The sequence below is a fragment of the Chlamydotis macqueenii genome, chromosome 1, assembly GCF_036417535.1.
Source record: "Chlamydotis macqueenii isolate bChlMac1 chromosome 1, bChlMac1.mat, whole genome shotgun sequence".
NCBI classification, from domain to species: domain Eukaryota; kingdom Metazoa; phylum Chordata; class Aves; order Otidiformes; family Otididae; genus Chlamydotis; species Chlamydotis macqueenii.
This window is the reverse complement of record NC_141556.1, coordinates 47,496,065-47,568,153: the sequence shown is the minus strand read 5'-3', so window position 1 is coordinate 47,568,153 and position 72,089 is coordinate 47,496,065. Positions and strand designations below refer to the sequence as shown.

The window sequence follows — 72,089 nt, the reverse complement described above, 5'->3', positions numbered from 1 at the left end:
TGTAACTGTACTGAGTGGTTTCAGTCTGTGCTGATGTCTCTCTGCAGTTTAATTGCTGAAACACTGGGAGCTTTTGTGCAGCTTCTGCAATCTATTCAGTATAGACCAAGCCTATAAATAGCTGCATTATTGAAAGACTGTGAGAGGTTCATTAGAGAAGTTGTGACAGCCTCGCTTGAGCCAGGGCTGATATAGCACCACTCCAGGTTACCAAAGAGTTTCAGCATGTGGGTGACGCTGAGCATGAAGCTGGGCTTCTGGCCATGCAGCGGAGTAGATGCCCCTCCAATCATCCCCTCCATCACCCCGGCTGTGGACTCTCACAAAGTACACTGCGCTTCTTGCCAGCTCCGGGCACAGGGATTTCTTTCCAAACGAAAGCACAGCATGTCGGAGCTCGGGATCGGGCCAATCTTGTCCCAGCCCAGAGCCAGGATGCAGCCAGGGCGTATGCCCGGGGCCGGGGCCGCAGGACATCCTGCCCAATGTACCTACCCACCAGTGCAGGCGCAGCCAGGGAGATTAGTCATCTTAAAATCACACGCAGGCATAAGTACTTTGCTGACTCAATAGGAAGTCGCTGGCTGAAATCAGTGGGACTTCTCACATGATTGAAGTTACATGCTGGAAATGTCTTAATCTTGTGCACCGTATTCACACAACTGGGGGGCAAAGGAAGAAAATTTGAATAGCAGCTGATGGCTGTTTTCTTTCAAAGGTACATGGAAAACAAATACAGCCATTATAACTTGAGCTTCTGGTTGGTTTAAAAGGGTACTTTGCTATTTATTTCACAGCTATCTGAATTAGAGTCTCCCACTTCTGGCTCTGGCACTCAGGTAAAAGAAGAGTACGCAGGACTAAGTCCCCAGTCTGTATGCAGACCTTATCCTACAGCCTTTTGGGTCATCCTTTGGAAGAGATGCTAGAAGGAGAGAGGTTTCCAATATCATTCAAAAACATAAAAGAGGAAATATCCCTCATTTTGTCTTTTTTTTTCCTTTATAAAGAAAAATGCTCTTAGCTATTCAGCTTCTCCAAGTTGTGTATGTGTTTTCCACATTTCTCTCTTTTCTCTAAATGCTCAAGTTAGTAATTTCAAAGTGAGAGAGTTATGCCCTTGTTACATAATCTGAATATTTGGAGGGAATTATCCGTATTTTTCTGCCTAATGACTTTGGGAGGAACAGGAGGGAATACAAAACTAACAATCTGTAATATCTGAAAAATGCTATTAAAAATGAAAAAATTATGCATACGATAAAATCGCTCTGTTCTCACCTAGCATCTAACCATTACTTTTACTTTTGTGTACATTGTATGCTAACAAAGCTGAGCCTTCAGCACTCATTGTGAAAAACCAGAGTGCCCAAGGTCTCATTTTTAAGATTTGTCCCATATAAGGAGTCACTTACAAACCTATATATAATATAGCCCATTAATGTTAGCTATGACACACCCAGTTTCTTTCTTTTATTTTTTTGTATTATTTAAGGAACGATTATGCCATAAGAAACACTGGCTGGGAGGTTTCCAACAGCACAGGTTTTTGTCAGAGAACACTGATTTGTCGTAAGCAAAATGTTTCGCAGAAGCGTCTCTGTTTGGATGAACTTCCGATGGAACACAGGCAGGTTTCCATCACAAGCCCGCCTGATTTCCTGCCAGCTTGCCTGGCAGCTCTCCAGGCTCTGCGGCTCCAGGACGGCTCTGGACTGAACCTGTGATTCTTCCTGACTTCTTTTTTTTGTTTTCCTTTTTTTTTTTTTTTTAATTAGAGGGAAAAGATCTTGGGAGAAATACACATTGGCTCTGCCTGGCTTTATCTGATTTTTCAGAATTAGGTATTTTGATACTAAGGACCTTGTACAACCCATTCCCTTGGTTTCTTACATGGGAGATCCTTTCCTTCCAGAGAAGCTGCTCAGGTTAAACTGCACTGGAAGTGAAATATATTTCTTACCACACTAAGCTTCGTTTCTGAGCATTTTCAGGAGACCTCCCAGTGCCAGTATTGTCTCCTCCTCTCTATTTTCTAAAATGTCTGATTGCATTGCAGTTTCTCTGTACTAGCAGTGCCCTTCAGCACTGTCTGTCTCCTTCACTCACTTCTTCCAGGCCAGTTTCTGGTACAAAGGCTGCATCAACCTCTCTAGTGTCTTCTGGGCACTCATGGCTGCTGGAATTGTGGACATGAGGTGGTTTCATGGGACATTAGGCATGGAGATATACTCTAGAAAGCCGCCTCGGTGGCTGGCTCTTTGTGCTTTGGTTGCTATTCCCTGGTTTATCTGCTCCATCTTCCCTTGGAGCCAGAGATATTTCTCTGCACTTCAGTCTGAATCACCTGGGGGGTGCTGTTTGTTTCATTTTTCTCTTTAATGTGGGGTTATCTGAGGGTAAGACCTTGAGCAGGCATGTGCCCAGGATCCTGGGGGCTCAATAGATGAAGCAAGCTGGGGAAGGCAGATAACTTCTCTTTCACCTCAGGGCTCATGCTTGTAGGCAGCCAACTTTATCTACCTTTGTATTCCACACTCTCAACCTCTAAGAACCTCTTATATGTTTTTTTCCTTCAACTCATGATTTTCATCAGTATGTTAATTGTGTCTGCGTACTTGGGTTAACTTGACTTTGAAAAGCATCAGACTGAGAAGAAGCATTTGGTCAATATTGAGAAGATCTGGTGATTTAAACTCTGGAGTTGATTTGGTCTTGGTGTTACCAAACAACAGAATCCAGCTGTAAGCATCACTATAATATTCTCTTTAAGCATGAGTATATCATATTTTCCAGACCTCTCAGTTTTAATGATATTTTCTCAGTCAGGAAACACATTACATCCGAAAGTGGATGTCCAAGAGGCCAGCGCAGCCAACAGGATCAGACTGTACTGCTGTCACAGCATGGCCAGGAGCGACAAAAGAAAGGGATGTGTCCCAGTGTAATTTTCTAGGTGATGCTGTAAGCCTTCCCAGACCCTGAAACCTCCAAGGTGAAGAAGAAGCTTTAAGTTTTAGGGGTGTGAATGGAAGAGGCAGTGCCAGCAGAAGCTGAATGCAGGCAGAGAGAGAGATAGGGAGAGGATAAACATGAACCCCATTCTGCTTAAGTACAGCCTCTGATAATTAGATTGAACAATCTTCCCAAATGTACTCACAATTTCTGCCTCCTTCTGCACTTTCTCCTGCCTGTATTGTCTGTCCTACTCTAGCCCATCAGTTCTTCGCTTATCTCTTCCTCTCTGTGTTTTCACCTTCTCTTCTCTCCCATCCTTTTCCTCTGAAAAAATATTTTGCAGCCTACAATTAATGCACTTGGCTTAAGTCTAGTTGGGCATATCAGGAAGTTTTCTGGATCACTCGTGGGTGGAGTTTCCCAAAAGTATCAAATTGGTATTAATGTTGTAAAAACAATGGGCCTGCCAAACTCTGAATAGTGTAAGGCAACCTGAAAATGTTGTGCCTCCTTGCAGATTTCTCTTGTGGGTTGCCTCGCTCAATAGAGACACCGTGGCCTCCACTGTCACACAGCAAAAAATGACAACGGGCATAACCTCAGCATATGCTGGGAGGAATCTACCTCGTGTTCACTTGTTTCTTTGGATTGACCAGAAGCGTTGGTACTGATACTGTTCACTAGATGCCTGTCCAAGTGGCCATTAAGAAGTCATGATGGGTAACACAGTTGGAAGTGCAGGTGCACCTTCGAAGTCGCGTATGCTCATTTCTGCCAGTTGTCAAGGGATAACGAGCTGTATAATAATGACATTGTTTGCAGCAGCTATGGGATCCGGTTTGAATCAGTACATTGCAAGAGGATTTTAAGTAAATATTACAGCATGAGTATGGCTTGACATAGAGGATCACTTAGCTCATTTGGGAGCCCTTACTCTTGGTCAGAAAAGCAGTGGGCAAGAGTTCCTATAATTATTTCAACCACAGACTAGGAGTGCCCCAAATAGCCCTCATTTCCTGCATTTCTTTTTGTAAGAGACCATGCCCGCAAATTTCCCAACATCTGAATTATATTTTCCCTGCTAGGTATACCTTTCAGGATTAAATTTTCTAGAAATTTTCAGCCTTTTTGAAGAACGAGGTAATATGGGACCCCATCCTTTGGACCTTTCCTGAAGATCTTCTGGCATCGTAAACCATATGGACAGCTGATGGGAGTGAAGTGGTGTAGGAGACATTTTTTCTGAGGACACAGGCAGGGAGCTCACTGAAAGCTATCACAGAGAATGATCTAGGCCAGACAAAATGCAGATACAGAGGGACTGAGACTAGCTCAGCATGGAGATTGAGACTGCAGTAAGGAGACAGAAGAGAGGATCTTGAGAACCGCAGAGTGGATGGGGATGGTATGAGACACTGAGGAGTTTGAAGCAGTATGGAGGAGATTTGTAGTGTTGGGAGAAGTCAGTCTTGGGGCAACATGAAGAAATGACCCCGGTCCATTAGACTCTGTTTCGTACCAGTTTACAGAGCAGCTTCTTGCTCAACTAAACACCTATCAAGCAAGTTGCTTGATATCTTCCCCAACGATGTGCTTACCCTGTGGCACAAGTGAGCATGGAGGATAACACCCTGCTACCACCATTGGTTGCTCCACCTGCTCAAGAGGCAAAGGTCAATGTGCTGAACCTAAAAGTATAAAGAAAATGCATAGAGAGAAAACTACCTGTAACCATATGTTAAAATAATTTTACTAAGGCAGCTCTTGAGAACTGAATTTTATCTCTGTATCTGTATCATCAATCTGGCAGCTGTACTCTGTGTAGGAAGCAGTGGGATGGAGATGTGAAAAGGCTGGCAAGGAGGGGGATGTAAAACCCAAAACCTGGAGACTGCAAAGTTATAAGCAAGAGTTTTTAATTCTTGGTTGAGATCTGAAAGATGGTAAAAAAGGAGAAAGTAACAGAGTTTGAAGCAAGAGATAGTGAAAAGTAGTGCTGTGATTATAGGTCTAGTCAATAGCTTTTATGGCAATAGGAAGATGAAGAGGAGAGGGAAGGGCCTTTAGAGGGAAGTAACTACAGCTGTGAAAAGTAGAAATGTGAAAAGCTGCAGATGAGGTTGCCTGATATCCTGCCTGAGAAAAGGGTCCTGCTATCTATCTAACCATGATTTTATGAACCACAGACCATGTTTATTTGTTGCTCTTCCTATTCGATTTTTATAATGGTGAGTGCATCCTTTCGCATTTTTTTTAAATCAATTTGATGCTTGCAGATTGATTTGCCACACTAACATCCTCTCCCTCTCCCGATCCATTCAGCCTTTAATGAACAGCCCATGCTGCCTTCCTCCTATGTGTTCCTGACCCCGCTGACTCCAAGGCATTTTCCAGCCTCTCAAGTACCCTGCGGCACATTTCCCTTGCCCCCTTCTTGCCGGTGGCACTGAGTAGGTATCACCTTGGCCGCCGTGTGCTCCGTGCCTGTTGAAGGCAGGAGGTCCCGCTCGCCTGCTAGACTTCCCCACGTGTATTCCTCAAGTGCAGGGAAAGGTGGCGAGCTAAGTATAGCATCACTGGGGAGCCTAAAAGGTTTGATTTCCTACAAAGCCTGGCACTGCCACTGAGAATACTCTACCTCACACCATGTCTGCTGCTTTCCAGTTTGCTTTCTCCTGGAGTCCCTGGCACAGCACGCAACGCCTGGCTGTACGGTGAGGGGAGAGGACTTGCTTTGGGCACATTGGAGAAGGCTGGGAGCAGCAGCCTCAGGTGGATGCAGGGGCAAAGAGAAAGGAAACTTGCTCAGCGAACTAGAAATTCCCACACTCTGTTGTCAAACATGCTTGTTCACTGGTGTGGAAAAGGGAAGTTGAGGAGAAGAGAAATGAATTTGAATGCATTTTAATTGGGATTACGGGCATATGGTATGGGGCCATTTGTTTTCCTCTTTCTGCTCTGCAGTGGGGCTCTAATACCTTCACACATTTGCCTTTATTTGTCATGTCAAAAGGGGAGACAACAAGCAGCTCTTTTCTCCCCCCTCTTTGAATCCATGCTAACAGCTCTCACTTCACCCTGAACTTTGCCAAAGGAATAATCATGATTTTTCAGAAAAAGCGCAGCCAGATTGCAACAGCAGATGAAGCAGCTCCGACTTATTTTTATTAAACTTTTCAGCTGCTCCTTGGAGGACCTCTGCTATTTTCCAGCAGCAGAAAGGGACGGATTCAAGGTGAGAGAGGGGACGTGATGTCCACAGTACCACATGCACATAATTCACCAGCAGCTGGATAGACAGGTTTTATTGTTATGATAGTATACTTAGTGTTATATAAAAAGCTACTTAGGGAGCTGTTTCCCTTATTGTACAGCGATTTGTTAGCTGTAAGATTCACACATAAGCCTTTAATTATGCCCAGCATCTCCACAAAAGCAATTTCAGTTCTCTCCCCTGCCTCATGCAGCATCTTGGGATGCTCTGCATTTGAATGTGAACAAGCTATTGTTTAACATGGCTTTAAATCATTACAGAAATGGTCTGTAGCATCCACTGGGAAAGTCTGCTCCCATCTGCCCTGTTCATTTCTCATAGTAGCTTTTGGAACCAGGGCCAATAATCACAGAAATTTTGTTTAAAGGTTACGCATTATCTTCATACACGGTGCAAGATAATAACACATGAAGGTGTGGGTCAGAGACATTTAAAGAGGAATGTAAAGCTTAAGAGTAAGCATCTTTCCCAGCCTTCACATAAGCATCCTTCTATTCATTTTCCAAAAGTGTATATGACACACTATGGGACTTGCAGGGTACTTTAGAAGCTAATGTCCACTTAAAATAAAATGTTTCTAGCACAGTTGAAGCCAACCTGAATCTCCTCCTGCCTCCCCCAACAAAAACCCTCTGCAGTAGACTTGGGTCAGCCCAGCACCAGCCTGACCCCAACTTTAAGTCTGTAGCTCCTGAATAAAGTTGAGATTTTTCTTTTTCTTCTGAGAAATATGTATTTTTTATTATAGCTTAGACTTGCAGAAAAAGTACAAAACATTTCCTAATGTTATTCAGTATATCCTATATTTGATGCTCCTTTTGTCCTAGAGTTTCTGTTTCAAATAACGATGAAAAAAAAGTTGTACCAAGTTTACATCAAAGGCAAGTTGAGGAAGCAGAAACTTGGATAACAAACACATGCATAATGCGATTCTGAACAAAGAAACCTGTGCCTCAGTTTGGGGATAGGCCGCGTGGGTACATATGTATGTCATTGCAGCATATTGCTAACACATGTGGGGGTCATCCAGATACGTTTGGGGCAGCTGAGATCCCTGTTTGAAGGTAAATTTGATAGACTCTGGTTTGTAGGTACTGTGGCAACAACTGTACTTTACATCTTTATAGAGTGGTTACCACAACCCTTTTTGTGTTATCCCGTACAAGCTTCCAAACACAGAGTGAGCCTAAGGAAGAATGTAAGGAATATGTAAATAGTCAGTGTAAAGATTCACTGAAAAAAAAAAAAAATTACAGATGATAATGACATTCTCAAAGTAGTTCATGCACATCCTTAAAATGAATGAATGAAGAAAATTTCATTAAATCATAAGGAATTTCACCCATCCAGACCTCCAAGCTCCAAAGCAGTTCAGCAGTTTTTCTTCTTCAGCAGCTGGCATTACCAGCTCTTCCAGTGAAACGCAGAGCGTGGCCAAGAGGCCACAGCTCTGCATGGAAGTGAGGATACATTTGCCCAGAGCAACTGGAAGGCTTGGAAGATTCAGGATCTTAGCTCAGAGCTCTTCTGCAGAAAATGAGGACATGGTAGTCTTTTGCAAAGGTAATTCAGACTGTTTGTTCTGGAAGTGATTTAGCATTTTATACTTGTTATGCAGAAAGAGGTATGCTTGACATTTGTTAGTAATACGCCTGTTTTGGTTTGGTTTCACCAGGTATTTGGAATCTTGAGCAGACACTGTCTATTACCCTGAACCCATTTCTTCTTTCCTGTACTCGCAGCTCTGGCCCCTGTTCTGCTGTCCTTCACGTCACCCTTGTGCTGATGCAGCACTCCACTGACTGGCCAATCTTTATCACCAGATTTTCTGAATGTTCAGCACCTCTAACACTGCAGAGGATTTTCAGAAGCAGACAGCCATCAGCTCTGGTAATTGTAGTAAGGGCCAAATTCTCAAAAGAACTTGTCCTACTACCCCAAATCTGGTTCCAGGCATGGATACGTAGTGCTGTCCTTCAGGAATCACAGCTCTGATTTTGGAAGTCACCCAATTCTGTGCCCCACAGAGGACTTGCGGCTACGAGGTGTGCAGTCAGAGTGAAGGTGGCAGGTAAGTGCCTGTCACACGTAGTGATGCCAGCTTGTGACGCTTGCACTGCCAGAGAAGGACAGAAAAAATGAGAATGCAGCTACTACAAAATGATAGTTATGAACAGGAAGAATCCATAAATACAATATACATTTTATGTTAATAAAATCAGGTGGCTGGCCCACTGCATGCAGGGATTGACATGAAAATAGCCACTTAAGATTTGGCACATTATAGCTAAACATACTAGAGCAGGTCTTTAAACCTTGCCCCCTAAACTACTTTTAATGGATCTCCAAAATGTAGGAAACCAAGATTTATATTAATTATGCTAGAATCTTAAATTTCCATCTCTATTATCACTGAAAGATGCTTAGAGCTGCACAAATTCAAAACACTTGGAAAAAAATAACTGGAATAGAATTATAATCAATCTTAAAATAGTTATTTTCAAGACAGTAACCACTGAAGTCAGCTGTGGAAGTCAGAGACAAGGATAAAATAAGCTGGACCAAATCCCTAAATGTAGCATTAGGGTTACCCAAGGGCCTGTTGGCCCTTCTAACTGACCCTTTAAAACTATCCTACCTATTTTGGGAGCAGAGTAAATGAAGGAAGTTCACCAATTTTTAGACTAATCCAAACAAATGTTAAAAAGACAAACAAACAAAGGAGCAAACAAAGAAAAAGTCCCCATGTCAAAACCAAACAAGCAACCAAAGACCCCTGCCAGCCCCTGCAAGGTCACTGCCTGGGAATGCTCTCTTGGCTTGCAGGCAGGCAAAGCTGCTCAGCCCAGATGCGATGCAGAAAGCCACAACAACAAGGCGAGGTACCACTGCCACATGTGGGGCTTATCTTGAGGCCGAGGCCTCACCTTCCAGCTGTATTTCAGTGCATTGCTAGCATGGCCCGGGCCACCATCCTCCAGCCCTACAATGAGTAAATGGGCTCACAGTGTGCCTGAACACCTACTACAGGCACAGACGGTTGCCGAAGCCCTGCCCTGCCAAGGTCAGTGGGAATTTTTGTCATTGACTTTGGTGCAGGCAGGATTTCCCTCCACGGACACACACCTCCCGGATACATGTGCATGCCCGTGTTTATGTATATAAATATGCTTTACAGTACAAAGTATTGACAGGAAGGCATCTTCACTCTCTAAATATTTTTCTTCAACTTCATATTGCGTGAAGTCAGACCCTCACTGTCCCAGCCATGGTTTCTCACAGCTTAGTGGTGTTAAAGAGCCCTTCTTGCTCCCAACCGCTGCAATAACAATCAGGCTGGGAGGAAGGGGAAATGAGCAGTGTAGCACATGCTGTACCTTCCAGCCACCAGCTATTGTTAAGAGCACGCTGCTCCAGACAGAGTGGCAGCAAGACACGGGGTGGGAAGCAGGTGTAACCTGCCAGGAACACCAGCCTTGCAAAAGTCAATTTTTAATTCAGACAAGTACCCCTACTTCTCAGCTGCCTCTTACCACCCAACTGAAAGAGGTTTTTACATTCCTGTTGCCCAACACTTGAAAGCTTAACAAATGCCTTTATGGCAAACTAAGAGTTCATTTTTTTCATGTCAGGGCTTTGGTCATTCATCTGCAAAGGCACCGATGTTTTTTCCTTCAACTTTATTTTAAATAGTCCCTTTGCATTTGGGAGGAAAAATACAATTTTTATCTCATTAACATATGATTCCCCAGTCATCTGCACTTCTGAGCTCTGTAGCTATTTTATGTTCCTCCCTAATATATATGATTTAACCTGGAGCTCTGGTGTATAGATCCAGACTATGGGAAAAGCACTGGAGACTCCATGTTAGGAATCAGTTTGGCTTTCACTCAGCGGTGACACCGAACAATAATAAGTTACAAGCAATTTTGGATGGAACAAGATACATCTGTCCTTGCACTGCAGTGGAGATGCATCCATCTACACCCCGAGAGCTGTCATTGTCTCCTCATCTATCGCTTTCCACTTGTGGCATCACTTCATCCAGTCAACTTGCTGTCTGCACTGCCAAGAAACTTTGAAGATGTTCTGAATTTCATACCAGGAAAGGCTATAAGGTACACTTTGATGTCAAATGCCTCAGAAACTGGTTCTGTACCACTGCAAATTCTTATCCAAAATACATGTGGACATAGTTCATGTTGTTTGTTGTTTTCCTTTTTTGCTGCATTGGTTTTGAGCACTGGTATAATGCACCCTAATAAATAACTTTACATTTTGCTTTGCACCTTTCAGCATGGCGTTGCTTTTGTCTGATTAAGAAATGAAGAGGGGAAGGGGTAAGGAACCATCCCCATATGGGACTGGGCTGGCAAGGTCCAGGCCACAGCATGCAAACTCAGTGATGCAAAGTCCCATCTCCCCTGTACTGTAAGTGTCCTTGTAAGAGTAAATAACTTGTCTAACTCTTACAGAGGTATAATGATGCCAGCTGGTCTCCCCAAATCTGTTTCTATCCCAGTGTCAGGGCTGCTGAGCTGTCTGGGGGACAAACAGTGCCATTGGGACTATGGGTCAAACCAGCTGGGATTCCTGACTCGGGGGAAGCATCGCACAGATATGCCTGGACTGCTTCGAGAGCCAGATGAGGCAAGAAGTAGTATGGCTGTGTCCCCGCAGGGCTAAGCCCAAACCCATCAGCTCTACGCAGAGCTGGCTGGGACGCGAGTGCACCACCTCCTGACATGGAAGAGTGGCTGGGTTGTGGAGCAGAGAGACCCAGGCTGTCTCCAGTGTGGCTCTGTTGGAGGATGAACCCTACACCCAGGGCAGCTCTTCTTCAAGCCACTGAAGTGCCGATGCACCACACTGCACTCTCAGCCCAGCTCCCAGAGGATTTGTTAGCTGGAGCAGAGAGCTTGCCTGGGGAGTGCTGGCTCTCTGCCACCGCAGCTACCGCGTCTCTTCAGAAGGTAACGTGGCAATACCTGAACCCTCTGTGAGAATTAGGAGCGGTTGTACCTGTGTTGTCTGTATTATTTCCATTAGCAGGAGTAGTCAACCTTCTGTACAGGAAATTCCTATGTCATTTAATAATGTTAGGAAAACAGACACTTACCATTGCAACCCTTGCACTGGCTGCTCCATCGTCATGCCTCACAACTCAGGTATAACTGATCATAGGTGACATATATCACTGGAGAGATGCTTACCCACATCTCCCATCTTCACAGTATTTCTTTTTTAACTCCTTGTGCTAAATAGCATGCTTCAACGTTGGGCTTGCTAAAAGCACTTGTGATTTTGTCATGTTCTGTTCCCAGAAGTCAGTGATGACTTCAGAGGGAGCAGCGATGCCAGTGCTGACTGTCTCTGTGAAGCCTTCCTCATGGAATAGTTTGAGAATCTAGGCCAAAAAAAATCAAATTTTACTTTCAAAAATTAAATTATCTAGACTAATAAAGGGAAGTTATCAATGAACATCTTGCTTTGAAGCACTGTTTATAAAGGTTAATAAAACATTTACATATTTTACAAACCCATTTGTGACAGGATTTCTAATTTGTAGGAAAACTTGATACTATTGTAGCTTGTGTAGATTGAAATGAAAACAAATTTCAACATGTCGAAGTGGAAATTCCCAGTTCTAATCTACTCCAAAGATCACACAAACAACATTTAGTATTTTTATGGCAGCAGATCAGAAGAGCATCATTCCTTTCTTCCATATGGCAAGGATGATGCAAAACAATATCTGGAGCAAGAAGAAAAAATAATCTGTGACTAGCTGGAACACAAAGAAAAAGTTTTGCTAAAATGGTCTTTTCAGAGCATAGTCCCTTGGAACTCAGAACCTCTCAGCACGCGTTTGGCATAAGCTGTGCTACGCTTCAAGGCTTCAAACTCCAGGCTTGCCTCTACACTTGAGACAGCTGGAGGTGCAGAATCTGGTCCTGGGAAACCTGCTCTGGCTGACCCTGCTCTCAGCAGGGGGTTTGGACTGGATGGTCTCCAGAAGTCCATGCCAGCCTTGGCCCATTGCTTTAAATAGCCCCTTTTCCCCAAACATTAATCACAGCCTGCCTTCTCCTTGCTCTCTTCCCTGCTGTGTTCTGTCCAGAAGCCACCTCCCTGCAGTCAGCTCAGGGGACAGTGGTGGCCACAACTGTCCTCTGCCGTGGATGCCAGCATCGGGCTGCACCTCTCAGTGAAGAAGGCCTGTGCTTCCAGGCGTTAGCAGGGCACAGACATGGCAGCCACTGAGGGAGTAATATTGGCCAAGCCAAGCTGCTATTTGGACAGCACCAGAATAGCCAATTACTTCCTAGCCCATTAACGAGTGAATGGCCTGAAAGTCATCCCACACTAATGGCATCAGTTCTCCATGACTCCCTTCCAAGAAGCTGAGGTGAACAACTCATCCGCAAGAGTTAAAGTGTCCTCAAATGGAAATGCAAAAAAAAAAAAGCCTCATAAGATCCACAGTTCAAATAAAAGGTGACAAATAAAAGCCACTCTACTGCCTCTTACTTAAGACAGAGGTATGTGAAAAAAATACATATTTGCAGAAATCTAAGCAGCCGCCCTGAGCTCACCATTTTTTAACATAAATGAAACTTTTTTTTTTCCATGTTAGATCTCCAGTGATGCTGCTTCTGCTGCACTCCTTTGACAATTTGTGAGATGAATTTGGGACCTGGAACATCTCACCCAATTTATATTCATTTTAAGGCAGAGTTTAAAGACTCGCATGCTTATGGAGAAGAAATGCACTTCCCCCCCAACCCCCAATATATATTTAAGTATCTTGCACACTTATTTTATAATCTGTTTTAAATCAAGCTGTCACCATCTTGACATGTCTACTTAAAATTAATTTTTCTTAGACCAATATAAATGATATCATGTCTTTGCTTGTCCAAGGAGGACAAGAACATCTTGTAAGAATAAAATTCTCAAGATCCTTCCACAGACATACTTATCTACACCCTGCAAGTAGGTTTTTGTGTTCCATGTTTACAGTGAGTTTGGAAGTTACAGAGACAAACCAAAGCATGCTGCTGTAGTGGTTTGTGTCCCTGTGAGGATCAGACAATTAGGTAACTAGTGGACTAAGCAGCTGGTATTTCTATCCATCTTGAAAGATAAAAAGATAAAAAATTAATTCCATTTTAATTTCACTTTCATCTATGGGCAGTCACATATGTTAACAGTAGCAAATCACCTTTCATTTAGTCTAAAGCAAAGGAAAAACTCCATGTCCATTAAGTAATAAAAAAGCAAATGAGTAAAAACCTGTGCCCAAGGTACTGGGCTACCTGAGAAAGCAGGTGCAAAACTAAATGTGCAGATGAACTGATGGCAAGCCAAAACCAAACAGCCCCTGAGCAGGAGGAGTTTTGCATCAGACACAGAAGACAAAAAGACATGCAGGGGAAGCTGCCACCCCTGTGACCAGCTGCACAGCTGGGCCCCCAATCTGAGATACCCAGCTTCCAGGCATCCCTGTGCCCACCCTCCTCCTGGGTGAAGAGAAGTTTTTCTTTGTCAAACTTAAAGCAATACCCAGAAGGAAGTGGAGACTAACGTCCTTTCCATGATCTGAAGAGCTCATAAACAAGTTTTCTGTCCCTGCTTCCTCCCTGGAAGCAGAGCCTGGTACGGAGGGACACGGAGGCAGTCCCAGGCCAGGGCTGGTAATCACCGACTGGGAGCTGAAGTAGCACCGGGGCATCAGACGTGCATCACTGGACACGCATCACAGGGGATTTAGGACTGCATCCAAGGCAGACGATCCAAAAGCCTCTCTGTAACTCACATCAGTGCCTGCAAGGCCATAGGCATTTGTGTGAACTGCAATGTTTTCCATAGGACCCACTAGAACAGAAAAGCTGTGGTCTTTCAATGAGGGCAGAACGGCTGCCACGGTGAGCTGACTGCGCAGATCTGTCTGGAGCCCAGCAGGGAGCAACCTCCGTGCCAAAAACCCCAATACAAAGCCAAACCACTGACATCAACCCAAACCACTTGCCTGCCTTTCGGTAGGGGCCAGGCCTTACATCTGAGAGGATTAATCTTTTACTGTCAGTGGATTTTATGGCCTGCTGAATCCGTTTCTGGCCACGTGTGAACACAGGCTACACTAAGTTGTTATTTCAGTTCTGAGGAAGTATTTGACTTTGGAGAAGCACCGAGGAGAAACCTGCTGTAGAGGATTTTGCCATCGCTGCGCCTGATCCTGCATACATATCCCATCACGTTTGTCGCTACAGGTGTCTCACTGACGGTACACAGGTTGCAATGGGAAACTTGCTTGGTATTTGAGTCTGCTAATGTTGCCAACAAGCAGTAGTTGTCAACAAGCCCAAATATCAACAACCTAATTCCTCAAAACAGTATTTGATTTTGAAATTTACCATCCAAAAAATAGCAATAATAGAGGTTTCAGTCTACACATTATGGTAAGCTGCCTTTATGGTTTCAAGATTTTCTTTCTTAGGCATGAAGACTAGAAATACTTGTTTCAGATTCATGAAAACTGAGACTGTCATGAAATTGTAAGACTTGAGAAGCCAAGGCTTAGAGGAAAACTACATATGTCATGAGATTCACACTAAAATCGGGAGAGTGAGCCGTACTGCAGTATAACTGCAGCACAGGTGTGTAGAACTGCCATAACTTCGTCGTCAGGCAATACGGTTACGCAGTAGAAATGTCTCTTAAGCCTGTATTTCACATGAGTCAGAAACGACACTTCTTTACAGCCACGGGAGCCAGTCAACAAAACCGGCAGAGCCGGTGCTACCCTCCCAAACCCTCCATACCACCGGTACAAAGGCGCACGGCAACTGCCACTCAAAGCTGCATTGAGGCTGTATTTTCACAGCGAGTTTGTCCCCTGGAATATTAAGAAATCTTTCCCTTTAGTTTCCATATCAGGTTTTCAGATCAGCGCTCTCCCCAGTCTCTCCTCCTCCGGGCTGCTCGCAGTGTGGAGTGCTCTTTTCCTGTTTACCCTCACATCCCTTTTTATTACTAGGCAGGATTTTTTTTTTTTAAAGCACACTCAGGCGCCTGCTTGTTTTTTCTAAAGCTCTACAGGGATTTGTTGGCGTCTTTTGCAGCAGGTCATCCTGTTTTCAGACAAAGTTCCTGTCTTGTTAAAAACAATCATTGCTGGATGTCTCTGTATGGCTCCTGCTTTTAATCATCCCGAGTCCTTGAGCCATGCAATCCACACTCTAAATATTAGGTTTTGTTTGTTTGTTTGTAGCTAAAAAAGAAAAAGAAAAGAAAGGAAAAGCCCACAGAACGTTTTCAAACCGCCGCCCTTCTGCAGGACAGGAGACCTCTGCGTGCTGTGGTAACACAGGTCAGCCGTGCACAGGCCGTGGCACGCTCAGGACGAAGGCCATGGCCAGCAGACAAAACGGCGGCGGCAGTGACAAACCCCCTTACCACCACTCAAAATGTCCACCCTGCCCTGGGTAGAAGCAAGCTGGCTGCAAACACTGGAGTCCTGGGTAATTGCCAGCCAGCATGGCTCCCTGCAGCTGCGCTCGGCCCTGGGGGCAGACCCACGGGGCACAGCCTGGGAGATGGGACAGGCCAAAGTAGGGCTGGTCCATCTTTAGGGCATAGTCTGCACTCTGAGCACCTAGTAAAAAAAAAAAAAAAAGGAGAGAGAAACACTGTCTTATACAATGGCAATAATTTTCAGAGCAGATCGAAGCTCTGCTTGGCTTTCAAACCCATGGATGGACAGTAATAGGGCCAGTATAATGCTATATAACTTATTGGGTTTTAACTTTGTGTTGAGAGAAAAACTCAGACAATCATCTGTCATATTTCACCTGTTTTTATTCTGTACATGCCCCCTGCTACTGCAGCAAGGGCAATTATCCAAAGAGTACATCCATGCTGACACCACCTCCTGTGATGAGGGGACCGGTGTCGTTTCAGTTCCACTGAGGCTGAAACAGATATTTTGCACGGTTTCGCTTGAGACAGAGGCAGGAGATTACTCTCCATGGCTCCCCGTATAGCCACAGTAGAAGGTATTCTCTGTTTGGGGGCAGCTAGCGCCCCTAAATTAGAATCCTCTGCTGACCTCTGCTCTGTGCAGTCTCTCCTCATTATCCTAGTGAAGGGAGCCAGTGTCCTGCCCTTTAGAAGTTTGAGGATGAGAATATAAGATGCCAAAGTGTTTAACAAGCGTATTTAGTACTCTTCACATAGAAATCAATGGGGGAAGCCAGTTCATGGAAGGTGATACGTCTCACCTTTTGACACTGTCTCCCACAGCATTCTCCTAGAGAAGGTGGTGGCTCATGGCTTAGACAGGTGTATCCTGTGATGGGTAAAAAACTGTCTGGATGGCCGGGCCCAGAGAGTTGTGCTAAATTGAGTTAAATCCTTTTAATCCACCATTCTGGCAGCCAGTCACAAGCGATGTTCCCCAGGGGTCAATTTTGGGGCCAGTCTTGTTTAACAGCTTTATCAGTGATCTGGATGAGGGGATTGAGTGCTCCCTCAGTAAATTTGCAGATGACACCACATTGAGTGGGAGTGTTGATCTGCTCGAGGGTAGGAAGGCTCTGCAGAAGGATCTGGACAGGCTGGATTGATGGGCTGAGGTCAATTGTATGAGGTTCAACAAGGCCAAGTACCAGGTCCTGCAATTCAGTCACAACAACCCCATGCAATGCTACAGGCTTGGGGAAGAGTGGCTGGAAAGCTGCGTGGCAGAAAGGGACCTGGGGGTGCTGGTAGACAGCTGGCTGAACATGAGCTAGCAGTGTGCCCAGGTGGCCAAGAAGGCCAACAGCATCCTGGCTTGTATCAGGAACAGTGCGGCCAGCGGGAGTAGGGAAGTGATCGTGCCCCTGTACCTGGCACTGGTGAGACTGTACCTTGAACACTGTGTTCAGTTTTGGGCCCCTCAGTACAAGAAGGACGTTGAGTTGCTGGGTGCATCCGGAGAAGGGCAATGATGCTGGTGAGGGGTCTGGAGAACAAGTCCTGTGAGGAGCAGCTGAGGGAACTGGGGTTGTTTAATCTAGAGATGAGGAGGCTGAGGGGAGACCTCATTCTCTCTACAACTACCTGAAAGGACATTGTAGGGAAGCGAGTGTTGGTCTCTTCTCCCAAGTAACTAGCGACAGGACAAGAGGAAATGGCCTCAAGTTGTATCAGAGGAGGTTTAGACTGGATATTAGGAAAAATTTCTTTACTGAAACAGTGGTCAAGCACTGGAATAGGCTGCCCAGGGAAATGGTGGAGTCACCATCCCTGGAGGTGTTAAAAAAACATGTAGACATGGCACTTCAGGATATGATTTAGTAGGCATGGTGGTGTTAGGCTGATGGTTGGACTTGATCTTAGAGGTCTTTTCCAACCTTAATGATTTTATGATTCTACCTTAAGCTGGGACAAAAAGTCAGGACTCTTTTATCCAGTCTTGGAGGAAGGGCTGGATCTATCTGCCAGGCTGTGCTGTTGCCTGCAGAGCTGCAAGGAGGACTCACAGGAGCACAGGACTGAACTTCTGAGCTCCCAAGCTAGCACTTCCCAGCCTCTTACCTCTTGGGAAATGCTGTTATTACAACGGAGGGGAAAAAAAAAAAAGACAAAAGACAAGTAACTTATTCTCCTTACTGGCTCCCAATTTGCACTGCAGCAAGCTGCATCTTAAAAGGTCTTGGGTCACCTCCTTGCGGCTGAGGGAAAGCTCAGTTTCAAGTGTACCTCCAGGGTTTTGTGTACTGTTATGTTCCAGGAGGTGATGAAATGCGTTTCAAAATATGTACGTTTAAAGGTGCCACAGCCTGCAGCTCCATTAAGAGAAAGGGTCTATTGTTTGCTTCCTGATCCTGAACACTCATGCAAAATGATCATCAATCAAAATTTCAGGCTTTGGTAAATTTACCCCGACAGTTCTTATAGGAAGATGTTACACAATCCCTAACCCAAATGCTTTGATCTCCTAAGTCAAAGTCAATATGTCCAACTGGATAAATAGCATTAAGCCCAGCACTGCTTCCTGTGTAAGTGATAAAAAATTGATAAAATCCTGACTTTTGAGAAGCACAGGTGCTTTAAATCAATGGAATACAGTTCACCAAAGCTATTAATACCACTCCTGGAAGTCCTGACTGGAAACAAAAAGCTTTGAAATTTTCATGTTCCTTAGTTCAGAAATGGAGTTTAAATTAGGTTGCTTTTAGGCAGCCACAACCACTGAGCCATGTTCTGGGCCAGTATCAATCAGAACCATGCCATTTGCTTAACTGGACCAGAGCCTCAGAGCTGAGATTCAGCCTCCTCCACTGCCAGCCTCCCTGCAGCGCCACAGGATTCACTTTCAAGGATGTGCTCACACAGTTTTACAGTCTTGTTGCCAGTCCCTGTCCTAACCAGTCCTCTCTTTGCACGCATTAGATGTGTCATCGTCCTTTTCAGGGTCTTACCATTTTTCAAACCTCATTCAGTCTCCTTGGACTCCTAATTGACCATTGTGAGAATGCTTCCTCCTCCTTGTATTATCACAGGCCCATAGCCCCCCTTCCTGGGCAACAGCAGGGCTAGTGGGGTTCAGACAGGTTTCCTTCCCTCTGGCTCACTCGCTTCTCAGCATCAATAATCTATTACAGATCCTGTCTTACTGCTCATTCCCCTCCTCCCCCAATAATAATGACATTCCTGAAAGCTTGAGATAAATATCCTGTTACAAAACAGATGATCAGGATGAATATTACTTTCATCCTCTAAGTCACTACTTGTGGGGGAGTGGAAATAGTATGTTTAGCCATATGGGTGGTTTTCCATCATTCACAAATGTTGCTGACAGTGGGGCCAAAAAAAAATTTTCTTTGACATGATCTTTGGGTTGCTTCAGATGAAGTTGATTCTTGGAAGGTAAAATTCCCTCTGGTCCAAGGGCCACTCCATAGCAAATATAGCCCACATGTTCTTACGAAAGCCCTGAAAACATGCCAGAAATTTCAGAAGAACATGGACCTTGTGCTAAGAAAAGCCTTGGACGAAATCTTTGACACACAGATCTTAGGAAATAATTTTGATTCCTCTGAAATTATACACTCATCTTCCCTCTTCCAAGTATACAGCGACTGTAGGTTTCTAGAAGTGCTATGTCTTCTAACAAAAAGAACCCCAAACCAACAAATTGCTTCCTAGAAACTCTTCTTTGGATCTGAGGGAAGGGAACGAGTCAGAGATCAAAGTCCTCCTGCCTCTTCTCAAGAAGCATTTTGTACTTCCTCCAAAAGTGAACTAGACTATGCTCACAGGGAAATGTGAGATGCCCTCTCACCCAGCAGCAGAAATTAAGATAGACACCTTGAGTTTCAACAAATGCCCTTGCTGGGCCGATTATGAACAGCGAAAGAAAACAGTCTCTATCTAAGAATATGTTAGCTAAGGCATTTTCTCCCCATGCTGGTAAGAAGAGCTCAGAGACCAGACTGAGTGGGCAGCCTGTTCTCAGACAGAGAGACCACGTTTCATGGAGGGCTATTATCCCAGGTTCAGTGGCCCCATCTTGTCTTGGCTCCTTCCTCCCTGACCTCAGACACTGTTCATAACCCCACCCCGAGCAAGCAAAAAGTCTCCCAGCTGCTCCCAAACAGGCTTTTGCTCTAAGGGGTAGCCTTAGGCAAAAACAACCTCAGCAAATGCTCAGTTGCCTCCTTGCTGGCCTATGTAACCCTTTCATCCGTGTGCCTCATGAAGTGCAGGTAGGACACATGTCAGATGCCCAGGAATTGCTTGCAGGCAAACTCTTCAAGCCATTGTGAATGGAGGCAGTTCACGTATTTTTGGAGGCCTGACTATGAAGGTCAGGTGGGAATCTGGAAGGAAAGGAGACAAAGGGCACAGGGCTGGAGCTGCACAGATCCACAGAGCAGCTGTTGGCATAGGGGAGGTTTTGGGGTCACCTTCACCTTACTTGTAATTGCTGGTTAGAGCTCGCCTTGCCACAGCTGGACCTGATCCCTCTGGCATGTTCTTCCCATCTCATCTCTACTGTCTCTGTGGCCAGAAGTTCATTTTCACAGAATCACAGAATTATCAAGATTGGAAAAGACCTAAAAGATCATCCAGTCCAACCATCACCAATACTTCTCAGCTATTTTCCTCTTCTTTCTAAAGGCAATGTGCTGAATCCAGCTTAATGGATGATCAGAGCAACTGATCAGTTCCAAGGCCTGAGAATAAAAAGGCCTCGGTTAATTTCTCTGCAATTTTGGCCTCATTTGCCTTCTAAAGTAATATGCAATATATTTCTACAGGGACTCAGCTGCAAAATCAATATGGGCTATGCTTACAAGAGGAAAAAGACATCATGAGTCCTGTTCCAGGCACTGCTTTTGCCTTATTATGTCAGTCAACCTAGCTTGAAAAACTGCTCTAACACTACTCACGGGGAGGTGAGGCACTACAACTAAAATGGTTTTCACAGCAGACTGCAGTTATTCTAATGGCTACGAATTTTCCTATTGTTTCTTGCCACTCCTTTAATGTTACAGTTGCTATTTATTGTGGAACATATCGATGAAGAGAACTGGGTCAATTTACCTACAGTGGCCTCGCCACTAAAACCAGAATACCTACTGCTCTGTTTGTTTCCAGTTCAGTCTCTACCTCAAGAATACTGATCACCTTACTAGATGAGATAAATAGCACCAAAGTGATTGAATCAAGCGCTACCGCCTCAATAGAGAGGGACAGGCATGCATCCGACAATTAGCAGGTTGTAATCAGTATTTTCCCACAGCAGTATATCTCTCAGCTTTACCAACATATTATGTAGTATTCATACATTTACTTTTGTAGGTTTTCAGAAAAAGAAAAAGAAAAAACAAAAACAAAACCCTCCAGCTAACAAACCCCTTGAAACAAATCATCCTGTTGTACATTTCTGAGTTGCCCTGAAGCTGAATCGTGTGGGTAGGTGACTTCTCCCTACCTGTACGTAACAGTTCTTGTCCACTTGACATAGCAGAGGCATCACGTGGGTTGTTAATGAGTCTCAGAGGAGCAGGAGCAATTGTTTTTAAATAATTAGCCTGTGTCTGAATCTAAGAGAGATTAATTTTATCAGTGAGCATAGAGGGCTCTTGGTATGCAAGGACTCATGCTTATTTACCTCCAGTTTTCTCTGAGTAACTACATGAATCGACACGGGTGGCAGTTAAAAGCACTGGGCTGGAGTGAAGAGTGCTCTCATCCTGAGCACTCAGTGCAGAAGACTTGGTTCCTTTATTTACTTTGCATAAATCCTGGGGAGGAAATATGAGGCACTGAGAGTCCCTTTGTTTGTGCTCATTGGATTTAAGCAATTCCTCCTGCACACATCAGAACAATGAATCCCTTCAGTCTACCAGGCTGCGAGTGATAGAAGGCCATGGATTCACACTGCAGATCTCCAGGATTTTCTAAGTTTTGGAGAAGCGATGGGATTACTGCAGTGACTTCAGATTCAAACTTTGAGTCTGCTATTTTCAGAGACAAGTGATAAAATGTACCCCCTTATGCTAAGAGTCTGAGCTGGCATAATGTACATATCATTAAGCCAGAACATCCAGGCTGAAGTTGTCCTCACTAATGAGGAAAATTCCTGGCCAAAAATATACTGATTGGAGCCCAAAGAACACAGGTTACCCTAGTGATTACTTACCACATACTCTCACTGGTAGAATTCGTACTTCCAGTCTTGGTAAGGACTTGCTAACAGACACTACGTGCTGAGTGTGGACAAGCACCCACACCACTGGTAGGTTCAGTTCTCCCTCTGAACCCAGAGAGTCCTTCTCTCTGACTGAGTTAAAAAAATATACTTTTTAAAGTGAAAAACATTCTACAGTCGTTTCTTGACTCTCCAAGAGCCATGGACAAATGTTGTTTTGATGGATGACCACCCAGGCACCTCAGCTAGATGCCCAGCACCATTCAGAAATGTGACCTGACTCATTAATTGTACCATGTAGAAGAAGAGACAGTGTATCAAGGTCATGATAATTTGAAAGATTTTATATTTATACAGATCAAAAAAATCAATTGGCTAGTTCAACTGAAGGTTTTTGGTACTAAATGCAGAACTTGGATCAAACAAGAAAGAAAAGGGTTATTAGGGTTTATTTTTCTTTCATATTTAATCTTTAGAGCTAAATCTTCTCTGAAAATGCCATTTGGACACTGACCTAGTCTGACTAATTTTGGTATCTTGCTCTTGGGAGACAAACCAGTTCTCCTTCTTTCCCTGTGTAATACATGTAGAAAAGCAGTTGCCTCGTAATTTAATCCACCATACTTCAGTGGGGTACCTAACCTGCTCACCTTGAATATAGGCCACAAGGCATTTCAAGTGTTGCATTATGATTCTGCAGCCCAAAAACTATATAGGCAAAAAAAATCAGGCAAACTAAAACTAAAAAAAAAAAAAAAAAGAGAAAAGGTGTTGCAGGTGGGTGTGATGATGAAAATGCTGACGGGCCCTTGCATTCAGTGGCAGTAATTAGCTTTATCATAGTAAATTCCAGGCATATGGCATAGCAACTTTCGCACTCTCTTACATGATTTAAAACCGTTCGCACAAATGTTTGTCTCACTGTAACTGTGAAAAATCTCCTGTTTTCTCAAGAATAAAATCGCTCCAATATCTTGCCCTGACAACTGATACTTTAAAAAATGCTCCCCAAATCCAGTTAAGGCAATGATGTGTGTTTTAATGCAGGAGAACAACAATTAGTGTATTTTTGACTGAAAAGAACTCAGTTAAGCTGCCAGAAATGTCAAAAGTTCCTTGCTACCCTGACACTTACGTAATTGTTCTGCGAACACCCACACACCGGAATAGACCTACTCTACCAAAAATTGCAGGGCTGACTCACTGAGCGTTCCTCTACGTATCTGAAGACCTAACCATCCAGGATACATCATCCACAGCGTAATTCTAATGTGATTTCCCTGATTCAATAAAGTAACATTTCACTCAGGGAAAAAAAAAAGGATAATCTATATCTTCGGGATCCTGCCCACCCATCACGGAGGAAGCAGCCAAGAATGGCAGTGTTGCGGAGGGTTTCTGCTCTCCGAAATCCTGCCTGAGCCCCATATAAGGGCAGGGATGGGATTAGATGTGGTTGGCCATGGTCTTCTGGATTCTCCTTGCTGAAACGAGATGCAGAAGCAACTGTACCTATAACCTACTCAGTTTTGACTTCCACGTGTGATGTTCACCTTTCCAAATGCAGTTATAAGAGCTGGCTACGAACTTTCTTATCTGCAGGGCAGCACTCCCCTCCGTGCAGCTCATCCTAGCCCTGTGCTGAGGCATTGACCTGGTGCAGACTGGAAAGGGAGAAGGGCACTGCTGGATCCTGGTCCTTGCTTCCTGTACAGTTTCACAGTTCTGTTTTATTCCCATTCAAATTCCACTGCGCTCCATTTATGGCTATACCTTGAGATGCACACCCTTTGAAAGGACTGTAGACCTTAAATATATACTTTCCTAGTAATGTGCACAACCCAGTCCTGCAGTAGACATTTTAAATACTGTTCCATATTTAGGGCATTATCTTTTCCCCATTTGTTCTATTTACACCAAACTCTTTATCCTGGTTTCCCCTCTGCCACCAACCAAAGTCTCTCAAGCTTCCAGATGAAAAGACCACAAACACTCCTGCCACATGCTGTCTCCTGGAAGCCAGCAATGCCGCTGGTGCTGCAAATTTAACATGTGATTTGAGCCCTGTTTTTTTAACAAATCAGGACATTTTAGCACCTAAAATGGGGCTATCAGTTTGGTGCTTCCCCCTCAATAAGCTTTTACCAAACTGCATCTGACAGCAGCAGGTTACCAGAGAAGCTCCCAGCCCTAGCAAGGAGGAAACGCTTGCCTGTGTCAATGCACTCATCCCATTTGGTGCAGGTCCTGCCTGGCCCAGGAGAGGTCCCCACGCAGGTTACATCTGTGAAAAGGAAAGCAGATGTGCTAAATGGGAGTTGCAGGTGCCAGGACATATATCTGTCCTCGTCTCTCCCCCTGTGACATCCTGGAGCCAAACTGTGTCCTCGGCTCCATCGGGTCCCCAGGACACATTCCAATGGCCGTATAAAAAACAGACAGCGGAAATTGAATTGTTCATGCCTGGGTTGGACTCCTAATTGCCTCTCTTTGGAACCAGAACATAAGAGAGCTGCATGGCATTTCTTTTCCTGAATGTGCCTGTCCCAGGATGAAGATCTTTTTCTTACGTAATTTGCTGTCCCTGCTCTGCTCTCTGCAGAGCTGACTTACCCAGCGCTGTGGAAACGCAGTCCTTGTTTGCTCTTTCCACAGCCTGGAACAAGCCTTCAGCCATCCCTGGGGCAGGCTTTATTCCCATGGTCAGAACAAGAGAGAGATTTGGGAGCGGGGCACCTCGGAAACACAGAGGAAAATAAATCTTTAGCACTGGGAACAGAAAGCTGCTTTCTACACTTGCTTGATGCTGTCGGGTTTGCTTCCTTGCAGGATGAGTGAACGGGGTGAAAATGGGACAGTATTACTGAAGGAAGATACTTTAGCAACAGTGCTAATGCCTCCCCAGGTAAGCCCACATGTCAGTGCCCAGTAAGCCCTTCCAAGCACATAAAAATGGCCAGTGCTAAAGAGATTACAGCATTTTCTCAGCAGCCTCATCTGGTGTGATGTATGTGCCCAGTACAGTGTCATAGAGACTGTCCCTAAATAGCAGGCAACAGCAGAGAGAAACACACCAGCATGCAAAACGTGAGAACATGTGCTGGCCACTACTGAACTCTTTGGTACTGGCAAAGAAGTAATACAAGCACATTATTGTCCTTAGATAAATAGCACGATATTCCTGCACCATGGATCAGGACTTTTGAACAGGAGTTGCTATTTTCCTCAGCTAAGGTAACAGAATCATACAAACCTGGATTTCAACTAGTAAACTAATTTATTAATTTAATCACTACTACCAAATTTAAGGGCATATGAGTATTTTATTCAATCACAGTCTCAATACACTTAAAATTTAGTCTGCTTCTCTTTTTTGCCTCTATCGTACAGTCCATTTTTTTTTTATTTGAAAGCTTTCAAATTAACATGTAATTAATTATAAGAGAAGTATGCACACACATAGCTGTCTGTTCTCTTCACGTTTATTATTTTTAAGGCAGAGCTGCCCACCTGTGCTATGTTTCTGCTGCCAGCAGAATGTAAACTACTGTGAAGTGACACACAGGTCGGAGACACCAGAACTGCCACAACCAATGGCAGTAACTGGTGGGGAGAAAAAAAAAAAAAAAAAAACAAAAACGGAGAAGCCTACAGCCATTAGAAATCTACTGTCAAGCAGAACTGCTCACCTTTGCACACCCTGAGGAACCATTTGGAGAATTCACGAATGAGCTACATTCAGAAGGGAACTTAGTTTATACTACAAGAAGTCAAAAGAAAACAAATCCTCTTGAATAAATACATGCCTGTAGTAGCTGTTAAGTATTTTAAAGTGTCATTCCTAAGTAATTGCTAATTACATTACTTTATTACAAGGCACAATTAAATATGTGCTTGAGGTCATCCAGCTATTTGCTGTTTCAAGGAAAGCACTTGAGTCAAAAGGATTTCCTAAATGGAGTCATTCAGTGTTTTATTTCTCCAACTTCAGGAATTATTTTAGATGCGAATAATTGGACATTGAATAATCAGCTAAATGCCATTTCCATAAATTGTTTGTGCTTTACATAAAACAAGTAAAATGCTTTATAGGGCAGTTTTGTTCTTCCTTTCAGGCACCCTGCACTAACCAGCTCTGCACCAAAGGCATTGCACTTTACGGCCAGTTTGGTCTAGGATGATTTGTGTATTTCTGTTTTCAAATAGATCATTCACACAAACCAACATAGACCATTAATTCTCACTTTTACTGAAACTAAAAGGAACTGTGAGAGGGACTTACAGATAAACATAGGGGTGAGGTTTACCTATAGGTAAGCACCTAAAAGTAAGGGCTGGTTACACAGGGCACCATTTAGAGACAGTGAAGGGAACTGAGCAGCTCCAGAGTGCCATTTGTCCTCTCTAAAGACCCCCAGAAAGTCACTATTAAGAGAAATAATTAGCTAAAATGTAAATATCTAACTTCTGACACCTAAGGCTGACCTAGTTGAATCACAAGCATCTGCTGCTTCAGTCAAAGCTGACAGTCAAAAGATCCTCAAAATCCATGCCTACGTGTGACCTGTCAGTGGAGAAACCTATCTCCACCACATTTTCCAAGCACCTGCATTTCCAGAGTTGAGCTGAGTTGGCACCTCAACCAAAATCCTGATGCCAGCATGTTTCATGCTCCTTGGCCTTCTCCAGCAGGCAATCCCAGAGTGTACTTTGCTCACCTGGCATCAAACAGTGCCAACACAGAATGTGTCCCTGCCACTTTGATTCAGATCATCAGCTGGATGTGGAAAACCAAGGCTGGAGTCCCTGTTTTCATAAATATTGACGGATGCAACACGGGAAAAGTCTGATCAAAGAAACAGAACAGACTTTCCTATTTTACACCCCCTAGAAAGACAGGCTTCTATCGAATTCTGCTCCAAATCAAGTAGAAGAGAGGAGTGAACTTGCACCTTTAGAGGAAAAAAGCACTTATGTAAGGAAAAAACTTTCCCATTCCTGATGTCTAATGCAGGAAGAAACTTCCTCAGTGCTTAGGCTCCTGAGGATGCCTCTGCATCACTGCCTCAGTATCCCAGGCTGTGAAGCGCCTCACAGCGGCCCAGTTGGCCTGGTTTCAAAATGTCATAGATACCTGCCTTTTTGGTACTTCTCTCTCCCATTACACTATGTAGATAGCCCATCCGCCTACTTCAGGGCCAGGGCTTCTATTACAGGGAGAGACATGAAGGAATTAGGCATAGCAACACACAATTCTCATCTCCATTCGAGACTCTTGTCCCCTGTGTCTGCATCTCTGGCTAAGAAAAGCTCAGGTTATAAACACTACTGGAGATCTATTCAGGCCTCTACACATGCTAAGAATGAGCAGAAAGTTTATGGCCACAAACTCAGCAAAATAGGCTTTTCATGATGAATATGCTTTGAGCTGGGCTGAAGGGGTTTATTGCATGGATGGGGAGGTATAAAAACAAAAAAAAATCCACCTCACAAACAAGACAAACCACACCCAGAAAGAAACACTTCTTCATTCAAAAGCTAACTCTGCCAGTGAGTGGATGAATGAAGGGATCATGGTTAACAGGAATAGGCTCTTCTTACTGCCTAGGTGCTATAAAAACTTCCGGAAGTTGAAGGATAAGTGACCTCCTGGTGAGGCGTGGGCTGTAGATCTGGTCTCTGATAGAGCATCAGATGGTAGGGTGGTTAACTGAGTCCACTCCTGCAACCCGCAGTGACTAACAGGACAGTGTGGATCAGACAGAGAGAGGAAAAGTAAGCGCATACAGGGATGTGAACACAAAGATAACAATGTCCCACGTAGTTTTCATTCTCCTTTAGAGTTCTTCAGCTGGTGTGTGCTGAGGGATGTACTACTACAAATTCAAAGGGTGCCGTTTGTATTTTACTTGCTTAACTCTGCTGCAGTGCAAAATCTCCTGTCTGGCTCCCAACCTGCCAAATGCCACCCTCATACTGCTGCCATGCCACAAGCTGGCTATAGCCATCCTCATTACAAGCCTCTGCCCCAGCTCCACTTGGGAAATACAACTCTCCTGAGCCATCCTTCATCTAACTTTTTATTGCCTTCATATACTTAACTTTGATGCTTATAACATTTTAATCAGATCTGACAGTCCTAATGATAAAAATCTCTTTAAATGCTATCATTATTTACTGTTGCACTACTACCAGGCAGATATCTCAACGGGTTTGATAAACTGCTTGCATAATATGTAGCTTTCACTTAAAATGTTGAATGACTAAGATTTTTATTTTAAACCACTGCTGTGAAACGTCACTGAAAATGCCCTGAAGATGATAATCAGAACATATTTTCTTCCTAAAATATTTGAGTCATCAGAGAGACAAGTTTACCTTATAAGAATATGGAAGTGTTTGATGGAAGTAATTTGGGGCTTGTTCTGTTTTCTTCGAATCCTAACTCTGCAACGTGCTGATGTTTTTCTATGCACCTTCATTTTTAAAAATGTAATCAACATACAATGGAACCCCAAAAAACCATGTTAATTAATAATAACATAGATTACAAGAAGGAAATTGTATTTATCATTGTGTCAAGCTTGCTGGGAATTGTCACAATGTTATACTGAAATTGTCCCCGTCTTTAACTTCCAGGTCACATTCACTATAGTTTAGTATGAATCCTGCTTGTTTTCTAAGCTGACCCCTTAGGAGACAATTGATCATTTAAGGATTCTTCTGGCTGTGGCTCTGGTTGGGATGAAGGTTAACAGGGAAAATATAGCTTATTATTAGAATAAACAAGGAACAAGAAATGTTTGAGATGGTTGTAAGACAATCATCGCATTATACACTACCTTGAGAGATAACTACACTTGAGATGGTTCGAGAACTTCTGTTTCATTTGCTCAGGCTTTGCAGAACTTCTGTTTCCAAAACTTCCATTTCTTAAGCCTGAAGTCCATAATTAGTAAGGCTGAGGTCTGGATTATATTAGTTTGTAAGATTTGAACAAAAGTTGATCTGATACGCTTGAGAAGCGGGATAAAGAAGAAACATGGTGCCAAACTTAAGAAAATAAAAAAGTAGGACTTAAATTGTGACATGATTATTCATTTTGCCTGTGCTATTTGCCATACAGATACAGAGTAATCAACACTGCCAGCCCCAAAGAATTTGCTGTCCTGCTTGAGCCCCAACATGGGTGAAAACATGAAAACAGAAGCCTTAAATATGGGGGGGTAAACAAATAAATAAATAAAAATCAAAGGCTCCTGCTTTGATCTGTCACTGCCCTGAACATTTAAACATCACACCCTGAATACGCAGAGTTGATCAGCCAGTTGAAGCACCTGGTAAGAACAGCCTGGAAACCCTTTGAGGGCAGGATGGTGGTGGGCAAGGTGGGCTGGGCAGTTTGCACCCACTGAGCAGTGGGACAAGGTATAGGGTGCGTGTGAATGGGTCCAGCGAGTTCACCTAGCCGAATCCCTCTGATAAAGGCGAAGTTTCTGTAAAACTTCAGTCCCACTTTCTAGCCTTCCAAAAAAAAAAAAAAAAAAAAGCCTGCATCCTCTCAAAATCCTTGCCGGGGAGGATGTCCTGGGTGTCAGCCTTCCTTGACACGGCAATGACTGACGTACCAGCTTTTAAGTAACGTCACGGATGTTTTCTGAGCAGAACACCCAAGGCTGCCCATGCCGTTATCTGTTCCCAGGGTCAACGCCCTTCAGCCGCTCGTTCCCCACGGCATCTTCTTCAGCCGGGGTTAAAAACAACCCAGCCCCGAGGCACGGCAGCAGCGCAAACGAGATTGGCCTCTTCGGAGCGATTTTACTCCCGGGCAGATGTTGGCGATGGGATTAGCATTTAGGCCAGGCTTCTGCCGGTTTATTTTCTCCCCCTCGCTTTTCACTTACCCGTTTGCTGACCCGCACCTCGGCACCCGCTCTCCTCCCCCAACTAGCCCCCTGCCCCAGCTACCTCGGCGCCGCTCCGCCGGGCCCCAAGCCCCGCACCCCCACCCGCCGCCTCCCGGTGCGGCGGAGACGGCAGTGCCCTTCCGCCCGGACGGGGCCAGGGTGGCGGGGGAAGCGCTGGACGGCGGCGGCGGGGCCCCGCGGGAGGAGCCGGTGAGGCGGTAGGGGGTCGTCAGGTGCGAGCCCCCCCCCCCCGCCGGGCCGGGGCGGTTCGATTACCAGCTACATGGAGAGACCAGCTGCTTTCCCCCGTCAGGTTTTTGGGGTGGCCCGCCCGGACTTTAGCAGTGCCCGCAGACGGCTCCTGAAGCGGCACCGGCTTCCGCGCCTGCAGCGAATAAAGCCGGGCCGCGTAGGAAGAGATTAGCTCGGGGTTTACCCTTCACCCGCGTAGAGATCGGCTGAGGACAGAGGCTACCCACCTCCCTAAAAATGGGATTCCCGGAACGCCCTAATGAAAAGCCGGGCCGGGATCAGCGGCTGGGAAATTAGAGCTGGGACACGGCTGCCCCCCCCCACCCCCGCCTCGCCAGCGTCAGGTTTAGGGAGAGGAAATATGGACGGAGAAGGAAAGGTGCCTTTTGTTCCGGCGGCGGCGGCGGCCCCAGCCCTCCGGCTGGTGCCGGGGAGGGGGTGGGGGGGAGGGAGGGCCGGGCCGCGCCCCCTCACCTGCCCCCGCCGCTCCCCCCCCCCGCTTTCGCCCGCCGCGCCGCGGCTGCCGCTTGTTTGCACTCGGCTTATCCGGAGCGGAAATTCCTTTCCGTTTTTGTGAATGACAAACTCATTACCGATTCATCAACACAACCTGTTCCAGCCGGCCCCGTCGCCGCGGCAACGGCCCCTTCCGCGCGCCCCCATTGGCTGCGGCGCAGAACGTCCCCATTGAGCCGGCCGCCCTCCGCCCCATTGAGGAGCCGCCGGGCCCGGCAGCGCCGCAACACCCGGGGCACCGGTACCGGCAACAGCAGCGCCTGCGGTGCCGAGCCGAGCCGAGCCGGGGAGCCCCGCTGGGCGGCACGTTAATTGGATTTCATTCACTTGGGGCGGAGGAAAAAGCCCGAGGGCTCGGGCTGCAGCGGCGATTAGGCAGGTTCATTCAGGGATTCATTGAGAAAAAAAAATACAAGAAAAAAAAAAAAAAAAAACCAACCAACGGAGGAGACCGGGCAGGCTGGCTGCGCGCACGCAGGCACACACACACGCTCACACTCACACACCGGGGCCGCTTCTCCCTCCCCGTGACTCCACCGCCTCGGGGGAGGCGGCGCGGAGTGGGGAGGGGGGGCTGCTGCGTGATTCATTTTCCCGGGGCGGAGGGAGATAAGTTGTGCGGAGTTGGAGGGGCGCAGCCCGTCTGCCCTGCCAGCCGCATGCCTCTGTGAGAGTGAGGGGCGCTTTCAGAGCCTGCTCCCCCCCTCCACCCCGATCCTGCACCGTCCTTCCTCATGCTAGATACGCTCAGACCCGTCCCTTTCGCGTCGGAAATGGCGATTAGTAAATCCGTGGCGTGGCTGAACGAGCAGCTGGAGATGGGCAACGACCGGCTGCTGCTGATGGACTGTCGGCCGCAGGAGTTGTACGAGTCGTCCCACATCGAGTCGGCCATCAACGTGGCCATCCCCGGCATCATGCTGCGGCGCCTGCAGAAGGGCAACCTGCCCCTCCGCTCCCTCGTCTCCAGCAGCGAGGAGGACCGGGAGCGCTTCGCCCGCCGGTGCGGCACCGACACGGTGGTGCTGTACGACGAGCACAGCCGCGACTGGAACGAGAACACGGGCGGCGAGTCCGTGCTGGGGCTGCTCCTCAAGCGCCTCAAAGACGAAGGCTGCAAGGCGTTTTATCTGGAAGGTGAGAAGGGTTTGGAGAGGGGGGATACACATCGCTGCCTGCCTGCTTGGGGGTCCGGAGCTGTTGGGGTGTCGGGGAGGCTCTCCCCGGAGAAGTTGGGGAGGTGAGGGGGTGTCCGCAGCGTCCCTGGGGCATCGCACATTGATGCTCCGGGAGGACACCAACCCAGGCAGGGGCTTTTTTTTTTCCCCCGCCCCCCCCCCCCCCCCAGCATCTCTGTCCTCGCTTTGTGTAAAGAGATCTCCGGGGCTGGAATGGCTGGGGCAGCGTGGGGAGGACGGGGGAGGGCAGACGTGGCGAGACCTAGGGAGGGCAGAAGCTCTCCCGAGGGCCCCGTGGGAAGAAACGGCGCGGGGCTTTCGTCCCCCGTGTGCTGAGCCCTCCACCGCAGCGGGCCATTTTCTTAAACCTTCTTTTCCGTTAGTCCGTCTGCGTGAGAGTGTGATTATTTTTTTTTTCTTTTTCCCGGGGCTCGAGAGGGTGGGAAGCAGATGCTCCTTTGCAGACAGGGCTGTACCAGGGAAATACGTCGGCTTGCCCTCTTATATCTGGTTGCATTCCCCCCCCCCCCTTCTTCGCTTTTCTCCCCAGGTGGTTTCAGCAAGTTCCAGGCCGAGTTCGCCCTGCACTGCGAAACTAACCTAGACAGTTCGTGTAGCAGCAGCTCTCCTCCTTTGCCAGTCCTGGGCTTGGGAGGCCTCCGAATCAGCTCCGATTCCTCATCAGACATTGAATCTGACATTGACAGAGACCCCAATAGTGCCACCGACTCCGATGGCAGCCCTCTCTCCAACAACCAGCCTTCCTTCCCGGTGGAGATTTTACCCTACCTCTACTTAGGCTGTGCCAAGGACTCCACTAACCTGGACGTTTTAGAAGAGTTTGGCATTAAATACATCTTGAATGTTACCCCCAACCTGCCTAATCTCTTTGAAAACGCCGGCGAATTCAAGTACAAACAGATCCCGATCTCTGACCACTGGAGCCAAAACCTGTCTCAGTTCTTTCCTGAGGCCATCTCCTTCATAGGTGAGACCCGGCTATTTGCTAACAGCCATATGTCAAGCAGCAGAATTCGATATTTTTTGTGTGTGTGTGTCTGTGTGTGCAGAATTCAGGCGATTTCGGGCGAGAAGCGGTGGCAGCGTTTCTGGTAGTCTCGAGTTGGGGGGGAGGAATGCCCCGCTTTCTCGTTTTAAAGCCGGTTTAAGTTGAGAGGCGGGTGGAGACTGTTTGGGGGGGATCATCAAGGACCCCCAGGGAATTGTAAGCAACGTTTGCAGGTTGCACACGCATACCTGGTTTGCTTGGCTGTGGGATTCCTCTCCGAGCCGTTTGTGTCAGAGCTGGGGGCTGAGCAATGCGCAGGATGGGGGGGATGGGGGGGATGATCTTAAATCCCTTGCTGGTGGGGATAGCGGGGCAAAAGAGCCCGGGCTCGATGGCTTATTCATCCTTTTTTTTTTTTTTTCTGTTGGGCTTTTTTTTTCTTCTCGAGGTTACTGAAGAGCAGTGTAATAAAAAGAAACGATCTAGGAAGCTAACTTTAGCTTTTAAATACAAGTTATTCATAAGCAGTATCCCTGGCAAATGTATAGTCAGAGCTTTAATTAAATCTGGTGGTAATAATGATCTACCTCTCGGGCTTGGTGCCTCGGTTAGCCAGCCCTTAGACATTACCCGTCAGCTTTGGAAACGCGTCCCCTTGGGCTCAAGGAGTCCTGGTTAAAATTTGCCCTCCCCTTGGTTTCGGGGAGGGCTAAAATCACCCCATCGGGGTGCGGTGGGGTGGGCATCGCAGTATCTGTTGGGAAGCTGTGCTGTAATCCGGTTGAATGATACCGGTAATAGTGGAGAATGTAGGTAATCTGAGCCCAGCAGGAAGAAATGTGGGCTGGAAGCCACAAAGAAACTAATCTCCAGGCATTGTAATGCATTTCCTATTACAAAGGAACCCATTTTCAACCAATGTTGACATCCTGTTCCTCCTAATGGGCTGTCCCCTGTGACTTCCCTCATTCTTTTAAAATGCCTGAATACCTCCATTGTTAGCTGCACAACAGTTGGAGAATAATTTAATAGACCTTTGCAGTCTGCCGGTCTGTATAAAAGGCATTCAGTGACATATTGCAGGATTTCCATGCTGGGGCAAGGGGACTGTAAGAATTCCAGGCGAATCTCCAGGCGAAAGCCTGTCTTTTTAAAACTGACTTTTAAAACAGTGTCACGCAGAGTATCCTGCTCCCTTTGTCTCATTCTTGAGTTTTCTCAGCCCCTGGACTCGGGTACATGTACGTAGGGGGGTGGATTCTCCTCTTGTCCTGGTTTTAAGCCGGTGAAGTTAACTCTTGCATGGCACTGGGGATCAGAATCGTTCTTTCTTCCTACTTGATGCTAATCTCACTGGTGTTGAGAGATCAGTTACCAACTCCCCTGTCTTACGTGTCCTTCTCTGCCTCTTTGTACAGATGAAGCACGGGGGAAGAACTGTGGCGTCCTGGTGCATTGCTTAGCAGGGATCAGCCGCTCGGTCACAGTGACGGTGGCCTACCTCATGCAGAAGCTCAACTTGTCCATGAACGATGCCTATGATATTGTCAAGATGAAGAAGTCCAACATTTCACCCAACTTCAACTTCATGGGTCAGCTGCTGGACTTTGAACGGACTCTGGGCCTGAGCAGCCCCTGTGACAATCGAGTACCAAACCAGCAGCTGTACTTTACCACCCCTTCCAACCAGAATGTCTTCCAGGTGGATTCCCTGCAGTCCACGTGAGCTCCCACCGCCTCCCTTCTCCTGTCCGTTTCATGGGATCATCCCTCAATGGTTTCTCTTTGGCAGTGATAAAGAAAAACGCAGCTTTCTTTTTCTGGCCTCTGCTATCATAAAAGCAGCCGCCAGTGCAGGCTAGGAAAGGTTACACAGTACGGAATCGGCTGTCGCGAAGGGAGGGAACGTGGTGAGCTCTCTGGGAAGGACCGCGCTGACCGGGAGGCAGGTGGGCAGCAGGCTCGTCCCTGCTTGCGCACTGGTTTGGGTCCGAGGACTTCTAAGGGGGTAGAGCAAGGCTGGACAGGCTGAGCACGTGCTCCCTAGAGACTGGAACTGTCCTGCTTCCCTCTCTGCTTTTGGATCTGTGACACACATTTCTGTCTTCAATGAAGACTGGTTATTTTTGTTTGTTTGTTTTAATTTAGAGGAGCCAAAGAAAGAGATTTCAGCTTAGTGTATTTGGAGTACTTGTTTGCCAGGAGCTCGGTAATATTCTACTTGATCAATGTAAATATTTAATTTTAAATCGATTTGCAATTTTTTTTAAAAATTCACATATATTCAAGAAATCAATCTAAGGGACATCCATGTTTTTGTTCTCCTCATAAATTCTGCTTTATTTGTTTGGATTTTTTTTTTTAATTGCAAAGAATATATTTGCAGCATGCTTAATTTTATTGTTCAACTGAAGCAAGGTTTCCATGAGGGAGAAATAGCAATGGTGAGAAGTTTGCAAGTCATTTTTTGTGAGCAAGTACAGTCTCTTTTTTCATATATTTTTCTTTTCCTTGTGGTAATTTTTTTTTCCCCTTCATGCTCTTGATGTAGTTTCCACATGATATATATATATATTTTTTTTTAATTAAATTAATTTTTTGCCTTACCTTTTGTAAATAGATCATCTGGGAGGAGGTTTGTCTTTGAATGCGAAAGATTTTTGATCACTTTTTAAAACTTTCAGATGTGCTAAACAGTGCATTACCTCTGTACAAATTCTTCAGGGAGCTTCACCTCAAATGCAATATTTTGCGTCTTTTTTTTTTTTTTTTGTATAAAACTGGAAGTATGTGCGAGCATTTGTACCTGTGTGTAGGCACAGTGAACCTGCACATGGTTGCCAATAAGGGAGAGTCTAATTCACAGTGTAAAAGTTCTAAGATGGAATTTATTATAAGAATGTAAAACCTTAAATTATTAATAAATAAATAACTATTTTTGGCTATTGAGAACCTGGCTGGTTTATTCCCCCTTTCCCTTCTGTGTGGGTGTAGTTAATTGCACATACACATATGGTTATGTTTAAAGGTAATGATTGCTTTCAATAGCTTTTGTACAGCCCCTAAGACAAAAAAGCCTTGATTTCCCCTTTGGTCCACTGGTGCTTAAATGAATAAACAGTGCATGTGCTGAATTCTTGTCTTGCTTTGGTGAAGGGAATGCTTTTGAAAGCCCTTAGGTTAATTGCGAAATATTCTGGCATCCCTTTCCTACCCCAGGGATGCACCTGACCATGGGCTATAAGCATTGAGTAAGGAGCTGCTGTTTTCTCGGCTTGTTCACAAGTTTTGGCCACTCTGTTACAGATGCCATGAGATGGGTTCTCTCCTCCTCTGTCTGGCAGGAACTCATTTGACAGAGATCCATCAACAGTCTGCAGCCTGTAAATTATTTTTCTGTTGCTGTTCAGCTGTGTGGCAACCCAGCAGGTGAAGGCAAGGAGGAAAAGTCTCTCTATACCCACAGTCACCTCATTTCCTCTTTGGAATCTTCAAGTAGTCCTGTCTCTGCAGAAGGAAAGGAGGATTATAGCGATTGCAAAACTTCCTGCTGCAATTTATTTTCATTAACATCCTTCCTGATGAGAAGTGGCCCAAGGTGGGGCTGTGCCAAAATCTGTGTGCAAGTACCACAGTGCTGGGCTGATGCTGCAGCTGGGGCTGTCGGCTGGGGTGCTGCAGAACTCCCGGCAGCCAGAGCACATTTCAAGTAATTTTAGAAATTGCAAGTGTGTGAAATGAAAAGCAAACAAAACACGTGGGGGAAAAAAAAAAAAAAAAGTGAGTCAGTGTCTCATGCAGTAGTGGCCTAGATTGAGTGCATAAACTGTGAAAGTAGAAGTGGGTTGCAGTTAAACTTGGCTTGTGCTAATCCAGTTTTGAACGGTTTCCGCTCTTGGCATTCCCTACGCTGCTCTGTTCAAAGTGGAGATTTGCAAGCAGCTCTAGCAATTTCCTGTCCAGCTGCAGCTCAAGTGACTCCCTTGGTTTTTTTTTTCTTTTTCTTTTTTTTTTTTTTTTTTTTTTTTTTAATATGGTCTGCGGATAATTTTAGCCAGTTTCCTCTTTGTGGATTATTAATCTGCTTTCCTCGTAGAACCTACATCGCTGCGTCCCTACTGTTCTGCTGAAGTCAACAGATGGCCTCCCCGCCACTTCCTCTCGTTTCGCTGTGGGTTTGTTGTCAGGCCACTTCTGAAATTAATAGTGTTTTCTGGCCGACTGCCACAGGCCATTACCACAAAGGGGAAGTAACACATCTGAATAGCAGGAAGCCGGGCAGGGTCACAGCATGAACTGAACCTGTTGAGCGCCATCGGGCCTCTCCCATTCAGCAAGTGTAGGGCTCCTCTTCCTTCCACCTCCCTTTTTTTTTGGTTTTTTTTTTTTTTTTAATTATTATTATTTTTTTTTAATACGCCTTGCACTGGGAAAAGGCTGATGCCGAATGCCTCAGCTGTTTGCACCGGGCAAATATTTCTGGCTGAATGAGTTGCAAATGTTAATTGTGACTAGGTGCCCGTTAAGGTGAGGAGGTAAAGAGCAGTGTGCGGCCTAGGGGAGGAGGGCCTTGGTTTTCTCTGCAAGCTGCTTTGCGAAGTTAGTGCTTGCAAGGGCTTCCTGCTTCCTTCCTGCCTCCCCGAATGACTAACACCAAATGGGTACTTCTGCAATTCATCATTTTTCAGGACAAGCAGGCAAAGAAGACAAGCTTTGCTCACGCACACACATACAGCAGGGTCAGGCAGAAAACTTGTTGCAGATTTTCCCTCAAGTGAGGCCTGAACTAAGGCTGTTAGTCAGAAACCTTGGCTGAACTTGAACCAGGACTGGGAAAGAACGACTTTGGTCACAGGCAAACCCAAAACAGAACTGAAGCCAAACCAAAACCTGGTTCAACCTGTGGTTTTCCTGGGGGTGTTCACACTGCTGGCTCTTAACTACAAACGGTTTGGAGGGAGAAGTGGTGAGGGCTCTCACCAGCAACATTCACCCTCCCTGCACGTGCTCCAGGGTGACTCTGGCCCAGCACGGTGACGGGAACAGCTCATGCCACACGAACGCTTGCCAGCTTTTCTGAGGCTGGGCTCTGCTTGCTCCTGAAGTCACTCCCCCCCCGGCACTTGTTTCAAAATAACTTGCTTCCTCTTTCCCCTCCCTCGTTTCGGTCCTTGCTGGGATGGGGCAGAGGTCTCTGGCTTCTAGGGGGTTTGGCAGCTATTGCAGTTCCTCAGCTGGTAAAGTAATTTGTAAAGGGAAGAATAAATCCTTTGTGCCTGTAGGGACAGGCCTGATGTGTATAGGAGAAAGGGAGGGCATATCCCCCCCTTTGCAGCTAAAAAAGTCACAACCTGCTTCATGTTATGATGTAGGAGTATGAGGTACTGAATTCCTTCAGAAGCTATGGAGATATTAGGAAGGAAAACTGTACCCTCAGGAGCAATTAGAGCTTTCTCACACAACCCATCTGTGTCTTTGACACAAAGGGTGAAATTGTGTCCCATGGCATCCATGTCCCCTTTGCTCTGGTAAGGCCAAGGTTCCCCTCGGTGTCTGGGTGCCCATTAGCACTTTGCTTTCCATTTTCTGTGCAATAACATTGTGTAGCTCACTGTACTGGTTCTGTTTCTTCCATTTCCTCTTTCCCGCTCACACCCTTTCAAACCACTGTGGCCACCTTCAAAATGTCTTCCAACTCTATCTGCTTTTTGTTGCTGTTGTAGCCATAATTTGCTCTTTCCCCATCCTTTTTCCTGTCCTTTTTTTTTAATGCTGCTCTTCCCCCTATGCCTTCTGTTCTTCCACAGACCTTTTCCTAAGCTCCATGGTCCTTTTTTTTTTTTTCTGTTTTGTTTTCTTACCGGTCTCTCTTTTCCCTGTTACTTTCTTGCTGTTTGTCTCATGTTTCCTAAATCAACTTCACTTTCTCCTGGCCTTAAGCCCTTCTGCTCCTCATTGCTTTGGCAGTGAAAAACAAGATGAGTTTCCTGGACTCAGTCAGCTGCAGTGAGCTATAGGAAAGGTGTACCTGAGAGGAAGAAGTAAGAAAACACCACTGCTGTCCTCTTGCCACTTCCTAGCAGATGACCCTGTTGCCCATCTCCATTCCCTGTTGCTGTGTGGATTGGGCTCCACATGGCTTCCCTGGGTCCCCTCTATGTAGCACCCCACGCTCTGCTCCTGCAAACAAGGAAGACAGGCGTGAGGAAGCAGCCTTTCCTCAGGGCCCAGCCAGCATCACAGGGCACACACCTGACTCTGAGGAGCGGGGAGTGGTGAGGAAAGCTGAGAGAGGCTGAAAATGTGGCTGCCCAAGGCAGCTCTGCTAGCAAAACTGAAGCTGGGCTTAACAGTTGTGTGTCTGGAGAGCATTTCTTCACCTTCTCTGAAAAGCTTATCCAAAATTTTTTTCCTGCCGGGAAGTGTGATGACACTTTATTCAGAGCTCCAGGAAAAACAATTGCATGTGAACATTTAAATGAGGCTACAGCTTAGGCCCTCTCTCCACGCCGCTATAAATCACCGAAAGCTTTGCCTGAGTGAAGACGGTGGAACAAATTGCTAAGCTCGGTTCAGTGCCCCCCTAGACCTTGACTGTGCGTGCTCAGCATTGCTCAGTTACCCCAGGAACACAAGTATGGGGCCAGACTCCTCCATCATGCAGCAGCACGTATGAGTGACTCCTGGGACTCCAGCGAGATGTTACATTCAAGAAAGGTGTCTGAGTTTGCTCCAAACACCTCATAGGGAAATAAAGGCTACCCACTGGTGTTTTCTCAGGGTGTATACCCCACTGGAGTATACAAACTCTGCCCTTTCTGCTCCCCACAACAGCCAGAAATGGATGGTGCTGCATCCTGCATCTCCTTTCTTTATTGCCAAATTTGAGAGGTAAGCATGTGCTGTAACTTAGCAGACAGCACAGGCAGAAAGTTGGTATGGGAGCTGCTCTCTTTTGAGTAAAGTGCTTGTCTCTGTAAGGAAAGGAAAAAAGTGTGTTAGATGCTTTCTGTTGTTTGTTATCGTAGGGATCTGCAAGCGCTGAGGGAATTTTGGAGTGCTCACAGCCATGGCTTTTCCTCATAAGGCAAAGATTAAGGATGTTGACTTACCACAGACACAAGGAGATGATTATCAAATGGAAAGTAGGGGTATGGAGTCTGTTTAGGAAATATTTCTTGATGACAGAAGTTGCATTCAGGACTATATTTGAGAGATGCAACCAGAAAGTGCGCCCTGCTCTACTTCACAGCTGCGATCCCCAGGACGCAGGAAGTGTGCAGAAATGCTGGCGCTGTCCCATCCCTAGGCTGTTCCAGCGCTGCAGATACCAGCGACATAAAATGATACTACGTGGGAGGTCTGTTTGTCATAATATGGAGACCATGGTGAAGCACTTTGCTCATTTTGCCAGGCGCACAAGTGTTTTGGAAAGTCCACCTTCCCAAACGGGCAGTGTCCTTGCTTAACTCCAAGAATTTTATTATAATGAACTTCTCTGTTTTTCTGTTAAAGCTATGGTTTGGGGCATTACAGAAGTCTTTTTTTTCATCTTTTTTTTTCCTGCTGACCTCAACTCTGTAGGAAATAAATTCCCATCTGCAAGTGAAGCCATCTGAAAAACATATTGATGGCTGACACTTGGTTTACTCAGGGCAGAAGTTCTTTACAGTTTAAAGGTGGCATTTTTTTTCCCTTTGCTGGGAAATGATGTCCTTACAAAAACAGACTGGAAGCACTAGTATTTAGTATTTGTGAAAGCACATTAGCTGGTCAGTTGGTTGGCTGGACACTCAAATGATGTCAATCAGCATAGCAGCAGAGACTACCAGTGGAGACTCTGCCACAAACTGGTGGTCTTAACACTCTTGAACGCCTTGCCGACATTATCTGCCTCTATATAGAGGCCATTAGGGATTTTTGTAGATCCTTTTTCCCTGCATACAGTAATATTACAGGATTCTGAACTAGACATAGAGCTAGGAAGTAAAAATGTCTCAATGCAGCGAGAGAGAACTTTTCTCCTTATTTTAAAACCTGGTAATTTTAGTGTCTTGGGGACCTACTAACACATAAAAAAAAAAAAAAATTCAGGAGCAGTGAGGCTTCAGCTATTGCTCAATTGATTAAGATTTCCCGTGCTATCAGTGATCTAAATTGCATTTTCTGTGTCAGTATTTCTAGCACAATCATTTGTTTGAGGGGTTTCTAGGCCAACCCTACTCTCTGTGAAGTCGTGTAGTGCAGCACCTCTCATCTGGGCTGAAGTTCAGCTCATGCGGAAGCCCAGCACTCTGAGCCTTAGGAATTCAGTAATGCTCAAACTGTGTGCAGGACACTTTTGTTGTAAATAAAGACAAAATGTATTTGATTTCTGGGAATACAGAACAGGAACAACAAATCAGTCTTTCACACATACATTTACAGTCCCTCACCCAGATTTTTTGTTTTAAATGAAATTTTGGAGGCTACTGTATGTGAACAAAAACATTTTATATTTGCAAATTATCATGAGAGCAGACAGCAATGTCTATTATTAAGGTGGACCAATGCTTTCTCTTAAAAGAGGACTTTTATTTTCAGATGTTTACGGCTTTGCCTGACTTTGTTTGGACTCGAATATAAATGCCTCAGGTCAATCTATAAAGATGAAAAGAAATTAATATCCCTCTGAAAATGTCATCCTAAAAGACTTGGCCCTTTTTTTTTTCTGAAGAAAATGCCTTGTTTTTTGTCTGTGTAACAAAATCTGTTACTGTTTCCTTGAACATCTTCAGCACTCTGTGCCTGGAGGAAGGGACACAAAATCTGGCAGGGTGTGTCGGGAACGCCTGGCACGCCTGGCACGGGTTCCCTGAAAAGCTCCTTTTGCCCAAGATTTGAGCAGTTGAAAGATGGTGATTTGCACATGCCAAGCAACTGCGTCTTGAACTTTCTTTAGAAGTTAGCAGCGATAAAATTTAGCTGAGCCGGCTCCTGTTGTTGAGCTTCCAGCCCCACCGAGCAGCGACAGCACAGTATCCTGGGAGGAGGGAAGGGATGAGTGATGTGTCAGTGAGGTAGAGGATTGTGCAGTCAGTCTGCCCCAAAAACAGTAAATTTGATTGCACAGCTACACTGTTTCTGTACCTGAGCCGTACCGGTCACAGCTGTCTCGAGTGTCTCTGCGATGTGCAGTGTAAATACTCTTTACACCTCTGTTTTCCCCAGGCAAAATATGGATGAGATCAGTCATCTAAGAACAGTTTTGGTGTAGGGCAGAGAAGAAAGTGCACATCAGCTGACAGAAAGCAGGGTATCTGGGTGATGTTGCTGGAAAGGCAAGTGATGAGAAAAGGCGGCTATTTCTGGGGTTCATTGCCAGCTAAACTTTATCAGCTTTAAGTTGTCTCAGGTGGCAGATAGGTGCACAAGTTCTTCTGTAAGCTTCAAAGTGCGTGACATTGCAACCTTAATAATATTCTTCTAATGGTGTTTTCACTTCATGCCAGCAATACATATTTCAACCTCTCTGTTGAGGTCTAAATGAATGGCATTCCTATGGCTTTACACAACAATAGCAGAGATCACACTCAAGCCCTCAGTTTGTTATTACAGTATTAAGGTTTTAAAAGACCCTGTCAATTATGGTGGAGTAAAATTAACAGGATTCTAATTTTTTATCCTTCAAAGTGTATGTTGGCTTCCTTTGGCAGGGATTTAATCATCTGATATGTTTATATAGTACCTTGTCTAATGAGAGCTGGTTAGAGCCATGGGACATTATTGTGATGTTAATAATAAATACGATAACTATCTGGGGTCAAAAGAAAATTTCCTTTTTTTTTTTTCCCTGAGTCCTGCATAGCCAGGTACAGTGTGTAGCTTGACTTAAATAATGTGTGTGTTGCTGTATTCCAGAATGACAGTTCTTATCTACATCCTTGGATTGCTGAATCTTATTACAGAGTTCAATGAGCTTCTTCCTGTCAGTAAAGTTATTCACATGCTTAACTATTGGCAAAATCAGACTCTGGGGCATTCTTTTGGCTGTGAAAACACGTTGCACACTGCAGGCTGCATAATAATTGATAATATCGACTAATGATTTAAGAAGCTAGGAATTCTTGGCCAGGGCAATTTCTCACATTATTAGAATTTTCTGAATTGACTAATGAGCTAAATGCCCTTGTGTTTTGTCTGCTCAGCACAAGCGAGGAAGAAGCAGTTTGCTTGGGAAGTGCAGAGCTCTCACACCCTGGGGAGCTGGTCCCACAGAGCAGCATCAAACAGGGAACTTAGGCAACTCAGTCCTAAGTCACGAGCCACTTAAATGGTAGCCATCCTGCCTCTTTGCTTTTGAGAGCCTCACAGGCAGGACTCATGGTTCATGTTGTTGCAGCTCTATAAACTGAGTCCCTGAAATAAAGCTGAAGTAATACAGTGATGAATCAGGCCCAGGAGCCGTGTGTGTGAGTGCCATTACTTGGGGGAAAAAAGGAAGAATAGACTTTCTAATGTATTCTTGTAAATGTGAGTTACTGTTATTCAAGAAACAGAAAGGAACCTGTATTGTTCCAAAGTGAATGTCAGATGATTCTGTTCCTTGCGCCTTGTACCTTTGGTGATGATGAGGATTGATTCATTCTCTGTAGAAGTTTCTAGCTGTTTTCATATCTTGGGTGTCTGCCTAGAAGTCACAATTTTTGTCAGGCATGACTTTGATCTGTTGGTAATCACAGACCTGGGTAAAGACAGTGGGTTTGCTTCTTTCAGATTCAGTACCAGAGAGTTTAATAAATGCTCCTTTATACAAAGATGGCAGGAAGCAGACATGGGTTATGGCCCAAGGCAAGGAGAGCGTGACAAAGCTTGAGCAGTACTAAAAGACTTGGTCTGTGTGTGCAAGAACAAGAATATGATGGGTAAGCTGTTGTTTGTATAGAAAAGGGAAAAGTCACCAGACTATAAGGGAAACAGTCATGGTCAGCACACTGAGATGGAGTTAGGGTGCAGGGTACAGTCTGATGCTAGGCCGGGCAATCAGGTGATCAGATGCCTTTGAAAAGGCAGTCTACTCCCTTTCTCCTCCTTCTCAGTTTTCAGTTGTGTTCTCTTGTTTCTTCCTTTGCTGTCATAAGCCCTCACCTGTCTGCAAAGCTCTGCCAAATTTATAAATATTTTTTTTTTCTGGTGATGTAGCCCTGATGTAGCACACAATGAGATCAGAAAAGCATTACACACAGTGCAATGCTGGGAATAGGTGGATGCTATTAGTGGCAATAGAGGGACGGACAGAACTGAATCTTTTGGCATTAGCTTGAGCTGAGATTGGCTTAGCTATAAAGTCCAAATATGGCTCCAGTGTCTGGGCATAGAATCAATTGGAAGGACAGGCTGGGGGTTTTCTGGGTGAGGAAAGTGCTTCCTGATGTCTGCTTCTGTTGGGTTCATGAAAAAAAAAATCTTCAGGAATTAAAATGGGATGTTACCAGAGGGAATGCCAGACACACATTTGTTTTTTTTTTCCTAAAGGAAACAAGCCCCAAACCAACTTGTTAGCTGCCCAACAGGGTAACACCCACGTGCAAAACTACAAGTTCCTCAAAGAAGGTGGCTGGTTTTTTGTTCTGCAGCATCATTTTCTGTCTGCTTTTTCTTCCCATTTTGAACAGACCATTGTGTAACAGCCACAATGTGCTTATAAATTGTATTCTAAAACCAAAAGATGTCCTAATTGAAGAAGGATTGTGTGGTGTTTTGATGGGCAGTTTTCACTGCTAGTTGCAAAATGCCACTTTGCAGAGTTAAAAGAGAAAAGAGTATGGATTTGATTTAGGAGACAGGTTTGCATTTCAATCTGAGAGGTATCTGACCAAAGGCCAATTTGTTACATATATTCACAAAAGTACAGAATTGCTCCAGTACAGTTACACTGGTTAGTTTAATCTGTGAGGCATTTAAATCAGGCAAAAGTTACCTAGTTTTGATGTTACTGCTCGTGCAGCAGAGAGCAATTGCTCCTATTCTGAACCTTGAAGAAACATCTTCCAATGTCTGCTGTACCATGGGCACTGCGCCTGTGCTATGTTTCAGAAAAAGCATTCTTCACTCTGGTAGATTTTAGCTTTGTTGTTGTGCCATCTATCTGGGGTAATTCACATGGCCATAATTAACATAAAAATGCACTTGTCATTTTCTATCTCCATGTCAGAAGAATGCTTCAAAAGAAAAAATAATGCTTTGTGTCCATGATTAGTCATCACCACTAATTTATATTACTCTGGTATAATTAAAAGAAAATATATGCAAAGCCTACCCATCACAAAAGAAAGCTATTACTGATGAGACCTGTTTCATTTAGCTCATGTATGGAGAAAGTTCAAGTTTTCAGGAAGGTAATGCCAGCCTGGGGTTCCTAAATGGGGGAATAAAATGACAGGGAACTAAAGAAGACTGGTTACTGCCTTTTTTTTTCTGGACTTGAAAGTCTCCCTCTGTCCACAGCCCAGGGGAGAGCTCTAGGACGCCACCTCCTCGGAAAGAAGATGTGGGGCTTAAGATGTCTTTCCCTGTGCACTCAACTGTCCCACCACGGAGGTGAGAGTAGTTTTTTCTCCCGTTGGTCTTGTACAAAACACTTTTTCTGCCATGATGGTACCTGTACCAGCTGCTCTGGGAGCCTTCAACTTTGCAGAGGACCCACAAGAGGATCCTTCTGATCCACTCTGCTTGGAAGCGGAAAGCCATATCTGCTTTACTGCGCTTGGCTTAATCCAGCTGGCAATTGCAGCACCATTAAAAACATCTTTGCCCTGAGAATTGAATTGTAAGGCAATTCCACTGCTGTGCTAATTGCCATCACATACTGAGGATTTCCAAAGACACCCCTTGCCTGTGTCAGCTGAAGCACTTCCATCCATTTCCCGAAAGCAAGGGAGGCGGCCAGGGTGCCGTGGCAGAGCCCAGCGGGACTTGGCATGGGAAATAGCTGGCCTCAACATTTCCGCTCTTCCGCTCCCGTATAGGGACTCAAAATCCACTGACAGCAGCAGGCAAAGGCCTGCTCGCAGACACGGGGGAGAACAAAGTGCCGCCGATCCTGTCGGAGCTGTCAGCTTTGATACTGGCGAGGGGGTAGCTGCGTATTTGTTATCCTTGACGGCAGCGAGTGAAATTAATTTTGGAGTGACTCCACACTGTGGAATGAGGGCTGCCCTGCTCTGTGACGGCTTTCCAGGCAAAAGCTGTGATCTTATTTCGAATGTTTAAAGATTTTCAGTGGTTGGGCTCTAATCTCTTGAAAAACTAGAGTCTCTCCTTGACGTATGCTATGTGCAAGCAAGGGAGGCACAAAACCCAGCCTTGTGCTATATCCAGGACACTGCATGGGCACTACTCTCTTCTGGAGCATATTTCCTCCACTGTACATGTGAATCTGGGCTTGTTTATCCTTCCCACCACCCAGCAAGCCCCATTTGTCCTCAGGACTCTTAAGTCAAGAGCAGAAACCTCTCTATTTTTAGTGAATTTTGCCCTGGGGCTTTTGGGAGAGAGAGAGAGAAGATATTTAACAAATAGCTTATTTAATTTAGTAAATCAAACAGCTTTAGGAAACAGGGCAGCCCAAATGCAAGGTTACATAAAAATTAAGATCTTTTACTTTGTCTTACAGAATAAAGAGACTAAAAATAAATTCCCACATGAAAGTAAGTCAATAGATCCTTTATTGCTAACTATGTTTTTGCCTTTTGAAATTAAATGCTCTAACCTTTCCTTCATGTCTTGCATTCAGCTAGATTCCAGAGCAAAAGCAGTCAATTCTGCATTATCTCAGTAGGACAGTTTTAATTTTAACACTATCTGCCCTGATCTCTCTTTGTCCAGTTAACATTTCCTTGACCCAGAGTTCAACCCCTTTTACAAAGTAACCTCGGGCTTTGATGGCAGTAATTCTGCCTTCACCCCAATGGATTCTGAATACACAACCTCCAGGCCCAAAGGAGAAGATTAGCAGACTTTACCCTAATTACTTGTTATTGTATAGTTGTTAAAAAAGATTTTGGCTCCAGAAAATGAGGCTGTAGCCAGACAGAAGTTAGCCTGGGGTTCAAAAGTCTAGCAATCTTTGGCTCCACAGGCCTATAAAAGCAAAGTGTTGACTGAATGCAAACAGCCTGCGTGGTGAGAGGCCCCCTCGGAGGGAGTGACAGCAGACCATCCGTCACGGGAGGCAGCGGGGGTCGGAGGAGTCCCTCTAATGACTCCTCGCTGGCCTGTTAATGGATAGCTCCATTTGATTCCCCTGTTGGTGGGAATGCCAGACTTTGCAATGGCTGCAACGTGCAAACCTTTGTGTGCACGCTCTGTTCTTGGGATCTTTGAAAGGATGAGCCATGTCTGACGCACAGCTGAAAAAAATCCCCCTGATGCAGTAGGTGCCTGCGACATACTAACCTGCCACTTCTCTAGACGCTCATTTTAGGTTGGTGTAATGAGCACCTATCAACAATTAATGATGGTTGTTGCATGGGGGGGAAGGATCAGGAGTGCCTTTGGTGAAGTGAGAAGCAGTCAGTCAACTCCTCACCTTCAGGCATTTAATGTCGTGAGAGGTCAAAAGGTTTTGCGAGGAATGCAAAGTTTGGAATATTTTTAATTAAGCTACATCCTTTGAAATTCTTTCAAGTCAGCCTTCAAACAAATCAGGTCTTAAATCAACACCCTTTAAAAGCACATACACCCCTGGTAAGTGCCTTCACGCAAGCTATATTTGGTATCACAGAAAGCAGTTAATTTAATTTTATGTGAGTCATTAAAACTCTCCACTTATTTTTGTGTTCATTCACCATAGGATATATTAATACTCCTTTTCCCTGAATACCTGCATTTCTTATCTCATGTAAAGTTGGTGTGTTTGTGTCTGAATGGGTTTACTATCTGAATTTACCAGTGTCTTAAATATAAGGGTTACAAGAAGAGTTTGGAATATCAATATTTTTGTTAACCTAAAACATGCCTGCTTCTTTGTTTGTTTTTTATAATCTATTTTTATGAAATGCCTGTCTCTTAGAGAGTTACTGATTGGGGGATATTTTCATCATCCTATAAATAGAAGCTGCAGTTGACATACAAATAACTGTACTCGTCACTGGAGTTTAAGGCCCTTTTGGAAAGTTTTACTTGCACGAAAAGATTCAGCAGCTGGCTAAATCTCACAACAAATTACATAAACCAGTGAAATCAAGCTTAACCCAAACATTTAAAAGACCTGTTAGAAGGTAGTGGCTGATTTAGTTTCCATCCTAGCTGTCATTTTCAGATCTATATACTTGCTGTGTTATTTTTGTGACCGGCGCACATGGGATTCAAAAGACTCTCTGCTAACAAAGACCTTTGATCCCTGGATTAGCTCTTCTAACACTCTTCTTAAGCAACTAGGAAAATAAAATTATTACCTCATTATCTATTTTGAGAGAATACTTTAACTGGCCTCTGAGGAGAAGGGCTGGAGGGGCCACCTGAGTCTCCCGAGTGAAAGCTGAAGGCGAGAGGTGGCACCTATCAGTGTGAATAGTTCAAATTCCAGCCGTAAGCCTGGAAGCACAGTCCTTCTTTTGGGAGCTCCGGTGTCTGGCCTGGCTTCTCTGGGCCATGTCTGTGCTACCAGGGCAGCTGCCCGAAGGGTAGCCTCTGACCTCAGGCCAAGTGGTGCAAGATGACTCCCATCCACATTGCTCAGGAGTAACGACTCTCTTTAGGGCAGCGTGGCTAGATTTGGGATAATCCTTCACCCTGGTCTCCTCTGGCCCCAAGAGCTTATTATTAAGCATTTTTGATTTACTAATTCAAAGTATATATTGCCTGCTTGTGGCGTGCCATGACAGCACGTAGGGGATTTGAGGACACAAGGCCTACTAGAATAACATCAATCAACTGTCATGGGCTGAGGGAGTTAAACTTGCTGCAGTCCAAGTCCATTTTGCTGTCTGGAGCAAAGCCTGGAGCAAACTATTCTGTCAACAGCATCCAGGCTTCCTCTCCAAGGAAACTAGTCATTTTGCTTCAGAAGGGAGCCTGGGAGTGAGCGAGCATATATGCAGCATGAATGATGAGAGGATCTGATGCTGGCAGCAAACAGGAAGCTGAAGCATGTGACACTGGAGATGTCTGTTGATCCTTGACGGAGGCTGTTTCATCCATGGCAAGGGTATCGTTTATGCTTGAAAACAACCCACTTTCAGTACTTGATGCAGCCAATGCTTCCATGGTTTAAACTCAGATACTCAGTTTTCTGCAAGGGCCTGTACTGAAAGCTTAGCTGCAAGTCACTTTTCAGTCTGAATATGGCTACTGCGCAGGCGCAGTTACAAATTTAGCCTAATCTGGAATGAAGACAGTATCTAATGAAATTGTGGCTTGACTATACTCTGAAGGTCTGCATTTTTGCCACCATACTTTGAGCTGGTTCAGTTTAAAATACGTTACATACCCTGGTCCATGAGAAGCAGAACAAGGAAGCCCAACTTCTATGGATTTTCATCTGACCTTCCCATGATAATCACAGTTTCTCTCAAAAGTCCGTAAGACTTCCCCAGTCCCCTCATGTCTGCTGTATATCCTCACGCTAATCCTAACGTACTCCTGTAACCTCTATTTCCCTTTTTTTTTTTTGTCACCTCACTTCACCCCATGTCCCTTAACCACGGGCTGAGGTAGCACAGTGCTGCAGATGCTGTGGCTTATATGCATGCTGGTCAGAAAGCAGACACATGCATGGTGATTGTCCAGCCAAAGGTCTTGTGGAGCTCATATTGAAACTTTTCTGTTTCTCTTTTCTCTAATTTGCATTAGTTGCTTTCATCTACTCACCTGTTGATTTTCACAAGGCTTGTAGAAACTCATCTCCCATTGGAAATTCTCCTTTTCTAACAGACATGATTGTCAGCAGCTGTCAGATTTAAAAGCTACCGGGGTAGGAGGCGAATGGCAGACAAACTGAGATACAAATGGAAAGACAGTATGAATAAATAAGCTCAAGTTCCTCAGGAAATGAGGCTAAAGAGAAGGTGATGGTGAGATCACCTTGGAGCTCCGCCGGCAGCTGCAGCTGCCAAGCAGGGCAAAGCTGTTCCTCAAAGCTAGTTTCTGCCAGTTTTTCTGAAAATGTAATGTGACCAGGGTGAAAAGGAAGTTCCTCTAAATGTGATTCCTTTATGCCTTCTTGCCAGGTTGGCATATATACAAGGAATGTCACTGCAGTGTCTGGGAGACACTGATACCGTGATATCACCAGTACCGACGGGCAGAGTTCAAGCAATTAAACCGAGAGGCTTTTTGGGTATGTAACAATGCAGTGTTACACGTTATTTACCACTTCAGCTTCACTTATGTCTTCAATACTTCAGTCACCTATGGTGAGTTAACTGGTGATAATGAATATAAAGCAAAGCCATTTAGATACATACAGTGAAGATCTGCTCTCAGTTACATTCCTCTGAAGTCAGTAGGGTCCAAAATCTGACACGGTGCATATTGAGAACAGAATCCAGAGACCTTTTGCATTTGCACTTTTGACGAGTATTTTTGTGTGGACAAAGCTGACAATTCATACTCATTTTTGCATTTGGATTTTACAGCTAGATCATGTGACTGAACCAAGGGCTACATACTGCAGAGGATTTTAATCCTTAAGCAGGAACAAAATGTTTCTGAGGAGCCTAAACCTAAAATGATGATAGAAAACCCTGTTGGTAGAAAAAGCTGCTAACCTCAGTATGTGCTTAGGTCTTTAGCCTGAAATCTTCCTGGTGCCTAGAGTTATGCATCTGTACTTTGTCACAGAGATCTCTTTTGAGCAAATGGACATGCAGGTCCCATCTGAGACCAGCAGTAGCTGTTCCATCATCTAAGTCCCTCGGGAGACATTTCTTGCTCAGAGCATACTTAATATCTGCTGGTAGCATAAAGCCTCTCAGGAAATCATTGCTGGCCAATTTCTTTTGAAAAGCTAGGGATTTAGGAGTCCAGCTTTTGTGTAATGGCTTATATTTATTCTCTAGAAAATCTGAAGCCCTTCTCAAACTCAGCTCACAGGAAGACCCATCTGTTTTGTCAGTTATGCCACTGTTTAGCAAGGGCCCAGGACTGCGATTCTTGAGTACCAGTTGTTTTGCAGAGCTCTCCTATAAAGGATAGGATGACTAGTAGAACAGTGGAGTCATTCCTTCTCTTTCTCATCAGTCTTCACCTGTTTGCTTCATCCTGGCCTGACTTTAGCAGAGAGGTAGAAGAGTCTCTTCAGTTCCAGACTGGCCAATAACCTGCCTGTCCATGCAATCGCACTTTACAGGGGAGATAAGGCTTTAGTCCTCTGCAGGCAAAAGAAAAACTACAACCACTAGGCCATAATAGAAAGGGTAGGTTCCTTCCCTAGTAATTTTTCCTAAGGAAAAAGTGCAGATTCACCCTTTCCAGAGGTGAGAATCTGGGGATTTGGACCTCAAGAATATTGCGAGATGTTTCTTTGAAGGTGTCTTTCAGAGACCTTAACTCTCAAAGAAAAAGCGATTTCAAACACAAACCTATTCCTTGGTGTTTCTTATTGACTGACTGTAAATGACTGCCTCAGTAAGTGGGCTGTTTTGATTACCTGTCTAAGGTGTGTAACTCTAGCAGCTGGTACTGGATGTTCAGGTGTCTGACAAACTCATGTCCCTAAAAGTGAAGGAGTGTGAGTATAACTTTATCCCGTATTTCTAATAGGTACTTAAGCCTGAGCAGAGGAAATAAGCCAAAATTCGAGAAGCCACAGAGAGTATGTCTCTGGAAAAACTTATTGGTGGCTTCTACAGGGTAAGCAGGCAAAGCAGATAACTCAAAGGCATAGTCAGACCATTCACTCCATAAATCAACCCAGCCCAAATCACTCATCAGATAGAAACATGAGGTCTATAAACAACAGCTCCTTGCCACGGACAAGTTAAATCAATGATAATAATCTGAAACACATAGTGCGTCAGAGGTTTCCTTCTTTAAGCTCTCTTGTGTATTTGCCTGTCTCCGCTCTTACACAGCCCCTTTTACAACAGAAACAGAATGCCTTTTTTTTTTTGCAGAACAGCACAACCCTTTATTCAGACAGCCAAAATTAACGAGCTTGAGTGCCAAGAGTCCTTCTGTAGCCACATCTCTTCTATGTTGTAGGAAGCATTGATGGCTTTTTGTTTGTCATTTCAGCTGCACAGACTAGAAATATGCGTGGCTTCACTGTGTACTTTCTATTCCAGGCATGAATCCCATTGGCCTTTCACATGCAGGAACCCCTAGTAACCTCAGCTGAAGTTTTCTAGGGTGAAAGAGAAGGATTATTCAACAGCTGGAACGCTCCTCCAGGCCTTGGGAGATCTTGCTTGTGATCTCTTTGCACTATTTCTATACTTTCTTTTTCAGTGAGTCATATAGTCTGTCAGGTCCCCATGTGTAAAACAAAGGTAACAGCACTTCACACAACACCGTGAAGGTTAGCACATGACATTCCTTCAGCAAAAGGGAAGACTGCTAATGAGAGCAGACCATACAAAAAATACTGCTGGTATCGGAATCCTCTCGACAACCCGCAACAGTTCTTGCTTTTATGATTAAGCCACACAGATACCTAGCAGAACTATAGATCTGAACAGAAACCTTGGTCATACAAAGAAGTGTTTATTGAAGTAACACTGGTATCATTATTGTTTCTACCTGTGGAAAGTTTTTTTAATGTTCATAGAAAATAATCTTAGGTTCAACTCTTAGCAGGAATAGGTCAAGAATATGAATTACCCTGCTTCTCTCCTTTGGGAATACTTATGCATCAGTCTATGTAATGGGCTGTATTTATGAAGGTAAGTATGGGGCAAAGGGGAAAGGAATGAAAAAAAGTATTTGTCCATGTCTTCAATGCAATTCATACTGTGTGGTGCTGCAGCAAGGGAAAATATTCTGGCAAAGATTACGTCCATCCTACCTCTGGCTCACAGTCTGATTGCTAATCTGTTCTTGAACTTGCTGCAACCAGTCATCAGCCTCAAGGGCTGGTGGCAAAACTACAGCTGGGTCCCTGAATGACCCAGATTCACCTATCTACTCATCAAAAACACCCCAGGAGATTTTAAGTGAAGACTGAAATCAGTGTATATGAAACTTCTGCATGGAAATACAAATCTTTGGTATCTAAGATGGCCACATTACATTGTCTTTTTTTACAAACTCATGAAGCTCCACTGCAAAAGTATGGCCCCATACTCATAGGAGAAAAGCTGTTCCAGGTCATAATGTCGTGACATTTTTGGGCTCCTCAGTACAAGAAGGACATTGAGTTGCTGGAGCGCATCCAGAGAAGGGCAACAAAGCTGGTGAGGGGTCTGGAGAACAAGTCTTATGAGGAGCAGCTGAGGGAACTGGGATTGTTTAGTCTAGAGAAGAGGAGGCTGAGGGGAGACCTCATTCTCTCTACAACTACCTGAAAGGATGTTGTATGGAGGCGAGTGTTGGTCTATTCTCCTAAGTAACTAGTGACAGGACAAGAGGAAATGGCCTCAAGTTGCAGCAGGGGAGGTTTAGATTGGATATTAGGAAACATTTCTTTACTGAAAGAGCAGTCAAGCACAGGAACAGGCTGCCAAAGGAAGTGGTGGAGTCACCATCCCTGGAGGTGTTCAAAAAACATGTAGACGTGGCACTTCAGGATATGATTTAGTAGGCATGGTGGTGTTAGGTTGATGGTTGGATTTGATGATCTTGGAGGTCTTTTCCAACCTTTTCCTAAAGATTTTATGATTCTATGCTTCTATGATAGTTGCAAAATTTTTCCTAATTTCTAGGCTATGTTCACCCATGGCCAGTTTATACTTGGGCTTAATCATCCTGACATTGTCCTCTAGCTCTACTATTTTTTCTATCATCTCCTCTGTTTTACCCCTGAGGTGCAGCAAACATATCACCTCACAGTTCTTGTTTTGCTAGACAAGTTAAGCGCTTTCTGTTGGTTCACTATATTTATTTCAGCTTGCATTCATCTTTCTTGAACACAAGCAATCAGAACTATATATGGAGGAGGTTTCACAAGTACAATGACATTAATAGTTTCTTATCTCTCCCGGAAAAAGGATTTATGGGGATTGCACTTGCCTTCTTCAGAGTCAGATCAAATTGATGGATCATAATAATCCTATAAGCAACTGATGCTTTCAGTTATTTCTCCCTCTCATTTATTTTCAACCAGTGTGTTCTGGAAAAAAAAATTCTTATTAGTAATTGAAAGACTTTGCAATCATAACGTTGCATTTTATGCCATTTCTGTTACTCTAGACCTCAAAGTTGTCCAGTTCTTCCTTTAAAATAGTCTGCTCCCTCACTGTGATGACAAACACTTTCAAATAGGGATTGTCACCAGCTTTCATTAGCTCATTTCTGTTTCTGTGCCAAATTCTCTGATGACAGTATTGGACAAGATGGGACCTGACTGATCCTTTAGAAACTCCTTTGCTAGTCTTCCTCTAGCCAGAAGTTCCCATTTCAACACTCCCCATTATCTTCTTTTTGTTATTCACCTATATTTGCAGTAAACTTCGTTGAATTAATAATTTCCCAGTGACACTCCTCAAATGGTTTACCCACCTTTTATTCATCCTGAAAGAGTTATCATGGAAGGATATCTGGGTAGCCTAGCATGGTAAACACATGTTGCCCTTTATTTGGTTTCTTAATTTTTTTCCACATCTCTAACTAATTTATTCAAAATGCTGTTTAGATATTATTACTGATTTAACAAAAAGCATAACAAGTGTTAGTATTTGGTTCTGGACAAAGATGGATTATCTGGAAATTGGAATCTGTTTTTAACTCTCTAAGCTGTGAGGTGGTACAAAACAGTGAGGCAACATTATTCCTGCATTGATTTCCCTACATCTACTCTAACTGTGAGACTTTATAAGCTATGTAAATGTTACCTTTAGAAAAATACTTCTTTGAAAAAGAAGGACAGTACTCTCTTCAGATGTAACAATTTAATACTACTAAAAAGATCTCAGAATATGAGACCTTGTTTGTTTTCTGCTCTGATCCAGTGTGTCTCAGTGACACTTATTTCAGGTACTTATTAATAAGAATTTATGGGATGTTATTTTCAAGAGCCTGGTGGCAGTGAATAAATGAGATATTTGTCCAGATATTGGTGCTCACTTTAGCACTCATGATGCGTTCTACTGCATTATCTGATGGGGCCATGAATTACAGGAAACAAACTTCCAGTTTCTGGGTGGCTCCTTTATAAAATAGCTGTAAAATCCATCTCTAGTAGAGCTTTACACATAACTAAACAATGATCCGCTAATTTATCTTTAGGGATCACTTTAGTTCCCACTGAAATTAATGGAAAAGTTCCCATCTATTTTGCTGAGAGCTGGGTCATGCCCCTAGTGAAAAGGAGATTAGATCAGGAATATTCATGGGAATTAATAGCAACTAAAACTAATATAAAAAAATTATATAAGAAATGTGTATGCAAAATGACTGTGTAACTCATCTTGCTTTAGAGGCACTGTGTTTGATCAAAGTTTGTGGTAACAGCCTCATCTGGGGAGAAATTGGTTTAACTAAAGAAAGATCTTGTTATGGAACTTCTAATTTCCCTGTTTAGCAATGGCAGAGTGGATGTTTTGAGAACAGAACAAACAAAAATTGCTCATATCAAATATTATCCACTGGCTGAATGTTGTATGTAAGCCAGGATGACAGTTCTTTCTTCACCATCACACCAGGACCTTGAACTGCTACAGTTTGAATTAAAGAGCCAAATCTCTATGGCAAGAGTCTACAATACATTTGACTTCTGGGTTTTGTCACAAAGAGGGATTTGTACCACACATTTACCAGAAAGTTAAACAATCTAATCCGAAGTTTGTAAAGCTGTCCGGTTTGCATAAGCCCGCTGAAATTTAAAATAAACATTACATATGTGGAAAGCAGCAGGAAGTAGAATATCCCTTAGAAGCCAGCTGTCTGTTTACTGCCCGGCTTATAATGAAGCTGTTTGTTTTTAACTTGGATGTCACTTGTATTCTCAGCTACTCAGTTAATATTGTATACATGCAATATAACTATTAACATAAAGGTGGTTTTTATGTCTTTGGTGTTTCTATGTTTAGACACGTTTGCATTTGTGGTCATTCTCTCTTTCTTGAGAAATAATTGGGACAAACAAGCATAATAAGCCAGCTACTATGGAGTTCGGAAAGACATGGAGATCAAGGACCAGTCGTTCTGGCTAGGTGAACAGATCATGAGCAGAGGCAAGTATGTGATAATCAACAAAAGCTGCAAATATTTGATTTCAGATGAACCAAATAATGAAAACAAAAATACAGATTTTTTTTTTACCTTATTTATATTCTTTGTAAACTATAAAAATAATTTATTTCACATGGGAGATCTCGTCTGGATCTGGCACTCCACACAAGACCATGCATGCCAATGAAGTCCCACACCAGACATCCTCATAGAATGTAAGCCTTTGGGGAAGCTGTGGGTCATTATCAGGAGTATTTACCCACAATGTGTAACTCCTGACTCAGAGAGTTTGTTCTACAGCTTTGCTGAGAACATATAGGGAGTGCCTGGGTGCGGGATTGCACTCCTGTCGAGAAAACAACCAACCCAAAATTTATAGCAAGGAGTGTTCAGAGCAGGTATCCTGTGTGAATGAATACCCTGTATGAGCTGCAGGCCAGTTACGTCCTCTGCTTATTGTTTGCTAAGAGGCTGTGGCTCAGTGTATGCATGTATTTGTTTTGCATTTCTATAAACAGAAAGTGGAAGTCCAACCTAGCTGGCCTAGTTTGATAGGTAGTTCACTAGTTTGATAAGTCTGGCAAATTAATTTTTTTCAACAGAGATATGCATATCCGCTTGGTGAAATTCCACCTGACCACCCACTGCTTGTTACAGCTGGTCACAGGTCACGCTGGCAGGCTTTGAAGCGATGCTGCTGTTCCTGAGGCTGCTTGGCCCTTCAATGGAGCAAACCGAAAGAAACAGCATAAAGGGCTGTAATGGTCCCAATGGTGTACGCCACAAACATCTGACACAAATCTTTCTGTGGATCCTGATAATGCTCGTGAAAGCTGTGGCATTGACATCCACACACGGCAAGGGGGAAAGGTGGCTGGGTTAATCTGGCTTCAGTGAAAACTTGCTCTTTTAGCTTCCCACAGAGCTGTATCCACTTTCTTGGGTCAGAAGGTATGCTAGAATGGCTACCCATAGGGAGCTGCATGCTGTGTGGTTACACAGCTTCCTAGGGTGATGCTCGCTGGGCAAGTGGCTCTCAAGCTTTGCAGGTTAGGCTCTGCCAGGTGGGACACTCGACGTTTTCAGCAGGCCAGCATGTCCATAGGCCAATGGTGCTTGAAAGGGTGGAATGGGCACAGTGGCACAAAAGCAGAGGCAGAGCCATGGGGCTCAGGGTCTTTCTTCTCACCATGTAAAGAAAGAAGAACTGAAGGTATGAGAGCAAGAAAGATCTAAGTGTTAGGCTGCAGGCACTGCTTTTCTGGAAGAGTACAGTGCAGGACATGCCAAGTACCCACACTGCCCAACCCTGAGACAGGGACAGCAGGGACACGGCTTTAGCCTGAAACATCCCTGACTCCCCCTCAAAATCAGCCAGAATTTGCAGGCTGACATTTTACGTAAACCAGTCCCAGTACTAGGTGGGAAGCCAGGCTGAAATCTGTGGTAGTTCAGCTGTCCCAGGTTCAGTGTTCGTCTGGAGGGTGGTACGTGTACACAGCTGGGGAGTAGTTGTGTCAGCCGCCTGTGTTTTTACCTCCTGGAACGAATCTGTCACAATCCTAATTTTCATCTTTTAATTAAAGAGCCTTTTAAGGTTTCCAATTTTTGACCAACATTTTAATGAGTTTAAAAACTTTTAATAAACTCTTGGCATTATTGTGTCAATTGTATCATTTGGGTAAGAAGCTTAACCCAATGTCTAAAACTGAATGCATTCCTTGACTCTATTTTTAATCTTTAAACATGAAATCTAAATATGTTTCTAGACAGTCAGAAAGGTGATTATCTCTGTTCTCTCCATCTAAGGCAATGTGCTTTCCTAATAATGATATTTATAGCTAGAGGCTGTTAAAGTGTAGCACAGACAGTCTGCCTACATACCATGTAAAACTGCTTGCTGGAGTAATTAGACATTTTTCTTAAGCTATGTGGTAACAGAGAGATGGCTGAGTCCTGAGTAGGTGCTTGCCTGCTTTGCTCACCTGCATGTCCCAAAAGCTCAGTTCAGGTCCGGATGTGCTGGATCTGAAGGATCTTGCCATGCTGTGCTGTGCTCTCCCTTTGCAAATTTTTGCTAAATGACTCTGATGCACAGCTTACAGCTGCGAGTCTCCTCTGACAGGGTAAGCCGCAAAGCGACCCCACACTTTTCAGACTTTAAAGACATTGTAATAAGTCCAAAAGTGAGCCACACAGATAGCTGGAGAGTGATGCAGAGCACCACTACCTGTCTTAAAACTGAGAGGCTGTGCTTGGAACCTGAGCATTGGTCCCCAAATCCAATGCTTTGTGGGTCTGCTTGAGGTGTTCCTGGATGCCTTTTGGAAATGATTATTCACCTCCTTCTAGATAAAGGAAGATTAAATAGATGAGGATTTGAGTTTAAAAAGGAGCTGGGGCTTATGGAAGAAGTTCAGATATCATATATGGTGAAGGGAAGAAAGATTTGGAACCATGATTCACTATTTGTAGCAATTTGTAGATGAGAGCATACCCAATTAAGTGACTGGGTTTAAAACACACAAAAAAGGAATTGTTTTCATGCAGCACAACATACATAGTGGAACTCATCACCATATGATATTCTGGAAGCTAAAAGTTTACATGTGTTCAAAAAGGGATCAGACAAATTCTTGCTAGAACAGCCCTTGCCAACTGTTTTGGATGGAACCTCTGGCTCAGGAAGTCCATAAACTGACTGTCAGAAGCAGGCTGGATACCTCGGGGAAAGATCCCTGAATTAACTGCATATGCTTCTATTCCTTGGACAACTTTTGCTAGCTATTATCAAGACTGGTAGACTGGGCTAGATAGACTTCTGATCAACCAAAGTACATCAGTTTTTATACTTTAATGTTCTGCTCCTTGTCTTCCAAAGAAACAACTTCGACCAGATAATGTTTTTATAACTAGCAAAGAAAATGTAGAAAAATGGCAGACTGAAAAGTGAAAGATGCACAGTCTCAAAATAAAGAAGTAACTTACGACAAACTAGGAAATAAGTGTCATTTGAACATGAAGAATTGTTGCTAAACAGTTAGATAGATAAAGGGATATTAGGGAAGTTGGTAGAAAAGTTAAAATACGGACCTTGATCAAGTGTATCCCAGAAAACTAAGATTACAGTGGATGATTGTACCTAAGCAAATCTCTAACTTAATAGTGTTAATTATTTTTTTTCAGGAATGTGGAAATAAAGATTAAAGAGAATTCTAAAAGCAGAAGAACTGGCCAAGGAGGGAAAAAAATTAGGAGAGGACCCGTTTCCAGCAGCTGAGAGAGAGAGGACCAGTAATTTCAGATTAATTTTAAAAAGCTAGCAAGATCAAAAACAACAACAACAAAAAAGGGCAAGCATAAAGCCCAAGAATACTCATATTTTCTTGTTTTTACTCCATGTTTTATGTACTTGGTACCTTTGCTGAAAATTATTAATAATGATAAATTTTAAAGATGGCTTTCAGATTGCTGTAATCATGATTCAGGGCCCAAACGTCAAAGGATAAAGGAAAACATTGGAACTTGTCTGGAATGACCTTAAAGATAGAAAAATGGGGAAAAAAAAAGCAACAGCACAATGAAAGCATGATCTGTTGGTTAAGGTGTTGACTATGCTTTGAGCGGACTTTCCTGAGTAGTTGCAGTCAAGTTTGTAGTGTGTTTGGGCTTCAGTATCACATGTGTGTAGTCTGTTTCCACTTCTTAGGCACGGCCAGTCTCTCCTTACAGTAGTCAGCCTATGCAGAGTGTCACTTTAGCAGGGACGTGGCAGCATAGCTGTAAACCAGATGGTCCTACCAGAAAGCAAGACTGCACAGAAATCAATAACACATCAGTCATTTTTATTATAGGAAAAACAGGAAACATCTGAAAGAGGCTATCAGACTTCCAAAAGGTGGCAATTAGTTTGTAAAGACATTGCTAAAACATTACAGTAGTTTTCACCATATAAGGTAAAGAAAAGAAGATATAGGAAAGATTTTTTTTTCCTCCGTAAGAAACAGAATTACTCAAATAAATTGAGATGTTACCAGAAGCAAGCTGAAAAAAAAAGCAAAAAGTAGGAGAAATAATAAAGTTTTTGTGCCAGGAAGTCTTCTTGTTGTTGTCCCCAGGCAAAGAAACGAGTTCAATTACTTTAACCATCCTTTGGAAAGAAGGATGTTTCAGCACTCTCCACAAGTTAATTTTACTTTTACCATGTGAGCCGCTTCTGTGGAATAGCCAGGAAACTATTGACTTGAGTAACCATCCTATCTAGGGAAAGCAGAGCTGTTCATGTAGATTGCAGTTAAGGCACAGGATAAATTATGATTTAATTATAGCTATTAAATATGAAGTCACACATGACTAATAGAAGGAATTGCCAGAAAGAATTTTAAAGAGAAGCCAAGGACTTAATAATCCTGGACTTCTAAAAAGTTTTATATGGATTGTGACTGAAAAAATTACGCTATGGGTTTGTCTAGACAGCACAGGTAAATGAGCTAGCTCTGCCCGTGAGTTATCTGGGGACCTTGGCAGCAGTACAGCTGTTAGGACAGTGTTGTGCCCCTGAATCAGGGCTAATTAGCCCAAGGGGAGCATTGCAGTTAAGTAACAGCATAATACTGCTTCCAGTTTGGGAGATACGTTGTTCAGCACCCACTCTGGATATCTCTGATTCTGCAATGAAGTCAATGACCGTCTGAGGATAGAAAGAAAATATGTTCAAATAGTGTGAAGAAGTGTTATGATAATCTCAATTAAAGGACAGATATCAGCCTTCCTGTAGAAGATATCCCAAAGACATCTAAAAGATTAAGTCATTCAGAGTTGAAAAATATATGATTATGGAGCATTTTTAGCCAGATATACTCTTACTACAGCATAAGTACGTCTCCTTTGTTTCTTTCAGAAGATATATATTGAAGTCTATGCAAAGGAAATTACAGCCATGGCATAGACAGGGTTTTTTTTTGTGCACTCAGAAGATACTTCTGAAGCCTTGCCAATTCTAGACTCAGCTTTAGGGATTTTTTCAGACCAGGACGAAGTAACAGGGCATTTTTCCAACTAAGTTAGCTCAAGCTACCCCACATAATTTAATGGAAAATTACCATCACTTTTGCTATAGCTCAGTATCTCTTGCTCAGTTCTAGTCAGTTGGGCAGATGAATAGGAAAAGAGTGATTTTTAAATCAGAGAAGACCTTACTGATGTTGCTGTGCTGATCATTTGCTGGATTGGCACTTCATCTAGTTATTCAGATTTTTCTGAGACAAAGTCAGGCTTCAGATCATTGCTGGTGTGGCAATCAGGGAGTACAGCTGGATAAATGGACTCTGCATTTTAAATGAGCAGGGTTGCTGTTATAGAAGGTACCAAGACAGCTGAAGGAAGGAAGGAATGGCTGGACTGGGTTGACAAGCTGAAAAAGTAAAGAGAAAAACAGTAAGTGTGTGGTAGTCTTGTGGAATCTGAGCATTTATTTTGTTATTCCTGGTCAAAATGAAGTTTGGGCCTTTCGTCCCTGCAGTCCCAGTTTGGAAGAACTGAAAGCTTTGAGAGCAAAACCGTACCTGGAGTAGATGAGGAGGCTTAGCTTTTGGTCACTAAAATGAAATGAAACTGCTCCGTTGATGAGCCATATGCACGTGTATGTGTGTGTGGAGTGTGCGTGTATTTTACCTCAGCATGATTCACGTTTCATAGCTGTGACTATGTTTGCTAAATCGTTCCTCCAAATTTCCCAAATGGATATAAACCTTTATAGGTTTAAAATGAAAGGGCTGCCAAAAGTTATTAACGTAAAGGCGGTTAACTTATATCTGTGGCAACAGAGAAGATTCAGGAGCCTGCTCCGAGAGTGATACAGAAAAAAACAACCTTTTGAAAAAGAGTAGGGAAAGCAGGTCTGTGTTCATTGGAAAAAGTAAAAGGATGGGAGGCCAGTGTTTCAAAATGAAGAGTAAGAAAGATGTTACAAGGCTGTTGGGAGTCATGTCAGAGGGAAATAAGAGAGGAGAGTTATCCTCTTGAGACAGTGTTTCTTTAAACAAAGATTAAAAAAAAAAGTACTATAAATATAGCATTCTCTGGAGAGAGAGAACTAGTATATGCACACAGTTCTTAATAAAAAATAAAGCAATCCAGGAAGACAAAAAATACAGTTGGAGAAAAAAGCCATCCCAAATCAGACTTGCTGACATATCATCACAAAATGTGCTATAACCTTCTACATTACAATAACAAATAAAATGTAAGTAGCTGTCTGAGGCAGATAATCTCCCAAACCATGTTTGGGACATCAGCAACATTAAAGTTAAGGTAATCCAGTAATTCATGGTTTAAAGAGCTACTGTGACGTATTTCCACAAGCAGGTACTAAAACTGATTTCTGTTTTTATACAGAACCAATAGCTACAAATCCAATATAAACCTATAGACCAATAGGTTTAGGATACTTATACTTAAGGATACTCGTCACAAAGCTGCATGCCAAGACACAGTAGCTGGGGAAATGGCAGGTGTTACCTTTTAGTATATGTCATCATTTGGAGCTTGTCTGGTGCTAGTTTCCTGGCACCTCATGCCTTGAAGTTGCTACAACAAAATATTTGTCCTCAGATATCACTACACTGATTATTTCTTGTCACGTCATATAGCAGAGAAGAAAAGGGGAATCTCAGGTTTTACTTCTCTTTTTGTTTCCATGGACACAGTTTTCTAATTCTGTAAGGAATCAAGATCTGCTGCCTTCATTAACTTCTTTCTTGGAATGAACTTCCCTATCAGCTTTTATAAGTCATTGAAATAATTTGGAAAAAAAAAAAGAAAAGAAACAAGCACAAGACTGAAAATAAATCACATACTACAATTCCAAGTAAACAGGAAGTTGTAGGTTAAGACGGAATAGAAAACATCATTTAATAAATTGTCTTAGAGGGAATTTTATGAGGATGTAACTCTACAATTTAATATAAAAGCTCTCTTCTTATGTTTTTTGAAGATAGAATTTAGGCTTTTGGGTTGTTTTTTTTTGCTTCCTAGCACAGCTTGTTGCATATTATGTGTAATATACACTTGTGTGCCTTGCTTGCCAGGAATCTGTGGCAGTAAGATAGCTGTGTTTATCCGAAAAAAAAAAAAAAAAAAAGAAAAGAAAAGATGTTAAGGCATTTTCATCTGGAATGCCTCCTACCTAACACCTTGTTAAAGTAACTCTTAGCAATTTCCCATCATGATTTTACTGTTTCTAAGCGTTACTTCTTCATATGTGCAGAAGCTATTGTTCTTCATGAAAGAGTGAACTTGTGGCAAGTCTGACATTTCAGAAAGCAAACTCTTAGTGTCCAGTTGTGTAATGAGTTGTTGATGAGCCTTAGGTTTGCAGCAGGCACAGAAAGAGCTGCTGAGGGCTAGGGAAAGGATTTGTTCATTGAATGGCAGGGCCAAGTGAACACAATGGGGTCAGGCTCCATCTGCACCATTTGCTGCAGAATTTCCTTCCTTCCCTGCGCTGTGCATCTGCTGGGAGCTGCTGCTTGCCAGCTGCCAGTTCCCACTGCCCCCCTTCTGCCAAAAACCAGCTGAGGTAGGTGGGATGTATTGGAAAACTGAGGTCTGGGAAAAAGGAAGAGCTGTACCGAGCCAGAAATATCAGGGATCAGGGAGAGGTGAATGAAAAGGTGTGTGATTTGGTGTGCACCAGAGAGTCCAAGCTCACTTTTGCAAGGGCTATCTTGGCTGAGAATAGAGGACAGGAAACAGAAGGATTTGTGAGGAAGGATTTAGAGACAGGAGCAAATGGTCTTTAGAACAACTAAGTAAATGTTGAATTTTACAAATACATTAACAACGTGTTTTTATCCAGTGCTGCAGTTCAGTCATAAGAGTAAATGCTAGACAGTGTTTGAACATTTTATGCTGCATTGCCACTGCTGCTTACTTGGCTGTGGAAGATTTCTACATAAGGAAACCCTAAACCAAATCTTTAAAGAGACACATTGGCCACCAGTCTTGTGTGTAGTGAGTGTGCTAGACATATCAGATCTGCAGTATTTGTTTCTTTTTCTGTAAATTTTATACACAGGTGAGTAAATCTACAATTTAAGGTCTTTTGAGACTAGTAAATATTTCTGAAAGCAGATAAAATGCCTGTTCTATGTGCTTCTTAAAGCAGACTTTATCAAACTTCTAGAAGTATTTGCTTTTGACTAAAGAACAAGAAGTTGTGGCCCAAAAGTTAATTTTTCTGCAAGTGGCATTGCAGTGCCTGAGAGACTTAGAGCAAAATTAACTGTTCAGTTAAAATGCTGGTTTCTTCCCATCAAAATGTACAGTGCAAATTAGCATCAGTCCAGTACAGCAAAATTAACTTAATGGAAGATTGGCCTTATTCTGCAGAGGTGTACTCCCTTTCTCATTGCGTTCCAGATACCCAAAGATTTATTGAGGTATCTGAAAAGAGCTGCTCCTCTTCAAACATGCCTTACTCACAGCCTGGCCTAGTTGTCAAAACGAGCCTACCTTTGTAGAGGCTAGGAGTCCAACGCTAATAAACCTTCCCAACATGTCTAACCTTGAAACTCAGAAGCTTTGCACTGCAAGAGGCAGATAACATCAGTACCTCTCAAACCCCTAGAAAATGTGACACACTTTTATCGTATCTTTGTGCCATCTCCTGAGCCAGCAGATGTTAAGTTCCTCCTGGGCAGGAGAGTAAGAACCAGCTAAAATGCCTGCAGCAGCTGTTCGCACTCGTGCCTCCACCCTGGAGGACCTGAGCTGCTGCTGACAGCTGTGCTCTATGTTATGGAACCTCCCTTTCCTGAATCATCTTGCAAACCCCAGCGGAGGCCACAACCACAATTTGAGCAAAAATAATACACACATGTATGTCAAGCGGAAATTCAGAAGTCCTGTTTTGGAACTTACTTGTCTGCAGAAATGTTAATGAAAATGCATGCATATTTAATATTCTTAAAAGTACAGGTTGTATATCTACTTGCCATTTCTATATGTGTAAGCATATAGGTGCATATATACACCTACGCAAATGTATAGGAACATTAAACTTACAGCATCCAGTTCATATAATAGGATTTCTTAACTTTAAAAAACAGACAGAAGTCATTAAAATGCTGCTTGGAAGAGAGTTTGGTGGTCAATGTGTACTGCTTCCCAAACAAAATGCTTGTCTGTTGCTACCACCGGATCAGGTCAGCTATGACTTTGTCTAGCTAAGTCCTGAAAACATCCAAGGATGGAGACCTCGTGTTCCTCTGTGCAGCTTTGCTCCAGTGCTGTGCTGCCCTTCTCGAGAAGAAGTTTTTCCTAAAGCCCAGTCTCAACTTGTATCCATTGCCTGTGATATTTTTCAGGCAAAATAATTAGACATGACGTAGGACTTCTTACAAAACCTTTTGTGCTACAGGTTGCATAGGAATCTGTACTTTAACACAACTGACACTACCGAGCCGGGTAGTAAAGCTCGCCTGAACATGTGTTTGTACGCATAAATCAGGCACCAGCCCTCCTACTGGCTGCTCCATAAATGACTGAAATCACTGTGCGTGCTCTAATTGTGCATGTGCTACTCTAACCACCTGGGATTTTTAAAAAAACAGGTTTGAAAGTGTGAACATGCAGTATCTGTTTCCTTTAAAATCATAATTGTTCCTGGCTTCAGTTTCTTGTGCCAAATGCAGCAGGAAGCGAATGTCAATAAAGGGTTTTTAACTAGATGTAGACACTGCTGAGGTACACAAACATTTATTAGAGGTAGTCATGGTAACTAGAACAATGTATTACACTGACTTAATAGGCAATTCTTATAAATGTAGTATTCCACCTCTCAGAAGGTAAAAACTTTTTACTATTCCAGGTTCTGAATTGGGTATTCAAAATTGGTGTCAAATACATTACTGGGAGTAAACTTTTAAAATTCAAAGAAGAGTTAAAACTAGTTACAGCATTACTTAAGTTCAAGAATCAATTTAAAATTCACACTTCAGAGAGTGGGAACTATCTCATTCTTCATCAGAAAACAATAACCTGAGTTAAAAGCCTTACAGGCATGTTATAAAGATATTTCCAGGATCAGATTATCTTGGATTTATAATATTTGTCTTCCTCGAAGCCTGAAATTTCTCTCCGCTAAGAACAACAGTCTGACTGAAATTTGTTACTGTATTGATTAGTGCATTCAAATTTCACAATGAACTGACATCAACACTTGCTGTGAAAACTGCCTGCAGATGTGGAGCTGGGTGTTTGTTCCTGAACCTCCACAAACAGACTACAAATATTACTGTGTCGAATCTCTCCTGTGCAACAAATAACTGCACTATTCTAGTGACAGGGCTTTAATTAAGTCTCTTTTCTGTGATCAGCAGAACCTGCTCTGCCTGACATGAGAATCTTCTGGCATCTGCTTTTGCCTGTGGTCATCATTAAGAGAATGAAAGCCTCAAAATCAGTCAAAGCAAAGGAAAAGGAAAAGGAAAAAGTACTTTCCAGAATGTTTAAAATAATTTTCCCCTTAGAAACATGAAAACCCCTCTTTTCTCACTGAATTTTGTTTTGTCCCATATCACATATGAATGCTGCCTTGTTATTATGAGGTGCTTAAGAAGTCAAGTTGACAGATTTGTCATTAATAATAGAAAAATAATAACACAAGCATATTCTGTTAGAGGAAAATCTCCTCCATCCCAATTACACTCACTCATTTTTGCAATACCTTATGCAGGTACTAGAAATAGAGGCCAATTTTGCATCGCTTAAGCTAAAGATTGCCCTTTTAATCTCTTAAATCTGAAATTAGACTTATGAGATGTGTGATGTGTGGGTGTGAATGTGCATGTCAGGACATAACCCTGCAATTCCCTTCATCGTTCTTCAGAACTGAACACTGAATTATGCACAGCTTCTAGTCTTCAAATGATTCAGATGTTTAAATCCTTATTAGTATTACTATCTCAGCTTGCTTTTAGAAAGAACTAGATTAGCAGAGCAAGTACTTTGCATGTCTCCACAATGATTCACAAGTTTAGCGTCTCTGTGTTTGCTGTTGTTGGGTGACCCAAGAGAGGTATTGAAGTACTACAGAAAATTGCATTGACGTTGGAATTGAGGAGAGAGATTGGTGGAAACCCCTCAAGAATCAGACTAGGAAAAGGCAACAGTGGCGAGGTACAGAGAAGGGACATGATGGGTAGAAGAGTTGTACAACGAGAAGGGAGATCTGTAAAGATGAGATCTGACGGGCATAGACCTGGCTTTGCTTTAGTGGCACTGAGCAGTGGGTGTGATTTGTGACGATCTCTATTGCAGCTCTATTGTGCTTGTGAAGGGCTTTTTGGGGAGGATTTTTTTTTTTTTTTTGGGGGAGGGGGGAGGTGCATAGCAATTGCATGCTTCCTCTGAGCCCCTGGTGTGACAGTACATAGTCATCTGATGTCTCTCCGCTACAGCCCTGTCTTCTGAGGCCAAAATGCCACCAAAGCACGTGCTTATAAGTGGTGCCTGCAAAATAAAAATATTTTCAGTCCTTCTGGTTGCAGCCACATGAGTAAAGTTCAACTGCTTTTGCCCTCCTTTCTTTCCCATTTGAATTAACAACCTGAGAGCTGACAGAGCAACTTCACTGAATGTGGTGGAGTAGGCGACTGAGGTTTCTTCAGTGGTAATCAAAAACCTCCATGGTGACTGACATTTCTAGGTTACAATCATGGTGCAGCTCATGTTTTGGCATGCAGCTGGCCACTCAAGACTGGTTTGGTGCCTTTGACAGTGCAGAGTGCGTTGTGAGTGACCTCATCTTCCGAAAAGCCCCTATGATAGACGCTGTTTCCAGGTCACGAAGAAGGTGGCTTATGGTTGCGCAAAAGCATTTCAGGTCACAACAAAAGCTTTTCATTCAGGAAAGAATCTAGTCCTTTCAAGTTGTGATCAATTATTGGCACTGATTAGAGTGCAGCACCTGCCGTTTCTGCTATGATCCACTAATCTACAATGCAGGAACTAACTGTGCCTAAGGGAGCTCCTCTGGGATGAACATCACTCAGCGTGTTGGTCAGAATCATGCTCACCAACCGACTCCTGCACTGCTTCAGGAAACACTGCCTTCTATAAAACTCCTTTATTTCCCTCAGGTCCCTGTTGTAACTCTGCCATGACAGCCTAAGCTACACTGGGACTCTCCTAGGCCCAGGAAAAGGAGGTAAAAGATTTTAAGAGCAAACCTTAAAACCAATTTATCACTATTGTTTTCTTTGACCTGAAGGTAAAATGAAGACAAATATTGAATACTCATGAAAGTGCAAAATTGGAAAAACAAGATTTAGACCCAGGAAAAAAAGTGCAGAAAGTTTCCTAATTATTACAAAAAGAAGCTGAATTACTGCATTTTTCATAGTAACTACTGTGAATGGAAGTTTGAATAACTTGGCTCAGCAGGCCCTTAGAATGCCATCAGCTGGTACTACTGGGGTCCTATAAATCTGTGAGTAATACAGAATCTTATAACAGCTTCATTAGAGTAAGAAGTAGCCGGTTTCCTGGAAGATGAAGGTAAGATGTAAGCAGGCCAATCTGTGATTAGTATCACCATGTATATTTGCACCAGATAGTGTGAATAATTATTAATAAAAATAAAGCCACTGTGTTACATCTATTGTTAAAACGTGGCAAATCTTTTGTGATAAAAATAAATAATTTAAAATGAAAAGTAAGTTTTGGTGACATGGTAAGCTTGAAACAATGATTGTCCCCATAAATTCCAGGCTACAAGATTTCTGAAGTTAACTCTGAATGTTTGAGAGGATGTGCGTGGTTCAGGCCTGCCTGATGATAGAAATATGTGTACATGCCATCTTGTAAATGCTATGGCTGTCTGTCTATGCACAGATAGATACTTCTAGATAAACAGACAGCCATATTTGTGTATCTGGTATCTTACATAGGTAAGTGTACATATTTATAAATTTAAAGGATTACAGTGACTGTATTACTCAAATATACTGCAGATCTAAGTGGGAAATCATCACTGAAACAAGACAAATGTAGTGACATGTTACAGGAGTATACCTTCTCCTACTCTATACTTAAAAACACCAGATCCTTAAATGGGCAATTCCTTGCAGATCCAGATAATGCAAAATGACATCTGTATTGTTCATTGCAGCTCTTGTCCAATCAGCAGCTGCAATCATGGAGATCGTATATGTTTACCAATATCATAATGGGCAAAATCCTTTCCATGTCCCTATTCTGCCAAAAGCCCGAAGTCTTTGACTTTTCACTTTGAACAATCATTCTCTGCAAGCCAAGCATGAAGAACTTGGGCTATGATTTCACTTACCTTCATTTTACATCGTTTGCAGTGTACAATGGAGAATCAGAGTGAATGGCTTTATGCATTTTGTTAAATTATTCAGGATTTCACTCCATGTCAGTCGGATTATCTAAAGAAAATTTGTATATTTTTGGGGACTAGCTTTGTATATAAGAAAATAATAGTCTTGAAAGGAAGATATATTTATTACTAGAAAAAAATAGTGGCTTGTGCATGTGTGATTCACTCTGTGTATATTTATACCTCTATCTTCTTGGACAATATGTGCATAAAAATGTAGTATAATCCAAATAGAGCAGAATCTGCTCAGTCTTTTTTAATTATGCAGTATAAAATTATGCACTTAAGAGCATTTATACTGAAATTCCTTTTATGTTAAGCTAGGAAGAAATGGAAAACCTACAATATTTTTTTTATAAACTGGGAAGATTTTGTGTATTTTTAGCCTAATCTGGAAGAAATAAAGATGTATTTCTAATTTCTTGCAAATAAATCAAATAAATCCTCCCAAACCTGCCAGGAGGACCTATGAGATGCAGAACAACAAGCCAAATTCAGTGATTACCCTCTGACTGGTTAGAATGTAGGAGGATGTTAATTAAAACCCCAGATTGCCATCCTGCTATTTGTAGATCAAGTGACCTGGGTTAACGCTTAAAGTTACAAGGCAAAGCCCTTGGATTTTGTGACCTTTTAGGTCCTTTGGTCCCCACAGGGCTGTCTCTAGAAGCCTTGGCAGGAGCAGCCATACACCCACTTTTTTCTCCAGACACCTGGACCATCTGGCCTTGGAGATACAGCCCCTGCAATGCCCTGACTGCTCCTCCCTGAGAGCACAAGCAGCACAGCTGTTTCCATGTTTTAAATAAACCTTTTTGGGAGGTTTTAGAGGAGAAAAAGAAGCTGAGGAGGGCAGTGAGGTTTCAGTCATGGCAGAGGAGGAGAAAGTGATGTCCCAGCTTCCCACTTCCTAGGTGAGAGCCTGTGGGATGAGGGATCTTCATCTCACACTCCTGCAGGGAGACAGACAATAAGAGTAATGTTTTTCCCCAGCTCTTTAAAAGAGAGCTGTAGGAGAAAAGATGTGGGCTCCAGATCCTAAGGGGCTGGAGGTGCTTGCTGTTAGCTCTGAAGTGGGAACTCAACTTCTGAAAAGGGAGTGAGTTGAGATACTTTTCTGTGCAATTTCTAATTGGTTGTATTTATGTCACAGCCTAATCAAAGCTGTGATTCGTCTTAATGATTCTCAGCTGCTTAGGAGAGGTAAATGCCTAACTCTGGGTTTGGGATTTCCCTCTGAGAACCAGGCATGTAAAACACAGCACAGGCATGGCAATACCCAACTGAATGTGCCTTGGCGCTTTATGAGTTACATCCTCTAGATATTCAGCTTAGGTTCTCTGCAAATACTATATAAATGCAAATATGAAAGATCTAGCTTCAGTCCCCCTTGCCCCATTTCTTTTCTTTACTTGTAAATGGGCATAAATCTGCACATACAGGATGTTCTAAAAAATAATAATAAAATTATTTTTATCTGAATTAGAAAAATTGTTGTAACTACAGTGTAATTCTTAAAAGTTACACTGCTATGTCTGTGGAACAAAAATGATACACATGACTTCCGTAACCAATTACAAGGGCATAACGGAGTTCACATTTCAGTATTTTCAATAAATTGCCCAGAGATCGCCTTAATCTGGTGCCTTTGTCGATGTCTCTTTGCAGGTTAAGTGGAGAAATGTCCGCTGAAATCAGTTTGCCTTTTTTTTTTGTGGAAGCCTTTGTAAACAGCATGAACAAGGGGCAGAATCAGGTCCCAGCAATCAACAGAAGAAGAGATAGCCCTCAAAATATTGCACTGATCCCTTTACCTGAGAAAGGCATTTGCTCGTTGCCAGGAGAAAGTTGGAATTTGTCAAGTAAACCATTCATTATCCTTGTTCCAACCAAGCAGGTGTGTGACAGATACATGAAAGCTGTAAGCACAAGGCGAGAACAATGTGAAAACCATTAGATAATAATTCTTATTGTTACAAGAATAATATAGTTGTTATGAGCGCTACAAACCATTAATCTTAGTAGCAAAGCACTAAAAGCTGAAATCCATCTTTGTTTTCCTTTCCTAAGGCACTAAAAGAAATGAATTCGGAGATCTACAGACCCCACAGAGACGCATCACATTTTCATTTCCTCCATTTCCTTTAGAGATAACAATGGATCCCTGAAGGCTGTTCCTCTTGTCTAGTTAAGGTTAACAACTTGTGCTTGATGACACTAAAACCTGCTTCTGCCTCTGTTTTATCTGCTTTGACGGGTGACTGACAGCCCACCAGAGCATAGGGGAGAAAGAAAAACCCACTGCAGCCTGCCTCACCCGTAAATCTCAAAGCTGAACTCCGGCAGACGGATACTAGGGAGCAAAACTGCATCCATTCTGCCTGACCTTGGCAATCCCTTCTGCGCCACGGTCAAGGGGGTGGAGGGACTGAGCCTGCAGAAACTGCTGCGGGCAGGCAGGATAAGGCGCTCAAGGTTGGAAAGGCGGCTGAGAGAACGGCAGGATGCCAGGAGCTCAGTGCCCACTGCAGAGGAGCAAACAGGGGTGGTCATTTGCCTTTGTGCTGGTTT

At 43.6% G+C, this 72,089-nt stretch overlaps 1 protein-coding gene across 1 annotated transcript; it reads left to right on the top strand.

Moving 5' to 3' along the window:
* The first annotated feature begins 30,834 nt into the window (after positions 1–30,834).
* DUSP6 (dual specificity phosphatase 6) lies at positions 30,835–35,755 on the top strand. The gene is made up of 3 exons (XM_086740062.1): positions 30,835–31,753; positions 32,345–32,782; positions 34,222–35,755. The coding sequence occupies exons 1-3, from the start codon at positions 31,351–31,353 to the stop codon at positions 34,527–34,529; spliced, it is 1,149 nt and encodes a 382-aa protein (XP_086596188.1). The 5' UTR covers positions 30,835–31,350; the 3' UTR covers positions 34,530–35,755.
* Positions 35,756–72,089: the final 36,334 nt, after the last annotated feature.

What these genes read in the sequence shown, in the direction of transcription:
- DUSP6 (XM_086740062.1), top strand. Translation starts at nt 31,351, where the DNA reads ATGCTAGATACGCTCAGACCCGTCCCTTTCGCGTCGGAAATGGCGATT. An exon ending in CAAGGCGTTTTATCTGGAAG is followed by an intron (nt 31,754 to 32,344) that starts GTGAGAAGGGTT and finishes TTTTCTCCCCAG; the next exon opens with GTGGTTTCAGCAAGTTCCAG. An exon ending in TGAGGCCATCTCCTTCATAG is followed by an intron (nt 32,783 to 34,221) that starts GTGAGACCCGGC and finishes CTCTTTGTACAG; the next exon opens with ATGAAGCACGGGGGAAGAAC.